This window comes from Melospiza georgiana, chromosome Z (genome assembly GCF_028018845.1).
Source record: "Melospiza georgiana isolate bMelGeo1 chromosome Z, bMelGeo1.pri, whole genome shotgun sequence".
Taxonomy (NCBI): domain Eukaryota; kingdom Metazoa; phylum Chordata; class Aves; order Passeriformes; family Passerellidae; genus Melospiza; species Melospiza georgiana.
In genome coordinates, this window is record NC_080465.1 from 82,960,689 (window position 1) to 83,030,397 (window position 69,709).

General features: G+C 45.4%; 5 protein-coding genes across 7 annotated transcripts in view; 2 read left to right on the top strand and 3 right to left on the bottom strand.

Moving 5' to 3' along the window:
• Window positions 1–3,844, top strand: part of SEC11C (SEC11 homolog C, signal peptidase complex subunit) — a 3,904-nt gene extending 60 nt beyond the window's left edge. Inside the window, exons 1-6 of one of the 2 annotated variants that reach the window (XM_058044196.1) lie at window positions 1–30; window positions 722–831; window positions 1,258–1,407; window positions 2,546–2,665; window positions 3,202–3,259; window positions 3,663–3,844. The exon at window positions 1–30 is cut by the window's left edge and continues 60 nt beyond it. In XM_058044196.1, the coding sequence (XP_057900179.1) occupies window positions 1–30; window positions 722–831; window positions 1,258–1,407; window positions 2,546–2,665; window positions 3,202–3,259; window positions 3,663–3,716 (522 nt within the window). In that variant the 3' untranslated portion in view covers window positions 3,717–3,844. The remainder of the gene's footprint in view (window positions 31–721; window positions 832–1,257; window positions 1,408–2,545; window positions 2,666–3,201; window positions 3,260–3,662) is intronic. The other variant, XM_058044197.1, reaches the window with a different exon arrangement.
• A 4,096-nt stretch (window positions 3,845–7,940) lies between these two features.
• On the top strand, window positions 7,941–12,530 carry GRP (gastrin releasing peptide). Its single transcript, XM_058044199.1, has 3 exons — window positions 7,941–8,082; window positions 8,609–8,859; window positions 12,122–12,530. The coding sequence occupies exons 1-3, from the start codon at window positions 7,941–7,943 to the stop codon at window positions 12,173–12,175; spliced, it is 447 nt and encodes a 148-aa protein (XP_057900182.1). The 3' UTR covers window positions 12,176–12,530.
• Window positions 12,531–17,909: 5,379 nt separating this feature from the next.
• RAX (retina and anterior neural fold homeobox) lies at window positions 17,910–19,488 on the bottom strand. Its single transcript, XM_058044277.1, is given in 4 exon segments — window positions 17,910–18,362; window positions 18,871–19,134; window positions 19,239–19,299; window positions 19,301–19,488. Coding segments are annotated over 4 exon segments (966 nt in total).
• A 6,224-nt stretch (window positions 19,489–25,712) lies between these two features.
• Window positions 25,713–33,191, bottom strand: CPLX4 (complexin 4). Its single transcript, XM_058044266.1, has 3 exons — window positions 33,025–33,191; window positions 31,136–31,223; window positions 25,713–25,940 (listed from the first exon to the last, which is right to left on the bottom strand). The coding sequence occupies exons 1-3, from the start codon at window positions 33,189–33,191 to the stop codon at window positions 25,713–25,715; spliced, it is 483 nt and encodes a 160-aa protein (XP_057900249.1).
• Window positions 33,192–35,758: 2,567 nt separating this feature from the next.
• Window positions 35,759–49,081, bottom strand: LMAN1 (lectin, mannose binding 1). Of its 2 annotated transcripts, none has more exons than XM_058044353.1 (13): window positions 48,867–49,081; window positions 47,939–48,093; window positions 47,748–47,855; window positions 47,211–47,272; window positions 46,397–46,496; window positions 45,140–45,263; window positions 44,730–44,788; window positions 44,015–44,147; window positions 43,012–43,205; window positions 42,836–42,906; window positions 40,492–40,642; window positions 39,669–39,790; window positions 35,759–38,642 (listed from the first exon to the last, which is right to left on the bottom strand). In XM_058044353.1, the coding sequence occupies exons 1-13, from the start codon at window positions 49,051–49,053 to the stop codon at window positions 38,606–38,608; spliced, it is 1,503 nt and encodes a 500-aa protein (XP_057900336.1). In that variant the 5' UTR covers window positions 49,054–49,081; the 3' UTR covers window positions 35,759–38,605. The 2 variants fall into 2 exon arrangements, with proteins under 2 accessions (XP_057900336.1, XP_057900335.1); XM_058044352.1 differs by having other exon boundaries at window positions 43,012–43,208.
• Window positions 49,082–69,709: the final 20,628 nt, after the last annotated feature.

A 69,709-nucleotide genomic window follows, 5' to 3' on the forward strand; every position in this document is an offset into this window, starting at 1 on the left:
GGGGACCTGCGGCGCATGAACAAGCGGCAGGTACCGGGCCCTCAGCCGCACCGCGAGCGGCCCTTCGCAAACGGCAGCTGACAGGGTCCTTCCCACCGCTGTCCCCCTGTGCTGCCCAGGAAAGGAACGGAAAATGAAGGAGTGTGGTTAAAGCGCCTCCGGTGCTGGAAGGGCTGGCGGGCAGCAGCATTTGGGGGCAGAAAGTCAAATCTGCGATTTTCTAGAGAAGAAGTTTCAGTATGACAGTTGCAGGAAATGATCTTTTGTCGTCCCTCGTCTCCTCCAGCCGCTCTTTTTAGACAAAAGTCGCTCTCAGAAGGGCAGCCTCTGCCTTTGCCCGGTGTCGCTCGCAGTGTCCCTCTGGGGTAGCTCCGAGCTGAGGAGGGAGGGAGGGACGGGGGAGGCAGGGCCGTGGGACCCAGCGGGCTCCCAGCGCTTGCCAGGTCGCGTCCCGGCATTGTGAGCCTTCCTCAGAGTGTCTGCGGCTGTCACTGACGCTCAGGGGGGGATGAAGCCGAGACTAAGGCGCGCAGAGGATTCCAGCCTTATGCTGCAGCTTGGTGGATTCTGACACGGCAACCTGTGCTACCAGGCTTGTGTTGGAATGGGACTCTACCATAAAAGCCTAGAATTTGTGGTGCGCTTGAGTTAAAGTTCTATGTTGTTGTGCTTCTAAATACGATACAGGACCTTTAAAACCCAATTTTCTTGTTTCACACAGCTATATTACCAAGTCTTAAATTTTGCTATGATTGTGTCCTCTGCCCTCATGATCTGGAAAGGGCTGATCGTGGTGACTGGCAGTGAGAGCCCCATTGTTGTGGTGCTCAGGTGAGTCAATGAAAAGGCTTTCTGCTTCAAGTCCAGGTGTTGTTGTGCCTATTGTCTCCTCCCCCTTACCCTTGGATGCAGTTGGAATTTGAAATGTCACCCATTCAAACACTCACTTTCTTCTGGCTGTGTTTGGGCTCTGGCAAAGGTCACAGTGTCAGTAGCCATGGCCCAGCTCCCACTGAGGTTTGCAGGAGCAGTAAATGTGTGAGACCTTTTAAAACCCAAGTTCCTTCACTCAGTGGGTAAACCCCTGCAGATTGCTGTCTGGGATTTGGTTTCTGTTAAAGGTCAGTGTTACTGAATGGGTGAGGCTGCAGATCTCTGTTAAAATTGTGGGTTTATCTGTAAGAATTAAATGTTCTTTGATTTCATGGTGCTTCTTTCATTTATGCCAACAAATTCTCTCTTTCTTGTTGTTTGCAGTGGCAGCATGGAGCCAGCTTTTCACAGGGGAGACCTGCTGTTCCTAACAAATTTCCATGATGACCCAATCAGAGCTGGTGAAATAGTTGTTTTTAAAGTTGAAGGCAGAGACATTCCAATAGTTCACAGAGTTATCAAAGTACATGAAAAGTAATGCAACTTGGTGTTTTTTTGTTTGTAAAGCTGCTTTCCTTGCCCATGGCTTTCGGTGTGGGTTTGTTTGTGGTTTAGTGTGTGAGAGAGGCTCGTGAGGATCAGCAGCGAGGCAAAGCTCAGCTGTAGGATGTGATCCACTTGTGTCCCCAGTTCTGTGTCACTCCTTGTGAGGGTCTGAGACCTTTCCCTCAGGGCTGGAGCAGGTGGAGCTGTGCCCAGGGGGAGTCCTGGCAGCAGGAATGTGCATGGGAGCAGAATGTGCTGCTGTGCTGCTGCTGGTGCAGTTGGGATTTTGGTTGGAAGAGCAGATTTTTCGTGGAAGGTGGAGATTCACAGTCGGGGTGCAGCCTGACAGTGTGTGAGCTTTGCTGACTGGAGTTTTCCAAGTTGGATTCAGGATACAAGAGGAGACCCTTGTTTTTCCTGTGTCCCTCGGTCGCACTGCCCGTGGCAATTCCGGCTGAACAGCAGCAGGGAGAGGGCTTGGTGTGGCCGCGATTGCAGACCCCTGCCCTGCTCAACAGCTCCCTCCAAAGCACTTCCCTGCTCCCTGCCCTGCACAGGGAAAAGCCAGGCTGCAGGTGGCAAGCCCTGACCTGTTTGCTCCATGAACTGAAGGTGTTCATTCCTTGAGTAAAATCTGTTCTTCCATGCTTTTTAAAATTTCCAAGAACCGCCTATTTAATTTTTTTTATTACCTAAATTGTCTTTATGAGAAGTCCTCATTTCTTGAAATTAGTACTTAATGAACAAAATTAATTTGAACACTGTAAACTTAAGAACTTTATTTGAATTAGTGTTCTGTCGAAGATGCTGATAAACACACAGGGTTTTGCTGGGGAAGTTTAGTGCCTGGATGGACAATGTCCCTTCCATGCCCATTGTGTAATTGCTTACATCAGTTGACAATCTAGGAGTGTTGTAAAAAATGTTTCTTGCTAATATCTGTTGATAGATAAAGTCAGCAAAGTCTGTAATGTTAATGATTTAATGGTGGTTGTTCAATAAGCAGGGCTGAGAGCAAACATTGTTATCTAATCTTGTAGTGCTTTTCATCCTCATTTGCTTTGTAGATGTTAATTGAGATTTTTAAATTAAGTGCTATTTAGTTTATCACCTCATTGCCTTCTAGAGGAAATGGGAACATCAAATTTCTGACTAAAGGGGATAATAATGAAGTTGATGATAGAGGCTTGTACAAAGAAGGTCAGAACTGGTTAGAGAAGAAAGATGTTGTCGGAAGAGCAAGAGGGTAAGTAAAGCAAAATGTACTTTGTAATTAAAGAGAAAAATTAGCTCTTACATCCGTTCTGCTGTTGATACAAACCAGATCTGATGTATTTTTGAAGTTTCTAAGATAGAATTGTAATTTAAAAGAAAACCTGGGAAAGTTGCTTCCTGTAGTCCTCAGACTGATGTGGAGGTGGAGTGTGGGGTGAAAAAGGGGGCATTTAACAAGTAGCTCACCTGAGAATACAGTATTAACCAGCTTCTCCTTGTGATTGCTGGGAATTACTAAGAAATTGTTTTGGCATTCCACAGGAATTTTATGGAAGGCTTGGGCTTTTGACTTTGTCTCCTTCTCCTTCAGTTGAGCTGAAGTCTCTTCAGATTTTCTCAGATAACTTTGATTAAGGAAAAGTAATGAATTTTTTTACTTCCTATTCAGATCCACATTAGGCATAAATTATGGGATTGCACTGAAATATTCCAGAATGAGTAACATTAAAATACTTCCATGTAATGTTTGAGGGTTAATTTTACATTCACCTGTTTTATCAATTACAGGTTTTTGCCCTACGTAGGAATGGTAACTATAATAATGAATGACTACCCAAAATTTAAGGTATGTATACTGACATTTTGAATGCTTGAATTGCTAAAATAACAAGTAGACACAACAAGAACCTTGCCTCTAAGCATACATGTTAATAAATTTGTGTCTGTGGTTTGGTACCTAACGTAGGATGAGCTGGGTTTCCTTGCTTACTGTTGGGCAGTAGAATTTGTTGTTTGTAAGGAGTTGGAAACATGTCATTTGTTAGAATGTTGTTAGTTAAGTGTATGCAGTTTTGATGCCTGGTTATGATGAATTTGATCACTTTAAAATCTTCCTGCAATTTGGTAGGACCAGAGCTCTGTAATTGTGCAAAGTGTGATGTCTGAGAGGGCACCTTGTGAACAGTTTGTGCTTTCAGAGCTCAGCGGAGAGGAATTGTAACGAGTCTGTGTTCTGTGTTTCTTTGCAGTATGCTCTCCTGGCAGTGATGGGAGCATATGTACTGCTCAAGAGGGAATCCTAAACACAGGAACAAAGGGAAATTCACAGGGGGAGAAAACTAATATATTTCAGATGGTTTCATTTCTGTATACGGTTACAAAACTGTGCGAGCTTTTGTCTTGTCTAAATAAATGACACCTAATGAGTGAAGCTGTTGGCTGCTGGCTAATTAAAAATGATGTATTTACCACCCTCTGCAGACTGCTCTCAGCTAGCCTGGCACTGGTTTAGGGGGCTGGAGCAGCAGGGGCTCTCCTGCCTTGCCACAGTGGGTTTGACTGACTGGTGCTGCCTCTGAACCCACTTTTGCCCTCCTGTTTGCCCTGGGGGTTATTTTTAATCTGTCAGTGCCCTCTTTTCTCCACATGACATGCTGTTTGCATCAGTGCTTGTAAGGACACAGAATCTCTGAACAGGTAGGAAGTTCCAGGAGTTTGGTCAGACTTATGTCTGAGTTGGCTGGTTGTGGCTGCCAAAAACAGCCAGGAGGGTTATTCCACTCTGCCTTGGTGCTGAGCAGTGGGGACTCAGAGCTTTCTCCTTGGATTTGAAACCTGCTCCTTCACGGGGTGAGGACAAAAGCCCAGGTTGGCCTGGTTTTTAGAGGCCTGGTTTTTAGGGACTGTGTGTGTTGCTAGCGCTCAGGCTGTTGACCATCTGCCTTTTGTGTTCTAGCTCTTCAACTAACCCAACAAAAAGGTTTTCTGGGGCTCTAATAACGCTTGTAAATTACTGAATGAATAGCACAGTAGTACACTTCAGGGGTATTGCCAAGACGGGGAAACCAGAACTCTTGTGCCAGTTTGGAGAATGTATTATTCTCTCCTATCATATAACACCCAAATAGTGTTAAACGTAAAATTGATTTTTCATTTAAAAACTTACCTGATAACTGTCTTTTATGAAATTTGGTATTTTTCTCTTATCTTCAAATGTCAGTGTTGCACAGTCTTCAACAAAGCAAACTTGTTTTCCTTGCTGGCTTTGTTTTTGTACCTTTGATAAGGAACAGCATGATGCTTTTTTCCTCTGGAGTTCTGTTTCTTCTGTAATCCCTTACCTCTGCAAAAATACTCTATACAATAATGACACCTTTTCTGTTGTAACAGCTCATGCTCAGCAGACAACTGCTGAATTTCTCCAAGTAATATTACTTCTTTTGTGTCCTACTAAGCGGTTTTCATGTCCAACTGTATTATAAAAATTACTTATTTTGTGTCAAATTATATAGAAATAAAATTGAGTATAATAAATGGCATGGCAGAATAATGTCGGGATCGTTAATGCAGTCTTCCTGGAAGTGTATCATCCCAGTTAAGAAAAAATAATGTGTTTTTTGGAGGCAGTGTATGTGGAATAAGATTTTTTTCTTTCTCTTGGTGTTGCTGAAATCCAGATTTATGCTGTCCACCTACCCCAATGCGAGCAGAGTCAGCTCTGACTTGGAGAGTGCAGTTGGACATTTTGCAGCTGGCCAATGTGACAGTGGGATCTAGTCACAGGAGTGGCTCAGAGCCATGCCAGGGGGATCAGAGTGAGGGTCAGGAAGCATTCCCATTCTGAGAGGGTGCTCAGACCTGGAACAGTGGGAGAGGGTGGGTGCCCCAGGCTCAGCATTCCAGGAGCACTTGGACAGCGCCTTGAGCTTCGGGGCTGCCTGGAAGGGCTCAGACTGTCGGGCTGCATGGTCCCTGTAGGCTGCTCTGATCCACAGACATGTCCATAAATGCTTCGCATTTGAATTCTCCAATTATGGAACCCCTCCACTGCAGAAACCATAAACCTGTGGCTGCCACAGCAGCCTGGCACAAGTTCAGTGTGCAGTGAGCAATCACTGGGCTTTAGCTTCAGCTGTCCTGGGCTTCCCAAAGTGCAGCACAAACAGTGTCAACTACCTTACACTGGGCCTTATTAAATTAATGTTATTATTTCATATTATTCAGCCTCTGTAAAGTTGCGGAGCTCTTTTCTGAGAAATGTCTTCAGTTCTTCGGGGAGCTGTTGCTGCACCGAGTCGATGGTGAGGTTATTTGCAGAGCACCTGCCCTGAGTGCAGGTTGGAAATGCTGGAGATTAGTCTATTCAGCATCTTCAACATTTACAGAGTATTCCTCGGTGATCGCGCCTGTTATTGCGTTGGAGGCAGGCTTCCACCAGTGTTTGTTCTGTGCACACATCCTGGCTGCGTGTAACGCCAGCACCCCTACAAAGACAATGATGAAAGAAAGGCACACCATCCTGATATTGTCCCTTTTTATAGCCAGCAAACACGCCTTGCTGATAGAACAATGATGCTTGTCTGAAATGTAAAGGAAGCGGATTAAAGTGTTATCATGGTAATAGCATTTAAAAACCATGAATGTTTTCCTGCCATGAAGAAGCACAGCAACATCTTGCTTTGCCATGGGATATGTGAAAAGGTGAAGGGTATTTTAAAACAGAGAGCTGTTCCTTGATATTTAAACACAAATTGATGTTATCAGGCTTCTTAAAGAGAAATACTGTTTTGAGTGAGTTGAGTCACTCACAGTTCATAACATCCTTTGGTTGTACCTGGTTCCTTTTCTGTTGTAGGGGGTCCAGAATAATATTTCCCTATACAATCAAGTTACTATTTTCCTTAGAAGGGTAATCAATTAAGAATTAGAATAAATCCTAATGAACAAGTAAATAAATAATAAAGGCAATAATTATAGTACATATACAGTGTATGGGAAAGATTCATTTGTTTGCATGGTATTTTCAGTACAAGAGATTTGGGACTGAGTAAGAATTCATGTTTGGTTGGCTTTGGTTTTGTTTTCTGAAAATGGACAATTTCCTGAATTTTTCAATTTCCTGCCTTAATTGCTCCAAACAATTAGAAGTTTCTCTGGATGGCAATATTTTATTTGATCAGCTGTCACTCAGCACAGAGCACATGTCGGTTGCTGTACTGCACAGTGCAACTTGAGGCGTGAGAATACTGTTGTGAATTAAGCAGGAATGCATAATTAATAACCAAAAGAAAAGAATGAATCACATTAATCAGTAAAAGAAGACTAAACAAACTGTGACTAAACAAGGGGACAATTTGGCTCAATACAGCAGGATACAGGATTTACTTCAGAAGGAATTGTACAAGAGTTTGCCTGGAAATTATGTAAATTCACATCCGTGTGAGTTTCCAGTAGGGATAGTTCAGTTCCAGTCGTGTGGGGCTAGCTGGAGGAGCTGGCAAGTTCCTTTCAGTCAGCTCTGCTCTCTGTGTATCCCAGTTCCTGACACAGTTCTCTAGACAGCAAAATCATCACATTACACGTGGCTTCATCCTGTCCCTGCTGTTCTCCTGGGTGACAAACAGCACATCAGGGCTTCATATCTTATCGTTGCTCAGCCACCTTCACTCCAGTGAAACCACTGTAAGTGTTCCACTTCAGGGCCTTTTCAGGGATGTACTGTCTCTGTCTTTTCCCTGCGCTGCCTCTTCAGGCTGGAATTCTTTTCATACATTTACTACAAAGCTGGCCAGTTCCAGGTGCTTCAAGGGCTTCAAAGTTTACAGGGTCCCTGTGCAGGGAAAGCAGAAAGTCCTGTAAATGGCGCATCCACTTTACTGTCACTTGTGACAGGACATTTGGGTGAAACTGGGAATTAAGACAAGCTCTTTGTTCCAGCGAGGGACAGGGAGGCCCTTTGCCCCAGGTGCGGCCGGACCGAAGCGCGCACGGCGCGGTCCCGCAGGGCGGCGGTGGCGTCGCCCCCTGCAGCTCCCGGGTGCGCTCTCCGAGGAGCTCCGGTGCCCCGAGGCGCCCGGGCCGCCCCCAGCGCCGGCGAGCGGAGCGGGGAGCGCGGACTGGCGGGACGCGCCCGTGTTGCCAAGGGAGGCGGGAGCGAGAGCGGCCCCCCGCGCCGCCCGGGCCGGCACCGGCACCGCCTCGCTGTCCCCGGCACCGGCACCGCCTCGCTGTCCCCGGCACCGGGACCGCCTCGCTCCCCCCGGCACCGGCACCGCCTCGCTCCCCCCGGCACCGCCTCGCTCCCCCCGCGGGCCCGGCACCGCCTCGCTCCCCCCGGCACCGCCTCGCTCCCCCCGCGGGGCGGGAGCGGCCCCGTGAGGAGGCGCCAGGCGCGGCGCTCCGCTCGCCCGCGCGGGCCGGCCCCGGATAAATGGGGGGCGGCTCGGGCGGCGCCGCGGAGCCCTGGCGGAGCCGGAGCCGGAGCGCAGCGCGGCTCGGGCGGCACGGGCGGCACCGAGCGGGGCAGGATGCGCGGCGGGCGGCCCGCGGCGCTGCCGCTGCTGGCGCTGCTGGCGCTGCTGACGGCGCGGGGCGGAGCGGCGCCCCTGCAGCCCGGCGGGACCCCCGCGCTCACCAAGATCTACCCCCGCGGCAGCCACTGGGCTGTGGGTAAGTGCGGTTCAACTCCTGCAAAGGCACCGAACGCGCGGTTCCCGCGTCCCGTGCCGAGGCAGGGTAAGTCTTAACCCTCACCTTCTCCGTCCGCTTTTATTCCAGCGAATCTGACCAATAGCCTCTCTCTATCTCCAGACAAAGCGCTTGGTAATCGCTGCTCCTCTCTCAGCCACGTTTTCTCTGACCATGTAACTTGTATAAGAGACAGAAGAAATTAATAGTACCCTATGACACTGACAAAATCTTCACTCCCAGTAGTGCTACAACTATCTACCCCCTTCCCTTCCCTTCCCTTCCCTTCCCTTCCCTTCCCTTCCCTTCCCTTCCCTTCCCTTCCCTTCCCTTCCCTTCCCTTCCCTTCCCTTCCCTTCCCTTCCCTTCCCTTCCCTTCCCTTCCCTTCCCTTCCCTTCCCTTCCCTTCCCTTCCCTTCCCTCAGTCAGTAGCGGTCCCACTGATGTTTGAACAATCAAATTTTTACCCGTTTTGGTTAATTTTGTGCTACTTTAATTGTTGTTACAGGACATTTAATGGGGAAAAAAAGCACTGGAGATTTTCCTTATGATTTTGAAGAAGAAAACAAGACACCATTTTCAGCATTACCTGAAAATATCAAGCAGCTGGAAGAGTATCTGCGATGGGAAGAAATCTCAAAATATTTGCTAAGGCTGCTGGAAAGGAATGAAAATAAAAGTGGTCACTTTTCAAAAGGAGGGCTCCCCTGGTACACCAGGAACACCTGGGAGACAGATGACAATAGCAGTTGGAAACATGTAAGTAAGATAAATCCTGTAAAGAAAATCCATGTGTTCAGGTTTTGGTTTACAGAATCATATCAGCTTCCTCTGACTGGTGGATTGTTCAGAAAAGCAGCAGAAACACATCTCATGTATTAGACATTCAGTACAATAAGACTCTTCTCTTGATTGCAGATTGTCACTCACCGATTGTATTTTCAGTGACTTCATTTGCTAGTGGGCACAAACACGGCATGCATTCGGCAGATTTTAGTGCCTGGGTTCCCTTCCAGCTGCTTGGTTGGGCCATTCTTTTTCTTTTTCTTTTTCTTTTTCTTTTTCTTTTTCTTTTTCTTTTTCTTTTTCTTTTTCTTTTTCTTTTTCTTTTTCTTTTTCTTTTTCTTTTTCTTTTTCTTTTTCTTTTTCTTTTTCTTTTTCTTTTTCTTTTTCTTTTTCTTTTCTCACATTAGCGGCACATATTGCCCAGCAAAGCCAAGCTGGGGTGAAAGGCAAGTGTGAGGGCAGGAGGAAGCCCATCACACTGAGGATGTTCTGCCTTGAGCTAAGTAAAGCCACAGGGCTGCAGATTGTTTTCTGGTCCCAGCTTTGTCCCTGTTTCCTTTGCCTTTTCTCCAGCCCATGGGGCTGGCTATTGCTGTGGTCATTCCTGGGTTTGCTAAAGGAGTCTGGGGTTACTGATAAGCTGCCCCTCCTCATCCCTGAAGCTGATGTGCTTCCTAGTGCTGTTGCACAAGACAACAAGGTTTTGGAACAGATTAATCCCTATTGTTTTGGGAAATCCTGTAAAATACACTGGGAAGGATAACAGTGAGGTTTTACAGAAAGTAGTTGGGGTCTAATGTAAATCACAGGATCCACAAGAAAATTCCTTTCCTTATAATACCTCAGCCACAGTCATGGTGATAAAGCTTCAGAATTCTTTTGGGTGACCATGAAATGGAATAAAAAGATTAATACATCCTCTTAAAGATATCAATGGGAAGAATTTTTCCTTCCCGTATTCTACTGCAATATGATGTCATTAATATTCCTGGGCTAACTTCAGCCTTGTTTCCCTCCTGAAATCCTGGTGCAATCAAATCAGTGACTACTTAGGCTTTTATTTGAATGTGGGCAAAAATGCACCCTTTAAATTAAGCTATGATTTAAGTCTCTCACACAGCGATATGAATGCTGCCCACAGGTTTCTTTCTGGCTGTAGCTCTGTGATAGTGATGCATCATAGTAACTGGTTATTAATACTATCTAAAAGCAAAACTATTTATTCCATCTTCGGTTCTGCAGTGTGCAGCTTTGTAATCAAATTAAATGAACAAATTCCATTATTTAATGTAAAGAGGGAAATGTTCTGACTTCTAAAAGTATCTGTCAATAAATCCTGCTTGGAAGTTGCCTCCAATAAGTTGAATCATACCCATATGTGTGTATTTCCACCGTAAATTAACATCCACATTTCTGTGGTCAGACATCGGACATCCTTATGGAGTAATCAGGTTATTGCCTTAAGCATCCAGATTTCTGCAAGGATTATTAGAAACCAGCTCATGTTTTTCCTGTGACTAAGATAGAGGACAACTTGCAGAACCTCTACAAGTTCATTTGGCCATAGAACCTTTGATGCCCATCATTCAACAGTTTCTTTGTCTCCACCCTGAAGCTAAATCTAATTAAAGGATCTGTAACTGTGCTTTCATGTTGTTGGACACGACCATCTGATGATACACAGCCTAGACAGGATATGATGTCCTGTTTTCCCCTTGGCTTCAAGAAAGCACCTGAAATTTAAGGTATTTCTGAGATCTTCCTTCTAGATGAAGAAAACATGAAGATCAAAAGGAATATGCTTTACTCTTTTGAGGGCCACGATAGTTTCCTAAACATTTAAATAATTAAAATTATTTTTCATTTTAAAGTTATTTTGGACAAAAGAGGCCTTATTTATAAAGGTGGATCTCTGATATAGGGAATGGGACATTCCCTGTAGTGTGCATAGTGGTACAAACGCATAACTGGCCTTTGGGCCAGTTTTGTGTAGATTTTTCAGGCCATGAGGGGCTTCATGTGCACAGACTTTGGTTAGGTAACACCTTGGGGTAAGGTGCTGCTGTACCCCAGCTGTGGAAGGTGTCCACGCACGGGAGAGGATTGCCAGCTACAGGAAGCTGAGGATGATGGCACAGCATGTCCAGAAAATTTGTCCTCGGCATGAAATACTTTTCCAGGCATATTTCATGTGAGTTTGGAACAGAAACTTTTTCTCGGAGGAACCAGATAGCAGATTTGCAGCGGGTTACTGTTCCCTGTGCAGTGGCCTGTTGGACTGAGACACTAAATGTGACCAAAGCAGGTAAATGATGAGCCCTGCTGCCAGCTTCTGCAATGTCTGTGCCAGGAGCACGTGCCCTCCGAGGGCTGCAGTTCCCCTGCACTGTCCATGAGAGATGCCAGCCGCGAGGAGCCTGCCCTGCCTGCAGCCCTGTGCTCCTCCTGCTGCACACGGCAAACGCTGCCTGTGCTGCAACAAACTGACTCCAACAACTTTGCTTCACGGATGCTTTCAAATTTACCTGATTTAATGTAAAGCTTGAATTTTAAATTTAGGATCAGGAAGCCCCAAAGCTAGAAGTAAACACAGATGAGTACCTCAGGTAACTCAGCTCAGGGTCTCTCTTATTAGCCCAAATCATCCAGTGCATCACCACTGATGCTCACACTGGGCTGCACATTTCTTAAGAATAAAAGAATTATTTCTAAAGGACTCACTCAGAGGAGGGAAATAGCTGTAACACACAAATAGTCAGAAAATGGAAGAGGTGAGCCCAATACTTCTTGGGATTTGACTTAGGGTGGTGCACCTGTGTTATTTTATTTTCAGTAAATGCCTTGCCTGCTCTTTATTCTGTGAATAAATTACGGTTAATGTAGTTAAAGGGGAGGCAAATCTCTCCTGCAAGTTGGACTAAGTGCAAAAGTAAGTTGGAAAATAAACTTTAAATTGTTTCTATTAGTTGGCTTTTTCACACTAATGAGACAGGATATAAATGAGATGGCACACAGAATTATCTGGGAGAATGACTTTCCTCCTACTTTGGCAGTTGCTTATTACACTAACCAAGACAAATGGGGTCTGTTTCAGAAAGATTATTAGGAATATGTTTGTTATGTGAATGCACAGAGCAGTTATCTATTAGGTTTATTAACTTATAGAAGGTTTATTATCTTAGTGAATTACTTTTTCCAGGACTGGTCTATAACTAATATATTTTCCTTTTTTTAGATGATGGACTATCTGCTTCAAGTTGTGAATATGAAAGAGAGCACTCCAAGCTGAAAGAAGATCGCTAAATCATGAAGAAATTGAATACTTTCTGTAAGAGACTATATTTCACAAGCACTTGATTGTATCAGATAATCAACACGGTCACTTTTCTGTACACAAGAATTCCTTTGTGTAAAGTACTTAAATACACATATTCTTGTATGGTTCAGCAAGGACTAAATCCTCTACTTCATTTTCAAGGTTGCATTTTCTCATTTGAATGGCTTTGATATATATACATATATAATTGTTACGGAAGGGTCTTCCAATTAATTATGTGACTTACCTATCGAATCATTTAATCTCTTAGTTTGAAACTACATGACATTGCAGCATTCACAATAAATAGTACCAAGAAAAAGACGAATTTTATTTGAGTTAAGCAGCTTTTATTTGAGTTAAGCAGCGAAATTCGCTGTGTAAAAGCCAGTAGCAAAGGCCACCGCCTTCCCCGGGCCAGCGCGCGCCTTGTACTTTGAGCCGCTCTGCCGGGAGCCCCCGTGCCCGGTGTGTGCCCGGGGGGTGACACCGTGCCCTGTGTGTGCCCCGGCCCGCTGCGGCAGCTCCGCCGTGCCCGGTGTGTGCCCGGGGGGTGACACCGTGCCCTGTGTGTGCCCCGGCCCGCTGCGGCAGCTCCGCCGTGCCCGGTGTGTGCCCGGGGGGTGACGCCGTGCCCTGTGTGTGCCCCGGCCCTCTGCGGCAGCTCCGCCGTGCCCGGGACGGAACCCGGCCCGGGACGGGCCCGACAGCCTGCTCCTGCCGCGTCCGCCAGAGGGCGCCCTCTGCCCGGCCGTGAGGGGAGCGCTCCGGGGAGCCCGAGACCGGCTGTGCCCCGGGACCGGCTAAGCCTGATGCCGGCCGAGCCCCGGCCGTGAGGGGAGCGCTCCGGTGAGCCTGATGCCGGCCGAGCCCCGGCCGTGAGGAGAACGCTCCGGTGAGCCTGAGACGGGCAGAGCCCCGGGACCGGCTGAGGCTCGGCCGTGAGGGGAGCCTGGGACCCGCTGAGGCTCGGCCGTGAGGGGAGCGCTCCGGGGAGCCTGGGACCGGCTGTGCCCTGAGACTGGCTGAGCGCCGGCCGTGAGGGGAGCGCTCCGGTGAGCCCGAGACCGGCTGAGCCCCGGGACCGGCTGAGCCCCGGCCATGAGGGGAGGGCTCTGGGGAGCCCCGGGATGGGCTGTGCCCTGAGACCGGCTGTGCCCTGACACCGGCCGAGACCCGGCCATGAGGGGAGCGCTCCGGTGAGCCTGGGACCGGCTGTGCCCTGACACCGGCCGAGACCTGGCCATGAGGGGAGCGCTCCGGTGAGCCTGGGACCGGCTGTGCCGTGACACCGGCCGAGACCCGGCCATGAGGGGAGCGCTCCGGTGAGCCCGGGACCGGCTGTGCCGTGACGCCGGCCGAGACCCGGCCATGAGGGGAGCGCTCCGGGGAGCCCGGGACCGGCTGTGCCGTGACGCCGGCCGAGCGCCGGCCGTGAGGGGAGCGCTCCGGGGAGCCCGGGACCCGCCGAGCCCCGGCCTTGCAGGGTGTCCCGGTGCGCTCCGGTGCCAGGTGAGCCCCGTGGCTGCGGCTGTTTGCCGTATCTCAGTCGCACCACAATGCCCGGCTCCGCAATCCCAATCGTTATGGGGCAGAAGTGTCATATGACAGAGGGATGACTGCCAAATGTCAGCCAGTTTTGACATAAGGCCTTGGCAGAACACAGAGATGCTCAGAGAGGAGACACCAGTATTAATTTTACTAGAGAGACTGGTAATGTCAGCGTCCTGGTCCAACGAGCTTTTGGTTTCACTTTTTTTTGTAGTTTTTTTGTGGTTTTGTGGTTTTTTGTTTTTGTTTTTTTTTTTTTTTTTTGGTTGGTTGTTGGTTTTTTGTTTGGTTTAGTTTTGTTTGTTTTTGTTTTGTGGGGGGTGTTGTTCGTTTGGAGTTTTAGATTTTTGTTTGTTTGGGGGGTTTTGTTTCATTGTTTGTTTGGGGTTTTTTTGGTTTTCTTTTGTTCCACTATTTTCTCCAATGCTAGAATTTTGCGGGTGGGTACACTGTGGCTGACAAACTACTGAGGGAAGTCCCAAGGTTTATAGCAGCGACAAAGGAGGACGGCTGCCTGCATAGAAGAGAGAAGCTAAAACACTGTAGCTGAAGAGAACGCACTTGAATTAATGCCTGTTCATAGTGCGTCCCTAGAGATGAGGAAAGGAAACCAGGAGCTTTGAGCTGCTACTCGAGATGTTGCAATAGTAAGAAACTGAATGTCCATAATTGAAACGCCTGTCAGATGTAGCCAGGGCAGATGGAAACAAGATCGTTCAACTCTCTGTGCAGAGGAAGGCAACAGTATTGCCCTCAACGCCAGCAGCTACTACCAGAAATTCAAACTATGGCTGAGCAACGTGTGTTTTCATGTCACAGGGGCTGTGAGCTCCACTGGCAGCAGCACACACGGCAGCCAGCCTGCTGCTCCGGAGGGAATGACAGCTTCCGAGCCACCCAGCAGAGACTGAGGGTCCCTCCTGCGCACAGAGACAGTCCTGCTCCGCCGGGAAGCCAATGAGCTGAACCTCAAGTCAAAATTAAAGAGCTCAGCTATCTGCTGGTTTTCTTGAACATGGGTAGGATTTTGAGCAGGGATAGAGAGAAGGAAGGGAGACCAGAATACACTCTTGAGAACAAATTCCATCATGGCATTTTCTTCATAATTACTCATTCTCTGGTAGTCTTTTTTCTGTGTTATTCTTCCTTATTCCACCTTCAGATGTTGAAAAGAAGTCAAGTATGGACACTAAAAATACTATGTTGCTAATACAGTTTAAGCAAAAGAAGAAACAGACCACTCAGAAGGCCATGCTAATAGCCTTAGCAAAGTTAGAGTAAAGAAGTGGTTAAGGATCTAGATGATTTAATCCAGTTTTAAGAAAAGGTTTTACAGTGAGCAATTAGATGCTGTTTAAGGAATTAATCGCTAATGGGTCATTAACTCTGACTGGTATTGTACAGTTAACAAGCCGAGGCAGGATTATTAGACTCAGCACCCAATTAAGGAGGAGAAGATATTTACAACAAAATGAACAAATGGGCTTTTAAAATGGAATGGGACAATTTGAAAGAAAGTGTAGGAACACAGAAAACTAGACAGGCTAGAAGAAAGATGCGTTTGCATATGCCTCTGTCTCTTTATTTGCCCACTTCTGTGTAGCTGGTAAAATATTCATTTTAGCAATAAACTCCCAGCTTTCCTTGAGAGACACGGACCAAGTCGATCCACTTACAGGGTTCACCTGTACAAGGTGTAAGACTAGTTCAATATGCCAATAAAAGAACAACCACCGTATCTTGCCATAATCTTTATTTGTTTGCAGGTGCTGGATCAGGACCTTATTAAAAGTGAGCAGGTATCTTCAGCTGCTCCTTCTGCTGCCCTGTCATTGTGGTTTTATCTACTGCCAGTCTCTGACTATCTCAAGTAACCAAGCATCAGCGCTGCTGACAGCCGATCAGGAATTAGAGGGCTTCTTTCCAACGGCTTTACAGGATACAGAAGAACTATAGGTAAGAGAAAGGGAGGGTAGTAGTGCCAAAATATGGGAAAGCACTATTGAAATCTTGGGGAGTTGCTTATTAACCATGAGCAATAAGGACAGGTGAGAACTTTAGGGCAGCAATTTAATGTGCTTACCTGCAGGAGGGTTTCCAGCTTCAGAGCCACAGCTGGCCTGTAGCCAAGTAATGACAAGTGAGATTGTTCCTGCCCTGAGAAGGAAGAGTGTGCAGAGCCTGTGCAGTCACTCATTAGTGTGTGTCTCCTGCTGACACAAACCAGGCTATGCAGGCACTTCTCAAGCACACCAAGAGAAATTCTTCTCTTGCAGCCACCAAAAATGCCATGTCTTCTTGCAACTGGTGATGCAAGCAAAGCTTGCCTGTGAAAGGACCACTAGAATAAGACCTAAAAACTGAAGCAATCCAATTTTTGTTCTCCTTCAGGTGTCTTTACTAGAAGTTAGCAAAATACCTGCCTTGTCCTGACAGCAACGGCAGTTCTTTTCCTGGCAGCGCTTCCTCTCTGTGCCAAGGAAGCAAAGAGACGTGTGCAGGGAAGGGTGGGCACCACCACAAATGCACACACAGTAGAACTGTCAGGTCCAGAGCGCAGCAGGACAGTCTCCCCCAGCAGGGCTTCATTCCCCCCAGACTGAGGGGGAACCACTTGGCTTCCCTGCGTGCCCTGGACCAGCACAGCTCAGGGCAGGGAAGCTGGGGGTCCTGAACTGGTGCTCTGGTCCAGAGAGGCAGGTTGGATCTGCAGGGAGGCTGGGGACAGAGGAAAAGGCGTTTGAAAACAAGATGCATTCCTATTATCTGTAAAAGAAGCTCTCCATACAATAGATGGGGGCTGCTATGGGGGAGATGGAGGAGATGGGGGAGAAAGCTATGAAGGGATGTTTAGAAACTGCTGTCTGAGGTTAAAAAGCTCTCTGAAGTGAAGCTGAACAAGGCTGACATACTTGTTTCTGACTGGACTCTTAAAAGATACGCACAGATTGTGAAAATATAATTAGACGCCGGCCTTTGTCTGGCCACAACGAGTGGGAAATGGTGAAAGGAGAGGTCTCCCAGTCTGCATTGAATCATCCCCAGGACACAATGAGGGCACTTGTGCATCCTTCTCTCTTCCCTAATGAGAAACATTAATTGCCACAACCTCCCGAGTGTGTAGAGCACCCCATGCCCAGCAGAGGAGAAGGGGTGTTTCATTACAGCTTCTCAGCCCCATTACAGGCAGTAACGGAGATAATGAAAAATAAAGATGCCGCAGTTTTAGTTCGGGCAGCCGGGCGATGGGCACTGGGTGGGCAGGGGAGCGGGCACGGCCCAGCTCTGTGCCAGCCCCCAGGGGCTGTGCTGGGCAGCCAGAGCGGGCAGGATGAGCCTGCCAGGCCCCAGCCGGGTGTCAGTGCCCGACCGGAGACCGTCTGTGTGTCCCTGTGGGCAGCTGGGCTGCAGGGGACAGGAGCCCTGGGGGTCCGGCCATTCCCCTTCTTTGCAGAGGCAAGCACTGCCACTGACTCTGGCCTGCAGAGCCCACCTGAGCCTGGCACTGCTCCACAAGGGCAATGGGGGGAGTAGTGTGCCTGCCCCGAGGACTGCAAGGGCTCTAAGCCCCCCCTGCCCACTCCCATCTGGGCACACTCTCCATCACGGGGATGCAGGCCCCAATGCCACAGGCAGCTTGGGCAGGGTTCTGTTGATGGAGGACAGAGAAGAGCCCACAGCCAGGCATCTCCCACCCCTCTGTACATCACACGGAGCAGAGGCTCCAGCCCAAGATGCCCGTTTGGGTTCAGAAACATGATACACAACCTCCATGCAGATGGTACCATTTAATGGTGTAAAAGTAGAACCCCCTCCCCAGGTACAACAGTCCTGAGCTCCCAGCCACCTTACATAGCTCTTTGCCCTACTGTAGCTTTTATTGCAACTAAAGCATCCAGCCAAGGAGGGAGAGCAAAAGAAACTGTTTTTCCTAAGCTATGATCAGGCCCCTAACTCTTCAGGGGTTGTGGAAAAGGGAACTAAAAGGACCACAAAATACAAAAGCAAGTCAAGGCGTAGGGGAAAGGCGAGTGTAAGGGACAGCCCTCCTGTGCCTGGCCATCCATCCGTGGCAGCCAAAGCAGGGTAAGGATGTCCTTCAGACCTTCTGGGATGCGCCTTCCCCATGGCTTTCTCCCAGGTGCCGAGAGGGAGTTCAGATTGTCTGCCAGGGCTTGCCGATGGACTGGATGTGCTCCTTGGCCTTCAGCCGCAGGGCGGCAATGCTGGTGTTGCGCGGGTCTGCCTCATCCAAAGGGAACTTGTCCACAAAGGTGGCCCCACACTGATAAGGCGGCGGCGGCCCCATGGCCCCCAGGGGCTGCAGCGCGTGGGTCACCGCCGGAGAGTTCAGGAAGGGCGGTGGCGTGTAGCTGCCGGGCAGGCTCTGCGGCGAGGCCACGAAGCCGGGCAGGCTCTGCAGGGCCGTGCTGCTGGGCACCGGCGGGCTGAGCCACGTCTCCAGGGGCAGGCTGCTGCTCAGAGGACCCATGGGCGCTGCCTGCGGCGAGCGGTTGAATGAGAGGATGGGCGAGTCCTGCAGCTTCATGGAGGTCACCTCCAATTTCTCCTGCCGCCTCCACTTAGCCCTTCTGTTCTGAAACCAAACCTGCAAGCAGAGCTGTATCAGCCAGGCCCCAGGCAGCAGAAAGAGGCTCACCTCTGGCTGCAGCGGTGCATGCAAAACAGAGTGAGGGAAACGCACTTTGCCGAGCTGGGGCAAAAGGGAATTTGGGGGGCTCGGGCGTTCTTCCACGACCCACAGCCCCGCGCTCGGTGCAGAGCAGTCCCGCAGTGGAGCGGGCCCGCCCATCCACCCGCCACTGCCCTGGCACACAGCAGATTCAGCGGCCCCGGGCCGGGACACGCCGCTCAAAGGGCGGCAGCAGCACCGAGGAGGCGGCTGCAGGACGCAGCTCTGCCCCGAGCCCCGCGCTGTCCCGCCGGCCGGGCCGGGTCGCGGCCGTGCGGCAGCCCTGCCCAGCGCTCCGGCGGGGCCCCGCTGCGCTCACGGGCCCGCGGCCGCACCCGGGCTGCTCCGGCCGCCGGGACCGCGGGGCTGCGCCCGCCCAGGCGCGTCGGGCCGGGCCGTGGCGGGGAGCCGGGCCGGGCGTTACCTGGACGCGGACTTCGGGCAGATTGACCTTCATGGCCAGCTCCTCGCGGCTGTACACGTCGGGGTAATGGGACTTCTCAAAGGCACGCTCCAGCTCGTGAAGCTGGTACGTGGTGAAGGTGGTGCGGTTTCGCCGGTGTTTCTTCTTGGGCTGTTCCTCTTCCGACGGCTTCCCCTCGCCGCTGCTGCCAGCGGGCAGCTCGGGGCTGGCGCTGCCGGGACAGTACGGCTCTGCGAGGGGAAGACGGGGGGTCACCGACGGGATCTCCCCGCGGGGCTTGCCCGGGGGCGCGGGGGAGCGGCGCCCACCCGTCCGCCCCCCGGCACCCTGCGCTCGTCCACAGCGCTCACCTTGGAAGCGCTCAGCGCGGCCCTGGGGCTCGGCCGGCGGCTGCTCTCCGGGCATCTTGGGCAGGCAGTGCCGGGGCCCGCGCCGGTCCGCCTCCTTGGCGCTGCCGTCGGGCGGGAAGGCGCCCAGCAGCCCGTCTTCCTTGGTGAACCCCAGGATAGCCTCGATGCTGTGAAGCCTCGACGGGTTTCCGCCGGGGCTCCGCGCCGCCGGGGCGGCCAGCGAGAAGGCGCCCTCGGCCATGGCGAGCGGGGCGCCGGGCGGGTGCATGAGGCTGCCGGCCCAGGGCTCCGCCGCGCCGCTGCGGTCTCACCCGGCCTCAGGGCGGCGCGGGCAAGTCTGGCACGGTGTCGCCGGCGGGCTGGCCTCCTTGGGGCGGGGGAGGAGTGCCAGGGGGCGGTAAGCGAGAGGGAAGGCGAGGCCCCCGCACTCTTCGGCACGGAGGGGGAGGCAGGGCATCCCCCGGCCCCCGCCGGCCGCCCCGCCCCTCCCCGCCGGCCCCGGCCCCGGCCCCGGCCCCGGCCCCAGCCCCAGCCCCAGACGGCGCCGGGCGATGCCATCCGGGGCCCCCGAGGCGGAGCGGGGCGGCCCCCCTGCAGCCGGGGGCTGGCCCGGGGGAGCGCCGCGGTCGGAGCCCCGGGACCGGGGCAGCGCTCTCGGAAACCGCGGTGGGACGGGCGGCGAGAGGCGCGCCGGGCACGGGGGGACAGCGCCGGGACGGCGGGAGCCGCGGCAGCCGCTGCCGGGGGCGCGGTAAAGGGGACTCGGCGAACGGGACGGGAAGGGGCGGGAGACCGGAGGAGCCGGGCCGGAGGACAGCGGGTTCGGCGGCTCTCGGAGCCTCGCCGCGTTTCTCTTGTCCGACGGGCTCAGCCCAGGTCCCTCCCGGACGGTTTGTAGGGGCGCCGGTTTCACGGCGGCCGCTCGAACGCTGCCCTGCGGGACGATCCGCGGCCCCGGCCCGAGTCGGGGGCTCTGGGGTAAAAGCCGCTGCGCTGGTGCTCTGCGGGACACTCGCCCTGCGCCCGATTGCCTCCAAAGGCATTTCACAGACCGGGTGCTTCCGGGCAGGATGGACGCAGGAGGTGGGCTCAGCCTTTCGGACTTCACAAACCCGAGGAAGCTCTAAGCAATATTTGCGAGGAAGTTTTCAAGTATGCTGCTGTAGGACAGAGCCTGTGAGAAGAGCTGATTCGGTGACCCTGTACTCCACGATGCGAGTGGGGCTGGGAGCGGTAGCAGGCAGGGCACAGCTTCATGGGGGATGAACAGAATGTTTTTGGGGGTGAGGCAGGGACCCGAATCCCACACATTTCTCTTTGTACTTGACTTGGTGGAAGACGTGGACCTTCCACAGAACCAACAAGATAACAGCATTACGTATCCTGCATCGATATTTTCCCTGCTTTTGTCTTTCTGTCATTTTCACACCAGCACTTCCCAGTTACCTTTTGTCCCAGCTTGTTTATGTGACAAACGCAGTAACATCCAGAGTGATTTTTCTACACTTAGCTTTAGGATGCTTCCATTTGAAGCCTGAGGAGCGTGAATGTGGAAGAAAAGCACCACTGCTACTGCTTGTTCTTCCAGATATATTAGCTAGTCTAATAAGTATGACCTCTCTCAATAAATCTGCATTTTTTTATTCCCCTTCTTCCCCATCAGGCTCCATATCATGTAGATTTTTTCAGAGGAATCACTTCAAAGGTTGGCAGTGCTTGCTTCTGCCAGCGTCCACACCTTTTGCAAGTTTATGTTCTGATGTCCCAAAGCAGGTTTCTTTTAGGAGTGCACGGCTTTTCCTAGCTTCAGGTGAGGTTTGCCTCAGTTCACCACTGACTGCTTGGGGGTTGGTTTGAGGCCGAAAGAACTCAGACCTCTGTTCGCACGGAGGGAAGAGGCCAACAGAAGAGACAAGAAAAGGTTAGTGTGGCTTTTGTGGACACTATAAAGAGCCAGTCAATACCATTGTAGGGACATTGGAGGGTACTCAAAGCAATCAGCGAGGGGCCATTGTGTTCCTTTAATCTACATGTGTGTTTCCCAGGAACTCTATTAGTGAAGATGAATGAACTGTGCAATGTCCCTAATTTCTTCTAATTTGAAGCTGGGGGTTTACAGCACTCAAAATCAGCACAAAACACACCTGTCCCTCCAGAAGTCCTGGGCAAAATTAGGAATCAGTTTTGCTTGTTATAGTCAGGAAAGATAGGAATGCAAGATGAAGGAGCAAAAACCCCTTTAGTCAGCGCCATAAAGGGTAAAGATGTTGCTTTTGGGGTACCTGTCAAAGTTGTCCGTTAGAGTCAATACTCAGGTTTTTTGCTGTTAATTACAATATGAGGCAGAAAAAAAGCTTTCCAGCCCTGGAGCACGGTGCTCCAGTCCCACACAGAACACAAGAGACCTCCCTCCCTGACAGAGAAGGCTCCTCTTTGCTCAGCAGTAGAATATTCCACTTGCGTTTTCCATGTGGAGCTACATTTGTCACTGTAGCATCCTTCTGGCAGGCGAGTGGGATTGTTGAAAGAGGAAGCCACTCCCTTGATCCCAATTTGAAAAAATACCTGAAAAAAACCCATAACCGTGTAGCAGAGCAGAGAGAACTCTGACTCTTCCAGCTTTAGATCTGTCTTTTCTCTCTTGCCATGCTTCAGGCACAGACTGTGTGACACGCATGAGGCATTACAGTGCTCCAGGGAGGGAAAAAGTCTAATGGTTCCTCTGATTGCACAGAGGGTTTAGATAGGCAAAGGATGGTAACTGAACTTTTCCCTTTGGGTCTGATATCCCGGCTGTCAGTTGAATCGCTTGCAGCCCTCTGGGATTTGTATTGTATTAGTATGAAGCCTCAGAAAGTGATCCTGTGGTACCTCCCAGCTTTACAAAGACTATTGACCTTTGGGAACTTGTGGGGGCAACCAGAATCAAATTTGAGAGTATTCGTTAGGGGATGAAACAGGCAGCATTTGTTACTTGCCTTTCCAAGGGGTATCCCCATTTGATCACCTTTTTTATTTTTTTGCAATGCTTTATTAAAATTTCTGCTGAAGTTATGCTTGGAGAGTAACAGAGGTTCTCAAGATGGAGAAGTGCAGCTGTCTGCTGTACGTCCTTCCACGTGTACAGCGAAGAGTAAAGGGAAGTAATTTTCATCCTGTAGTCACTGTTGAGACATATGCATGGGATGTGGCTTCATGCAATGAAATCAGCACCATAAAATGCCACAGGTTCCTCCTTCCTTTTCTCCTGCCTTTTTTTTTAATGTCCAGGTGAAATAATTACTGCCTTGCAGAGCAGAGATTTGAAGTCACACTACAGGAGAGACATCACTCTCCAGACCAAAGATGTGCAGCAGGGGGGAACCTCCCTGAAAGATAAATGGGGCTTCCAAGGTTAGACTGCAAATCAATAGGAGGGAAGCAAGGCAAAGGAGGAAATATTCACCTAGAGTGAACCTGTACCCTCCTGCAGTTTGCATGCTCTGTATCATCCAGCAGATTGATAAAAACAACCCAAAAAAAGGAATTTTTCCTCCCCAAAAATTCCTAGGGGCGCAGTTTCAGAATCTTCTTGGAAGCATAATGCACGAGGAAATTGTCTCCTCCTGTCACTGTATTGCTCACACTTTCGTTGTTTTTCTGCTGAGACTTTGCTTGATCTGCCCAGGAGAATCAGCTGTGTTTTCTCACCTCCGAGAATCCTGTCTGGCACCCAGGAGTTGCACAGAGATCTTATCCTGCTGTCTGTGCAGGCTGTGGGTGTAGAATGGGCTCTGGGAGCCAGGCAGCCCTTTCTGGTGGGGGCACCGTGGGCTGGGTGCGAGGGTGCTGGCGTTTGGGAGGGAGGGGAGGTTCATGCTATAAGGCTATATTAACACAATCCTTCTTTACTTGTTTTCCAATTAGCCTAATTGAATTCGGATTGCTTAAGAGTGGGCACTAGAGACATTTATCTTGATGGGATGACGGCCTTGAGCTCCAGCGATCCTATTAACTCTAAGAACCCAAATCCCAGGTAGGGTCGGTCCGGCAGTAGCTGCCATGTGACCTAGCCCTTTAATCTGTTCCTGACAGAGATGCACGGACACACAGACATGTCCCTGTCCATTCTCCCACGTGCATAGCTGCGTGCACACGCGTACACCAGCATTTGTGCACAGAAGTGAACACAAGCATTCCCAGACTCGCATACCAGCACACGCAGTGGCTGCCCTGTGCCCTGTCCCCCGGGCTGAGCCCCTTGAGGGCTGCCCGTACCTGGGGTGGCCTCACCACCTCCTGCATGTACTCGTGTGCCTCCCCAGGCCTGTGCCTAGCGGCTGGAGCTGGGAACAGCCGGTGCTGGGGGGATGAGCCCTGCAGGCGCTGCCAGGAGCAGGCAGTCACCTCCAGCGAGCTGGAGATCAGGCTCCTGCTGAGGGCAGCGCAGATTTGCCCGCCCTGCCCCGGCCCTGCCGCTCCAGGCTAAATGTGGGAGCTCTGGTCTAACAGTGCTGCCTAAGGCAGCTCACTCCTGCACCAGCAGCACTTCAGTGGGCTGGGCGCCCATCCTGTGCCAGTCCCAAGCCACCTCCCAGTCCCACTTGTCTCTGCCAGCCCTGACACTTTTTTTTGAATCTCATTAATCATTTGTTTGGTGATTCTGACTGTACTTTCTTCTCTGACCCTTTAAACTGTGAAAATGCTGATCATATATCTGCTGACAAATTTAATTAGGTCCTTTAAAGCACCAGATGCTTTCAGTAAGATTTTTGGGATGTCCCAAGCACATTTTAATTCAAAGGTCAAAATCCTTAGGCTTGTTTATTTTGGTGTTTCATAGATAGGACAATTCAGTCTGTAAAGCTACACAACAGTGTGGAGAGAGCCCCCAGATTTATACCAGTGCAGAGGGAAATGCATTGAGCCTCACAAACCTCAGGCTGGTTGAGCTGAGCTGGTGACTATTTTATATACTTTATCTGTACATAAAGACCTCCTAAAATACCCCACTCATCTTTCCACATAGATAATTCGATGCTGTGGGGCCGTGTGAGAGCAGAATCCCAAGAGGAAGAAATCAGATCTGAAGTCTTGGTGGTTTTCGGCAAAATAGCTCTGATGCTTGAGGGACCTGCTGGAGATAGGTTCTGTCCACTAAATAAATTACTTGTTGGATGAGAGCCATTTAATGCACTAGAACATCCTCTGGAAAGAGCAAGGAAGGTCAGAACTTGTAAACTCTGTGTTTCCTAGGTAAGAAGGAAATGAGCAAGAAAAAAAAAGCATATTTTCTTAATGCTACAGTGGGGAAGAAAATGGATAACAGGTTTTCAAGCAAGAGGAGGGGAGGGGAGAGAGAAAAGACAAAGAGAAGAGGAATGAAGCAAGCAAGGAAAGAAGGAAAAGAGAAAGAAAGGAGGTAAATCATACTTAGTGAATTTGTTAATTTAAAATTATTATTTTTACTTGATTGGCTAGAGGCAGAAAGAGAGAGAGAGAGAAAGAGACTTATAAACCTGTAGGAAGGTGCTACATGTATTAATTTCCAAATTTAATTTCCAGGCTAGCTCTTGGAGAACTTACAAAGCCATTAATTTTCTAGAATTCCTTGGGAGTAGCATGTCCCCTAGGCACAGGCAGATTTAACATTAGTGAGAACTATGGCTTTCCTTAGGTTTAGGTGCCCCACCCTGGCATAACCTTCCATGTTTAGCCTTCGATGGAGACAACTCCCAGAACCAGTGTGGGGAGCTGCTTTTGGCCTGCGCCGGCACCGCCAGCCCCAGAATTTGGCACACAGAGCAGACAAGCAGAGAGCCACTGCTGTCCCTTGGTGTTTGAAGTGCTTTGAGAGGCTGGGGAGTGAAAGCAGACTGGAGAAGCCCGCACTGCCCCAGAGCAGAGCTCACTGAGAGCCACCAAGCCTTATTTCCTCCAAGCCCCCACTCAGTGTATATGACAACATTTTTGGCCCAAGCTGTTGAGTTACATGCTTCACTTTTTGCCTTTTGCTACACTTAATACTGAGAGGATTCTAAAAATCAAGGTTTTGCAGTAAATGTCAATATCTGAGCGCTGTGTTTGCCTCAAGATGCTTGAAACAGACATGTTCTGATAAGAAATATGTATGTTTATTTCTGAAAGCAGGATTAAATGAGTGGTTACCTCTATTCGAAGTACGATTTTGTTCAAACATACACATTTAATAGCATTTCAGTCATGTGGAAAAAATGGAAAAAGGCACATTTTTTTTTCCGATATTAATTGTTTTAAAGCCATTTTTTTCCATGGGGGAAAAAGTTAAAAACTGAGGATCAATTCTAACTTGGTTCTAGGCAGTCCCAGCAGGTAAAATTTTACTCTCCCCTCAGGGTTTTAAGTCTCTCTCTCATCACTTTTCTATATTTACATTGAATGCTCTAGAGCTAAGCGCTTCCCTCTGCCTGCTCTCCCTCTGCATCCCCAGCAACACAAGACTGAAGTTACAGCCTTTGGGCAGTGGTGGCTCTTCTACATCATGGAACATTTCTGCTCAGCTGCCTGTTTCATCTCAGTGAAGGTGGCTTGTGCCTTCTCTTTGATGGCATCCATGTCCATATTCTGGATGTTCTGCAGCTGGCCCAGGATAGAGTCCTTGTCTTCTTCCTCCTCCTGATCTTCTGCCACCATCTTCTGAAGGTCTTCTGGCAATCCCACATCATCTCCAGCCATCTGTATTTGATTCTCATCCAATTCACTCTAAAGCAGGGAACAAAACCAGCAGATGAGATTATTTCTGCTCTCCCAGGATCTACCAGTGAGCCTCTTGTTTTGTTCTTTTTTAGGTTTTTAGGGAGAACCGAAACGCGTACAGATTTTTCAGTCAATTTTTTGTGTGCAACTTGTGAATTCCGGGCCTCAATCAGCCTCCACGAAAGTTCTAAGATTTTTTGGGCAATGCCAATTATATTTCTTTGAAGGGCTTCAGCACTGTCAAAACTGAAGCCCTCAGTGTCACTTGCCATTTTAGAAACCTTTGCCATGCTGATGGTGCAGGGATTCCATTCCAAGTTATTTGTAGCCCCCAAAACCATGCTGCAGGACACTAGTGAGCCTATCAGCTGCTGTGCTGTGCCTGTCAGGTTCTGCTCAATGAAACAAGGGCTTTAGAAGAGCTGAGGTACCATTTCCTTATTCAGTTGTTGGGTGGGGTAGGTGGAGGGAGTTTTAGGTGTCAGCACTAAACTGAAGCCTTCTGGAAGAAAGATGCATTAAACTTCAGAATGAATCACTAGAAAAAGGGCCCCCCACCTTCCCAAACCATGTCTGAACTCAGTCTAGGTCTTTGGTTGGCCTCTCTGAGTTGTGATGAGGAGCAGGGGCTGCCTGGCACATAATCAGTGTTGCAGCGCTGGCAAGTGGGGTAATAGGAGGACTTGGACAACAAAAGAGAGAAGGGAGGTTGGTTGTGCGTCTGAGAAAGCAAAAGGAGACGGGAGAAGAAACTAATTAAGCAATTAAAAGGGCTGAGATGCAGTAAGCACTACACACACTTGCTTCCTGCCTGCCCACTGAAACACTCCATCAGTGGGATTATGTCAATTTTTCAAACAATGGTGATTTTGTTCACATTTTCTGGTGGATTCTGATGGATCCACAGCTCAGAAGAACAGGATATTTCGACACAGTTCACACATCAAAGATAAGCATTAATGCCTCATTACATCTCCAAAATTAACCATGACAGCAGCAAAGGCCTGATATGAATAAGCAGCAATGCTATCAGCAGGAGGTGTTTTTTAGAGTGAGGGGTCTGGGTTTTGCATGAATGAAAGGACAAATGAATGCAAGGACATATATGAGCAATGTCTGCGTTGTTGCAGGCCACAGCAAGGACAGGCAGGCTGGGGTGGTCAGCTGCATAACCACTATTTATGGTTCCATATTTCCATGCTTTCTGTTTGCAATGACCGTACTTCCCTTTAATCTGATTTCCCCCCATATCTCCTGTGAAACTGTAGGGAGCTCTACCAGGATTGTTACTGCTATGTGGATAAAATGGGTGAGGATATCTCCTCACCTTTTTGATAAGGGTTGCTGGAGTCAGATCTGTGGGAGCTAGAAACAAGCTCCTGAACAGAAGAGGTATTTTTTATTAATTGTGTAGCAGGAAAAATGGTTTTAAGCTTTTATTCAGCAACTATCAGAGGAGTTAGCCCTTTTGAAATCCTCACCAGCAGCAGTAGAGGATGATAAAAAAATGTTAATTATTGAACAATTGTCCCTAAACAGACAATCACACATGTTCTCTTCTTTAGAATTATTTCCAACTTAAGGCATCATCACTGAACACTGCTGTAGTGATTCACATCTTTGTCAATGTGAACAATTTTCTGGCATGTTCTTGCACCAAAGCCCACTGTCCTATGGAAGTCTGGGACGTGATGTGCAACAGTTTGGGGCTTCAAAGTGTTCTCTCACCAAAAACAAATATACTGAGATATAGTCTAAAGCAGTACAATTCTGCCCAAGCCACCTGCCTCTACCCACTTGGCATTTAGCTTCAGTAGGCCTAAAATGAGCTTCAACAGAGTGGGGCTGCTCAACAAGAAGCAAAGAAGCACATGATGCACGTACGGCCTCTTCGCTTCCTTCCAACATTTGAGCATTTGATTCCTGTTTACTTGGATTTGAAATGGAAAAGCGAACACAGAACCAATGTCTATTTCACTAAATTAAATGTGGCTGGCGCTGGTCTCTTGCCCCAAGGCCAGCTGGCCTGGGAAAACCCACGGGGATGCTATTGAACTCTGCTGCCCTCCCAAACAGGGTGGTCCCATCTAACTGCCATTGGGAACGCCTGTCCCAACTCCCAAACTGGCCGTGGGAACGGCCTGGGAGAGTGCCCAGGCCAAAACTGGGTCAGACATTATTCTGGCAATTCAGCAGCATTGGCGGTGGAGTCTGAGTGCACGGTAATATTTTTTGACCCTGATTATGCCTCTGATGTAGCCAGTCCCAGATCTGTTTTGCTATAGATGCAAGAGAGCTCTTTACATATACAACGATACACAGGTAGGTGTGGGCAGAAAACTGCCTAAATACCTGCTTTGTTACAGTTTGACAGTAAAGCCCTCTGCCCAAATTAAGGTGCAAGGGTCCAGTTCAAGCATACCAACTTTATTTTGTAGCACTAAGTGTGTACAGAAATGAGAAAAAAGGTGAATGTGAGAAGGATTAAGATAGTGCAAGCAGGACATGGTCACCATCTGACCATCACAGGGGAAATTACTTCTCTGGCTCCCACAGGTAAAGGATACAGTTTAACATTAGACAGCTCCATGTCCCCTGGGCAGGAAAAGCAATGTCCCTCAGGGGAGACACAGTCTGTGCCCACAGGAGCAGCCATGTCCCTCAGGGAGGCAGCTTCTGTCACTGAAAGTTTTGTCAAGCTCCCTCACAGGGAGCACACGGCCCTCCACGAGGCGAGAAGAGCAATCAAAGTTAGGTATTGTTTGTTTAATGGCACTTTCGTTTCTCTGAACAACGATGTTAAAGTCTTCTGTGCAACTTAAGGAGCAAAGAAGACCAAATGCTGGTTCAACGCTGCTTATATGAAGTCTGCTTGTAAACTAAAAAGATCAAAGCTCACAGACTAATCCACAAGGGAGCCAAACTCTTTTCCAGCATCCCTATGTGATGTACTGCTTTCCTTGTGCCTGACTTATCCGGCCGTAACATTTGCCTATGGTTATGTGCAGAGGTCCTTAGGTAGCTGACTCCAGACCTTATCCTGTGATTCATCACCTGTCATGCACCAGTAACATCCAAAATCAGAGTTCACCTTGCCTTGACCTGCAGGTGGACTTAAATTAGCAATACAGCAGCAACACCATCCTTTTGCAATTGAAGGGCTGCAAGTCCCTTGCAAGTAGCTACAAGGAGCCAGATGTTGGAACCAGCAGCTTTCCTGCCCAGGAACACCCTCAGAGAAGCCAGAGATCACAGCCTGGAGCACAGAGCTGGGGAGTGGGACTGCTCCCTACTGGCCCCTGCCTTGGGACTCCTCTTTCCACAGCTCACCATCAGCTCATGCCCCTGTGTTTAGACCTTGCAGAAATTAATTGATTCCTGAATCCCAGTTCAGGAAAAAGGCAGCAAGTGGATAAGAGAGTTTGGTGAGTTTAAAAAAAAATTATTGTTAAAATACTAATGTCTATGATTATATAGTTTTAAAAATGTTTTATATATATGTGAGGCACTGAATACACCAAAGATGAAAAAGTTGTCTATAGATCAAGTGTCTCATGGCCAAAAACATCTTTCTGATGACAAACCTAAGTTGACAACTCTGTTAATAGGATTAGGTTCATTAAGGGTCTACTTTCTCTTACAAATCTGGCCCAGATAGCATGAAGCTTTAGATTTTACATGGCAAAGGGGGGCCCTGCTTAGTCCTGAATTTCATGCTTTTACTTAAAATGCTTGCTAGTGATTGATACTGGTGATATTCGGTGTTTCTAGACCATCCTAGGCTACCTGAAATTACTTTCAACTTCCAAAATATTTAGTGCATTATCACAAGCCTGAGAGCATTTGCTGCCAGTGTGTTGTGTTACAGCACTGAATTGTTTTACAGGGACACATTAGCATGCATGTAGAAGTTTCATTTTCTTCCTGCTATAACATGTTTTCATAAGGGCTGATGAAAACCAAGAAATGCTATATAGGGAGAAACAAATGCAGGAAAACGTGTCCTGCAATATTGTTTTCTGGCTTAGAGCTACTCTCCTACCTTGGAGACAAATATTCTACTGTTATTACTGAAATATGGCCCCAGAGAGTACTTGGTACATGCAAAAGCCAAGATCCTCCTGGAGATGGGTCAGAGCAGACTCGCGTGTCTCTGAGTGCTCAGCCAAGGGGGCTGGTGCCTGGACACCATCTCCAGCTGCAAAAAGCACTGCTAGGGGGAGAATTTGAAAACCAGAGACACCCAGCTCCACTGATGTTTAGCTGAGAGCTGGACACTCGAGTATCCTGGAGCTTTCCAAAGCAGCCCCTCTTGCAGCTGCAAGCTCTGGCAGCCCATGCCTCCAAAAGGAAAGCAAGGCCTAATGATATTTTACTCCTCAGCTGCTAATTAAAATGCTGGTGTTTAGAGACTTAGGCCTCCAATCCAATCAATCACTTAAAATCTTGGACTTAATTTTTTTGCATAATTAATCTTTCTGTAATTAAACTCACCCTCAGGGTATGTTGCCCAGCTACAGCACCAGAGGAACCAGGCTCTTAGGGGTGGAATACATCTTACCTGAGTTCAGATGTCACCTGTCTTCCCTCTGGAAGCCACACAGCCACTGGGAGGTGACCCAACTCCACTTTGAATGCTTATTTAAAAGTTTGGCTCGATGAGGCTACAGGTGCTGGTTTCTTTCTGTGTATGATGAGTCCCTAAATGACTGGTTTGGATTTTTTACATTTTTTAGCAGCTAAATTTACAGGAGAGAGATTCTTTACCTTTCTCCATTTTAATTAATCAAAAAGCATGGGAAAGTACTGATCAGAAAATGAGTGGTAATGACTCAGAGCTGGCAGGTGAGTAATACAAATAAACTTTCAAATTGCTAAGAAGCACATATCCTTGAGGCGTATAAATTAAATATGCCAACATCTTCCCAGTAGTGACAGATCAGAGCAAATGTGTGATCCAAACCCCTGGAAAGAGTACTCTGTCCTGTATTACCTCTCTGCTCCCCATGGCAGAAGCCTACAAAATAACACAATAATTAAAAATTATTTGAAATATGTTGCTTGAAGCTTTTACTTTAATATTTTGGTTTTCCTGAAAATATTTGACAGTGCCAAGATCACTAAAGAAAAAAGAATGGGCAGTTTAAAATTGGTTGAAATTTGGCCTCTGGACTAGAAGAGCTCATGAGCTACAGGCTTACCTTGGGCAGTCTGTACTTTTCTCTCAGGTGAACCCTCAGAACAGCTCGCTCTGCTTTTTTCTGTGCAAATGCTGCATCTCTTTCCATCCTGGAAATCAGAAAAAAATGTTCCCTCAAGATGCTAATAAAAACAATCTTTTGAACTAAACCAGTTGCTTGGCTGCAAAAAGCTACACATGGGAGTTATTCCCCAAGATAAGTAACTTGTCCAAAGGCAAAAAAGGAGCAATAGCAATAAAGTGATGCCAAAGGGCCACACTTCCTGTGCTTCTGTTACTGTGAATTTTCCTCGTCTTTCTTCGTGCATTATTTGTTTCATAAGAGCAATGAATTCTGAAGCTTCCCTGTATGGAAGAGCACTGACTTAATCTGTGATTTTATAAAATGTTTTCCTTAGATTTAAGAACTGGTCTGCACCATTTTTTATTTTGGATTACATATGCATTTATTTGCAAAATGTGTCTCCTCAAAGATTTTTGGTAACATATTTCAATATAGGTATTCTGGCATGTAAAAGCTACTTCCAAAATGAAATACTATTTTTCCTCTGCTTCCAAAATGAGCGTTTGGATTTCTCTCCCTCTAAGAACAAAACCCCCACAAACAAATCTAAAATCTGAGAAGTTCCCAAAGCCTGGTTGGTTACTGGCTCTAAACTGCCTGAGCACAAGTTCAGCAGGGCATATTTACCCTTCTGGTCTCCACTCCTGCACAGCTGAGCACTGGGCAAAATCCGTGGCGCCTTGGAACAGGAGCATGCTCTGCCCATGTCAGAGCCTTCTGACACAGCACCACACCTCATCCAGAGTTGATCTTTTCTCTCGGTTTCTAACTGTCCTGTGGGGGTATTCCTGCCCGGCTTCCTCAGTACAGTTCAGCAGGGATAGGACACATGCCCCGCTTAAAACAGTACACAAGTAATTCTTTTCCCAGGCATTTCCCTGTCCCAGGAATCCTGTGCTTCTTCTCAGTCTCCCTAAAGCAGCTTCCTGCCAGCAGGTGGTCATTTCTCTTTCAGATATCACTTGACAAAAGGCAGAGCAAAACATTCTGTACGTCTTTTCCAGACCAAAGGAGACCTCTTCAGGGCTTCCTGATTGAAATGTCTGATGCTAAATACAGACCTGGATACCTCAAATTCCATCAGTCATTAACCTGGCACCTATAATCATCTTACAAGAAGGATTTACACAACCATTATGTAATTGACCATTAGAGGAACAGATGCATTTGAGATTTAAAAGTCAATCGTTTTATTTATAATTATGCATGCTTTGAACCCCTACACACGCCAAGTCTTCCATTTTACTTGTTTTCATAAACACAGCAATTGATAAAGATTGTCTTTACAGACAAAATTGAGACTTAATTGGTTTTAAAGTTCTGCTTTATTTAGTAGATTTTAGAAAAAAAAAATAACCATCTTAAACCTTTGCTCAAGATAAATGAGCACTCGGTACTTTTTCTGGTCTGCCATAATAAATGTGGACAATGAAATATTGCATATTGAAAGTGTACTCCACGTGGAGTTCTAGAACAAATCATATACATTAGAGAATTAAATCCTGCACTACAAGCATCTTGGAAAATGTTTCTAGATAAAGTAACATCACCTAGGAACGAGTCCAGCATATCAAGCTGTGGAGAGAGCAGGAAAGCATAGGAGAGAGTTACAAGATGGGGGACAGGGGGGGCAGGAAGAGGAAATGTAATATTTTACCATTTCCAGCTGGGGAATTTTTATTTTGGAAAGTCTTTCTAGCAAAGATTCATCTACTTAAAAAAAAATATTGAAGAGCAGCATGTTTGGCTTTTTCCTGGGTTATTTTTATGTGCACAAAGTTACCAAGAATCAGCCCCGTACTCATAATAAGGGAACAGGTACTCACTTCTCCTCAACCATTTGCTTTTGATACTCCTCATACTCCTCTCTGGTCATTCCTGCAGCTGCTGCTGGATCAGAAGGGGTGCTTTCTTCTTTGCTTTCGTCCCCTCCACCTCCAAGTCCCAAATTCTTTACCTGGTTGCTCAACATACTTTTCATTAGAAAGGCCATCTTCTCAAAAAAAGGAAAAAAAAAAAAAAAAAAAAAAGAAAAAGAAAAAAAGGAGCTATAAGAAAACAGCTCCAAGAAAGCCAAACAGAAAATGTTTTCAAACACAACAGTTGTAAGCGAGAGAGTTTCTACAGCCACATCAGCTCTTCAAGGGCACAGTGCTAGTGAAACGTGAATGCCAAAACCAGTTTGTCAGCCATAATCTGGATTAAAGAAAGAACTCCTTAATATATAGAGGCAGATGGTTCAGATTACTCCAAAAAAATCATTAGATGCAACTACCTACTTTTTCCATTAATACTTTAAGCTAATTGTACACACACACACACACACAAAAATCAATTGTAGTGTGCAATAGCATTTTGACATCTTCAGTCTTGAAGTTTGCTCTCACTTTCACAGAGATCACAACATTCCCTGGATCTGAATTTAAAACCTGCTTGACTCAATAGCCATAAGAAAACAGCAAAATTCAGGCTACTGAGCGGAAAGTCCTCAGATCTGAGATTTGAAAACTTGAATTCTTCATTAAGCCAAACCCCTTATTCTTTTTATCCATTAATATTTTATCCCACTGGACAGAAATATTTTGTGTGGTTTTTCTTCAGCCCCTCTTCCTATGGTTGGTTTATCTTGCAGACGAATGAGGCATCACTGTTATGCTTGCTTTATTTCAAGAAAGTAACCCCAAAGAAAGCAAGTCAGATCTTCCTAGTGTACTTCCTTCTGGGTTTCTGTCTGTTCTTCCCCAGGCTGTCTCTAGACCCCTGCTTTGGTGCTGCATAAAACACCTGCTGTTTGTAATCCTAACTGCTGATGAAGGGTGAATAAATCTGAATCTGTATGCCAGAAAACAGTATGGATACCTTTTGGGTCTAATTGTTTCTGTTGGTCCTTATCTTCCTAACCTTTAGTCACATCATTGCCCTCACCAGCTCTACTCAGGTGAAGATTTCCAGGATCTGCTACCTAGGTCATAGTCTATTTTGAGAAAGAAAATCACCTGCTAGGTTTCCAAAGTTCATGAGTTTGGGTTTTGAGCATTTATCCTACTGCAATGACTGCACGTGCCTTAATGCAACATTCTGGAATTTTGATTATCTAAATGGTTCTCCCAGCAGTCTCATAATTTCGATGAGAACTGAGAGATGGGAGGATTCCAATTTGCCTAATGCCTTAATCTATATTACAGCCTTTCTAATTAAAGCAGACCTATTACTATTAAAAAAATAGAGCAAAAACAAAACATCACGAAAAGAAGCCACAAAAAAAAACTCCAAGACCAAACCAAACCAAAAAACCTCAAAGCAAAACAACAAGAAAAAAACCACCACAGGACATTCTGAAATCCAGGATTATTAGTGACTAAACAAGAAACACTTTTTGAAACTATCACTCAGAATTGTGAATTCCAAGTAACAACTACTTCATCATTATTTAAAATTCTCCTAGCTGGAACTTCGTAAACACTGATTTTTCCAGTGTTAGGTCTCAAGGGTCTTCTCCAAGTGTATGGAAAGTGGTACCTGTTAAACTTTGTGCTGTTGGTCTTAACTGAACAGAAGCTTCCCTGACTTTGCTGTAGGCTTTGATCCCTCTAGAAATGTTTCTGACATAATTTTGTGCCTAGAACTTATGCTTTCACAGGATTGAGAAAGGCGAGGACTGGCTTGGGGAGAGACTGCTAAGAGGTCTTGCCCTCCAGCTCTCAACTTCACAATCAGCAAAAGGCTTTCCCATGTTGAGATCAAAGGTAACAAAGAGGGCTTCAAAAGCTACTGGGCCTATTGGCACTGAAAACACAGGAGAGACTGGTGACAAAAGGCACAGCTCACCCCAGAGTGATTCTGTCCCAGGCAGGAGTTCTATTGCAGTTCAGAAACTTACTGCTTTTTGTTGATGGCAGCAACCCCAGGCTTCATGAGAACATACAAAACAGCCGCTAATTAAGCACACATGCTGCCACTTCCTTTGCTTAAATCTATGTCTTTTCCTTCTAGTTTAAGCAAAATCAAAATTAAAGACTGTTCCTCTTTTATCTGATGAAAAGTGGGTGAGATATAAAAGCCTGTGTTCCACACCCAAGGAACACACAGATCTTTAACCCCTGCACAGAATTCAGTCTTGAAACAGGCAAATTCCAGAGGCCAGCCCAAAAATGACATCCAAACTCCAAACCTTTTCCAGATTCTTTGTTCCTACCAGTCACATAATGCAAAAATACTTATGTGTTCTTGAAAGAACCAGGACTCTGCCCCTACTTCATCCCTCTACCAAGAGGATGTAGCCTTTTCTAGCAGCTGGACCATCAGAAATAAGTGTTTTAGGGTTTTGTCACCTAGAATAGATTGAATTCAAGATTCCTGTCCTCCACTTGCTAAAAAACTTGCTCCTGGCTGGGAAAAAGTCACAGAGGGAATTCAGACTCAAAATGCCATTAACTCCCCAGTGTTAGGTAGGACTAAACCCAGATCTCTAAGTGTTCTGACTCTGAACTGAGGGTAAAGAATACTTCAAATACACTTGCTTAGATTTCATGCACATGTACCAAATGAAAAGAAAAAGGCTTACTAAAAATATGCACCTTTATTCAAATAAGGTTATCTCTGAACTCCAAGTATCAATTTACATCAGTCAGAAACAAACATGAAACTGTGAGCCGTTTGAATTTAAAATAATAAAAAGAAAAAAGTTGACATTTTTTTGGTGTTACAGTCATCGATCATTGAGAAAGGTCAGATTTTCTTCCCACAGAAGTTACAAACCAGAGCAATTAATTTACAAACCATAAACCAGGTCATATACAAACCATATTGCGCATTTGACTTGTGAAAGGTTCAGGGGTGACCATGTGTTTAATAAACCCCCACCGGTGCAATCCCATTATTTTGTCATTGCCAAATATTTGCACTTATTACCCACGATTCAAATATAACCTGTTCTCCCTAATACTGTCCAACTGCATTCTGCATCTTTTCCTCCTAGCTGTGAAACCTTTCTGGATAAGAATCAAACACATTGTCACTGCTGAAAGACACCTAGCAGGAGGCTACATTGACTGAAAAATATTCTCAGAATCCTAATTTGTTGCTATCACTTCAAGAACAGACAGGACCAAAGTTGAGCTGGGCAGCTGGGAGTTTTCTTTTGATCCAGTGAGTTATGGAAGCTCCAAGGGAGTCAGCCATGAGATGAATCATGAAGCAAAGTCCCCAGTTTTGTGGTGTCCCATATCAGACCTTCTGTTCCCTACCACAGATGTTTTCTCATGGCGTGTGCGAGCCACGTCTGACCCAGCAGGCTCCTCCTGAAAACAGAAGGCTCCAAGCTTCCTTCTAGACATCGCCCCAAGCTGCCCTTCTTTCTAACCAAACAAACAGAAGAAGGGGCTGCTCCAGCTTTAAATCAAAAGAATGGGTGGGTAAATTCACAGTAACAAAAATCCAGGCTCATTCCAATGGACACATCAGAACTGCCCCTCATTCTGCCAGATATATATCAAAATACTTTCTGCATAAGGGGTTTTGCAAAGCCTGCTGTGACAAGAGTTCTGTTTGGATGTTGCGTTGATGCAAGAAGGTCTGCAACTGAAAGGAAACACCACTGTACAATTTCAGAACCATTTAAGAAAATATAGTAAGTTTCATTACAAGAGTCCGGGTTGTAATAGCTTAGACTCAAGGCACCTGGAAATATTTGCTGGTGTTGAAAGAACCGAAGAGATAAATTCCAGTGGGTTATTCTGCTTTATCTGAAAAGTTGTTTATTCATTGATTAGCCTGAGGCAGTAGTTTTTCTCATTAGTACAGCAAAATCTGCTCAAATTTAGAAATGAATCTATAAAGCTATACTGCTTGGAGTATCCTCCATACTGCAGATGTGTTAATTGGTGTGTAGCCAGTGTCATTTTCTTAGTATACACAGACATTCGCTTTTTGGACACTGTACTTAAAGTAACAAAATATATTGCATAGATTTATCATTTTTCCAAACTGACAGGCACGATACTGAAGTGTTCTTCATTACAGTGAATTTGGCAGCACGTGTTGCACTCCAAGGGAGCAGACTGCAGAAATGCAATAGGAGTAGTCACATTACAGATCATTTTTTGCAGATTCAGATAAACAGATTAACAGTTCTAAGTGAAATATCCTGATGCATTTGTGTATTTTATAGAATTTAGGAAACCACAGAAATACTTATTCTAATTCTACATACAACTCAAGGACAAAGTTACCACAGATATGTAAACAAGGCAAAATCAATTAATTTCACATTCCTAAGTTGGGCCCTCTGCTTTTTTTCTTTCTTTCCTGAAGCAAATGTCCACTTGATAAGCAGTATCAAAAACACATGTTCAGTCTTATGCTTTTGATATCCAAACAGGAATTGACACAAAACACTGGTTCTACAGATTAACAAACATGTCTGAAACAAGTTTGTAAAGAAATGGGTTAACACTCAATAGCTGCAGTTTACAATACTCACCATGTCAAGATTTAAACCAAAGTATCTGTACTTGATACACGAAAGACACAAGACAGATTTAGAAAAGTAAAGGCAAATTCACACACTAAATACATCCTTGATACAATCAGACTGGAAGATAGATAAACCAATCACCTTTGTTGGGAAAGTTCCACAAATCTCCCAAAAAAATTACAGACAGACTTGAAACCATGAAAAAAGAAATCAGCCCCACAACGTACTTGAAGAAACTACTTTATCACATTTTTTCTCACTGCCCAAAATCAAACTGCAAAACAGGGAGAGAAGCCTTTCTTTGCATGTTCTGTATAATTGTTTTTTTACATCAAGTATCAAGAGTATATCAAAAGGCCTGTCTTTGTGTCCACATATTTAAAAGGGTTTAAATAAGAATTAACTAAAATATTCCTATACTGATAAATCCAAGTGGTAAACAAATAACATGTCTATAATAAATTTTTACCTGCTAGAAAAAACCAAATCCCACAGAAGAATGGTTCTTTGAGGTCTGGGATTTTTTACCTTCTTTTTATTTTTTTTTTTTAACTGCTATGTCAGGACACTTAGTAGCAAGTTTTCTGCACAAATCATCCATCTGCAATTCACACTCTGAACAAACACCAAGCCTGCGTGTTTCAACTCCTCCTCTGGAATCTCAACAAAAGCAGAGGAATGGGGAGTTTGCCTTTCAGTATTTGTGAGAAATACAGCTGAAAACACAGACAGGGTGCACAGTCTTACCCCATCCAGCATTTGCTCCCTGTTTTTAGCATCAACACTTTCAATGGGAACTCATTTTATTTAACAAAATTCAATAATTTATAATATTGAAGTATATCCAACACTAAAATTTCCCTCATTTACAGAAGTGTAGAATTTTCTGTGCATACGGACTGGTGTTATGTACACACAAACGGAAAGGGTCATCAAAAGAACTTTTTGGCTGCTGCTTCTTGTTGGCTCCTGAAAGAAAAGGCAGAAAATAATTCTTCAAGTCTTTTTAATTTGAAACTAGCTAACTGCTTTACATTTTCATTTATTTGAAGATTAGGAGATTCCAATCCTTATTAATAGAGACTTAGAGAAAATATAAGTCATATCACAAAAACAGAATATTTTTTTTTCCATTCACAAAGACACAGGTAGCATCACTGTACTTCCAATTTTGCATCAGACACAAAAGGACAAAAAACAAACAACCCCACGTGAACAAACAAACTGACTTTTAAAATACTCTTGAACATTTTCTGAAGCTTCTCAGTATCTGATTTGCCTAAATATCAGGGAAAGAATTGATTTTAAGTGGGATTTCCTTTTACCCTCTGGCACAGATCATTAGTTTTCTTAGTGGATACAGACACTGTGGATCAACCACGTCCAGGTGCTGGAATTACAAAAGCACCACAAAGAACTGCAGGGGACCAGCTCCTTGTTTGTCTTGGAAATCATCATTCCAGCTCATGGCAAAACCACTACCAAGCATGGAGGTTGTCCTTTTCATCAATGCGAATAGAATTCAACATTATGACATCACAAGGAGGGGGAAGAGAAGAGAAAGACCGTCCCAGTGAAAAAAGAAAAAAGAAAAGAAAAAAGAAAAGCAAAGCAAAGCAAAGGAAAAAAAAGGACACAACAGTCAGGTTGAACCAGGTCAGGTTCCCACTTGATACATGGTGGGTGAATGGGGATAGAATAAACCAAACTTCATTATGATAATTCAGCATTTCCAGTGGGTTCTGGAAATGGTAAATTTTGCATTCTCAGAGGTTTTGAAGGCCTGACCAGTTTAAACCCCAAGTGAGCCTATCTGAATTCAGCGTGGACCCCGTTTGGAGTGGAAAATTGAACTGGAGACCTCCCAAGGTCTCTTCCAATCGGAATGATTGCTTGCTTTAACAAGATTAACACAATTATACCATTCCAATGACATTATCAGTCAGCAGTTCTAAAACTATTTGCCCTGCTGTCTTTAAGCCACACGAGACTTACCTATACATTACATAACCAATGAATAACACAGTTTGCACTGCCACAAATACGAAGAAATGCATTGTAGATAAGCAGGATGGAAACGGTGGCAACTCTGGACACTTTTGTTTCTCACCGGATGGCTAAAAACCAAGAAAAGAGCAAACAAGACATCCCATCAGAAGACTCAAAAAACAAGGGCTTTGCAATGTGATGTAAAAATCAGAGATGATGGAGAGATACTACAGTACTCTGAAAAAATAATCTTACTACTCATCTCACTCTCCCCTCCCACCTTTACACTTCTCAGACAAATTGCCTGATGTTAAATTGAGGCTTACATGGGAAAGAATCCATAAATATGGTAAATTAATCAAGGACCTTCTACAGATCATAAGCTAATTCAGCTTAACTGCTACCTAGGCTAGACTAAGGTACTGCTAAATGTGAACACAGTCTTTTTTTTTTTGCATTAAGAAGCCTTAAGCAGAGCCTGCCTGAGCTTTCCCTGATTAAAGCTCTCCCTTGTGTGCAGAAGCACCACAGAATCTCCTCTGTACAGAGTTGTTAAGTAGGGGGGGAAACACAAAAAAAAAGCACCTAGAAAACCTAATTGCTTGACCTTGTTTCCACAGGAAATTAGACTAAAAATCATGCTCTTTGTGCAAAACTTCTCATCAAGACCCAGATCATGCAGTTAGGTCAAGGCAGCATAGTTTTAGTGAAGCAGCTTAATGAAGGATTAATTGCTCCCTAAATTGCATGCTGGCTCTCCCTAGCTTTTCACTAAGAGCCAGAGAAAGCCGTGTTACACTCACACTCACACTCCCAGCACAGAAATTACCGTGTTGCGCTGCACTAAGTGCTCTATGTCCCTCTTCACTACGTGAAGGTGTTCTTTGATGTCATTGAAGTGCTGGGTTGTTTCATAGACTCCTGCAGAGCCAGGGTGCTGGGCCCCACTGATGGACCTCAGAGCATCAGTCACAGAACTTCTGAAACAAGACAAACAACAAACCAGCTTTCGTCACACACCAGCTTTTCTACAAACAGCACCTACTCTGGACAGCTTTTAGCTCATTTGAATTAGGCTGAAATACATAATTGCACCAAAAGGCAGCAAATGCTACTAGCTTTCAAGAATACCTCCCAAGAAATAATCCTTTAGCCAAACTACGATTTTTAAAAATCGCTCATTGTGCAGACAGCTGCCAACTGCAGAGTGCCCCATCTCTCAGTCACGCTGAGAATAAGAACTAGCAAATATTCTGTTGCCAGACATCTGCTTTGCCTGCCTGACTGCTGAGGGCTACAGAACAAGAGTTCTGTCTCAGGCACTGGCCAGGGCTCTAGGATCAGCAGAGTTTAATGCAATCTTTGCAGAAACCCAAAAGCTGTTTGAAAAACAAATAAATAAATAAATAAAATCAGTCATGTAAGAAATAAAAACAAGGAAGAGGCTTTAGGGATAAGAAAAGATTTAGATACATCCTTGTTTCGTGATTACCATTTATACGAGGAACTCAATTCCCATATGCATTGTCAAAATACTTAATATTATCTTATTGTGAATTCATTTTCCTTTTACAACAAATGAAATTAAATCCAGAAAAACTTGAGGTTTCATATCTAATTTGGTTTGAAGTAAACTAGTCAATGAAAGAAAAAAACCTTAATCTCTAATCAATATGTTTATATAATTTTCCCCCACTGTGCTGTTTCTTTTGAGTTGCAAAGAGGATTATTCTACAGCCAAAATATTTATCATGTGAATGATAATCTCTTCATTATTAACAGAACAGACAATCAAAATGTATGCCTCTGGATTTCTGTTTAATTTACTTAAAACTTTCCATTTGGTCGAGATGGAAGCACACTTCAACGCTTTCATGGAGCACTCCTAACTCTCTGTAGAGTGGTCAGCAATTTTTCATTTACCTGGACTTGCAATTAGTGTGATAATGATAATTTTAGAAGTAAATTTCCCACTGGAAGGTTTTACCTTAAATAACCTGTCATGTCCACTGCCTCATGCCCACTGCCAGTAATTCAGTCTTTCCACACACCTCACAGTGTTATAACACAAGTGGGACACTCCCTTGGTTCTTCTCCCTCCTAACAGAACCGTCTCTACATAATGAACAGAAATCTGCACACCCACCTTCCCCAGACCAATCCAGACTTTGTTAAAAGCAAAATAACTTCCCTTAATAGACACGCCTGTATCAAATTGAATTTCTATTGACTTTTGCATTAATAACACCCTGCTGACAGTTTCTATTGTAGGAACATGCAAGATTCTTCTGTAATCAGGTGATTAAGAAATCCACAATCTTGCCAAGAAAATTACTTGGCCCCTAAGTCCTTTTCCTGCGGGATGACAAGCGATGCACAGAGGGGCTGTTTATTTCTCTCTCTAAATAAAGCATTTCTTTAATCTGAGAAAAGTATTAAGATGATGTTACGCAAACTGTGAGCTGGTAAGTAGTCACTAAAAGGGCAGACTGCCAATGTTAACAAGAAAATCTAATTTGCTTGCAAGGTATAAAGATTTGTCAAGAATATTAACATAAAAGCTTCTGTGGAAGAACAAGTGCAAAAATGGAAGCACTCTAATCTTTATTCTACAAAAAACTGACCTACTTAGATAAATCACAGGAGCTGCCCTTAAACTAATATGGGAGTGGGGGAAGCACAACTGAAGGAATTGTTTTTCTCCTTATTTTTTTAAATACAAGGTAAGTAATGCTATGTTTGAGCTGCCGCAAATGAAGGGCTAAACCAGGTTAAAGCCATTCCTGATTAAGACAGCAGCAGTAAAACATCTTAAAGGGAGTACTGAGACACCCCCATCAAACACAAGCATCTTCACAAATCTATTTCAGCAGTATAGCACGTTCAAGATAAGGGGTTTACTTCATTGTTTTTAAAGGGGCTGAACTAAGCTGTTGAATTTCATTATATAAATAATGGAATTTCATTATAAAAAAGAGACAAATTATGGCTCTTAGCAATCGTTGGGGCATGAACTGACTTTATTATAGAAATTAAATATATGCAGGGAGTCTTCACTAAGGAACTGACACAAACGTCAAGTTTGTCAATACTGTCTCACTGAAATAATACAGAGGATTTAAATGGAAATCATAAAATTCAAACCATAGCCATAATATTTGGAAGGTGTTTACCTCATTTCCTTTACTTGTCTAATGACCTCTTCTTGGGTTTTCACAACTGTCTCTATCTCTTGCTGGAAAACCTGGTAGGGGCAGGGGGGAAAAAAGATCAACATATCTTGGAAAAAAAAAATTAATCCCACAGCTGGAATCAGGCTGGGCTCTGAATCACCATGGGGTTTATTTACCTGTCCCTGCTGACCTGGAGACCCAGCTCCTCTTTTGGCAATTTCTTCTGTGACTGCAGAGACATATTTCCTCTGCTCATCCAGAATCATGTCCAGCTGTCTGTTAAGCTGTTTGATTTCCAGGTGAATTCGATTCTGCCCCTCAAATATTTGCCTCAGTTCACGATCACTCACAGTTTCAAAAACATCATCTGCTGCTAAGAAAAAACACAGGGGCTTTTTACACATGTGCACATCCCTCACAAGTTGCATTGGATCATTCTCCTTGCTCCCTTAACATATTCACATCCATCTACCTTCTCCTACAACTTCACCATCCCAACGTCCACAAGACTCTGTGGCAAAGGGATTATTTCTTATCAAAGAAAGGCTGAACCATATCTCAAAAATGCAGATCAAAATAACCTATAGGACCTTTAGAACATAATGTCATAATGTATCACTGTGCAATAAAGATGACAACCTGAAATTTCACCTTTAGATGCCCAAAGTACATTCCCAGTGTATTTGCAGTCACATACAGCTATTAAAATCCACAGAAGTAACAAATGGCTTCCATTATATTTTCAAAAAATCGGGTTCTTGTCTGCCCAGCATTAGGCAAGCATTAAAAAGCTTTTCCATGGTAAGCACATGTTCCAAGATACGCACAGGCCACCTTTAAAAAAGTTTTCTATGAATGTGCAGAAACAGACCAAAAAGATGTCCTTTAAATAATGAAAAAGGCCATGCTGTCTTAACCACCACCTTACAGAGATGCATGACCTCCTCTCCCTTCTGTTGTTCATAATTCCCACCATGTTTCCAGTCATTCATTTTGTTCTCAATACAGGCACCACCAGGATAACTTCAGAAACAGGAAACAAATTACAGTAAAGATTTTAAAATAATGTAAGTAACATCAGTGGGAGCCTAGCAAGATCAGCCAGAGTACCCCTAGTTCAGAACATCCTGGAAAACAAATGTTTTCCTGGACAACTGAAAAATAGCTCAAATAACTTACCTGGCTGTCCTTGCACATCAGGATGTTCCCTTTGAAATTCTTCCTTCTTCTTATCCAATTCTTGCTGAAAGTGTTCAAACTCTTCTTGATACTTCTCTTTATCTTTCTGAGGGATTTCTGCATCTGGTGTTGGCTTTAAAACATTATCAGAAGGAAGGGCACGTGTGAGATTTTTTCATGTTCTTCCCCACTCTTAACACAACTGACTCTCCTGGTCAGATTTCAGAAGTGAACACCTAACAAAATTACTGCAGCACATTCTACATTCAACTGAAGTGAAAAATCACACATTCCCATGTAGATCCAATAGAAAATTTTCCCAATACAAAATTAAAACAAGTTTAACAAGCATAAATGCTTTTTAGCAGTATGGAATCATCCTAGAAGTAAGGAAAGTTGAAAGTGAGAACAGATATTTGCCCACTTCCAAAAGAAAATGTACTTTATAATACTGCATGGTTTGATTTAACATCATGAGTTTTGTTGCTTCAGTGGTGCTTCCAGAATTCTGGTCTTGAGAACATTAATGACAATATTACTGAAACATTACAATACTAGTTTAATTTTTCTAAACCACATGACAGCACAGCCACATGTCAAAATTGTGAGACAGGAATGCCACGTATGACTTAAAAGGAAATACCATAATTTGGTGCTGCACATACAATAATATGTACAATAAAATATTTTACTAATCATGCATAAAAATTCTTACTGCTTCCTTCCCAGGTTCAGTCAACTGGAAGGTCAGAAATGACAGCACATCATGGTCATCTGTATTCAACAAACAAACAAAAAACCACCTTACAAATGTGTCTAACTCCCAAGCCAACCTTCCACTTGCAAAGGATCTTCAAAAAACTGCATCCTCACAAGTGTTTGTGCAGTGGGGAATGAGAATCTACAGGGGCTTTGTCAGGAAAAAATGAAAATTCTTTAGCTGCAGCAAGGAAAAGTCCAAAGCATGTAAGTAATTTGGGACTGTAAGAGGGTTCATTACATCCCCATGGTCAAAAATTAGTATAATGGATCAACATGAGTAGTTAAAACACAACCACCCAACCAAACTTTCTTGCAAGCCTTACAAGTCCCCACAGCATTTGCCATATTTTTAACGTTTTCTACCTGCAAGTCCCCCTGTGGCTGCAGATATTCCAAAATACCCTTGAGATGGCAACACCATATCTTCCACTTTGGCACAAAACTCGTAGTCCTCTTTATCCGGAGTAAAGCCATTATTAATTAATACCTAAAAGGACAAACACTTATGATTTTCACCACATTTTTGTGTTAATTTTTTTGTCAGATCGCAGTAATGATCACAAAATACAACTTTATTGGGTAACTCAGCTCATAAAAAAATACTTATGTTTGAAAGAGACATTTTACCAACATTTTACATAAGCATTCTATTTGCAAAAGTCCACATCCTAAGAAGGTTCTGGGCAACACAGAACTGATCTACACCAGTCATCCCTTGCAGTTGTGATTCAAAGCTGAAGGAAATTCTGCAGATGCATCCCCAGAGAAAGAGAGAACTGCTAAGTTTAGCAGCCACATCTGGGACACGGAGCTCCCGGAGGAGGCATCAGGCCCCAGGTGAGAACAGAGCAGCCTTGGAGGCTGAAGTTTAACTTTCATTCAGGAGTGACATGCAGCCTTTCCCATGACAACACAGTACAAGGTCTGCCCTCTTCCAGGTACAGTCATGTTTACTTTTAGAGAAACTTCTACTACAAAATGATAGCTCTGCACTTCATGGCTGCTACCTGTGAATATATGAACAGCACCTTTCCAGAAGGGATCAGGCGCCAACAAACACACACTCTGTAGCTTTCACAACCTGGCACCACATTAGTATTTTTCCCTCCTTACCTAGAAGGAATTCACAATCAGAGAGTATTTAGAGAAGCCTTAAAGACCCCCTTATACCAGTGGGTTTTAGTCTTTAGTCTTGAAAGCCCTACTATTTCTTGGAGGTGAGAAGCCCCAAGTAGAAAATTTAAATCTACTGTTGCAGAGTTTTAGGTTTTTAGCCACATTTCAAGAACCTCTGGTTCAAAAATCAGCTATAAAACCCTCTGCAACTCTTAGATTAGCTTAAGAAATACCAAGCTCAGGAGCAGCTCAATCACCGGTAGCTAAAACAGATCCTGGCTTTGGGACACCTCTCCAGGCAAGTCCAGAGCAACAGAAGGGTTTGAACATATCATGAGTGTGTTTGCACAACTGCCTCCTAAGTCACATCAGAAAAATCAGCAATACCTGCATTGCAATGCAGCCAAAACGCTGGAACTGACATATTTGTTGCAACTCTGGGAAAATCCAGTCTCACATTTAAGAAGCTGAGAAAAACAAGTAATTGTGTTATTTGGGACTCACAGTCAGTGTTTTTTGGTAGTAGGTGATCTTGACTCGCACAGGATAGGGCTTGTTCCGAAAGTCCCTCTGACAGGATGCCAGGGCTTGCGTGGATCCATCGCTGTGCAAAAAGGGAGCATCAATAAAACTCTGCGTTATCGTTAATCAGCTGCAACAAAAAAGGGTCTGACTCTCACTAAGCAACCTCAGCACAGTTTTTCAATCTGCAAGCTTTTCCAGGCTGTTCTGCAATTGCACTGAGCTTTCTAAAGGGATCTCCAGTACTGACTGCATGCTGTACTCAGGACACAATGCAGAGGGAATGCAGCAATGGGGAGGTCTGTTTTCTGAGATACATCCTAAGATACAATTTTTAGATAGATTCCTGCACCCAGGAACCTAGATGGAAATAACTGCACCAACTGAGCTAGACACCTCTCCTCTCCGAAATCCAAAAAGGTGTCCATTGTGCTGCTGATAAACTATTGGAAACCAAAATTAATCCAACTAATTTAACAGCAATTTGCTTTCAGTCAGTCACTTCTGCCAATTATTATGTGTGTGGAGGACCCCCATAAGCAATAGTCTGTACTGTACCTGTACTCATCTGAGTTCATCCATCCCAAAGGGCATATGCCAATAAAATATCCCTCAGTTGCCAATTTCTCTGCTGTTACTGCCGAAGCAGTGTTTTAACAAATAAAAACCCTCAAATGTAAAGGAAACAACAAAGTTTTGTATGAAAGAAGCCTTTATAATGCTTCTCAAAGGGTTTAATGGAACAATTCATCATTCAAAAGCAAGCATTCAGCAATAACGCTGAAAATAAACTTACTTCTGATGGTCATACAGCAGCTTTCCATTGTTGCCTACAACAATCACTCCGGGATTGTTTTTCTAGGGAAAGAAATTGCACACAAATGGATTAGTTTAATGTGAAGGGAAATATCAGCAACATTTGTGAAAGCCTTCTGCTAAAATCAGTCTAAAACATCTACAAGCAAGCCAAAGTTGTGCAGGGAAAGCAATAGCAGGACCCAAAGTGCAGGACCCAAGCAGACCTACTACGTATTGTTTAAGTTTCAGGATCATTCTGGACAGGAAAACTGAGAATTGAATACAGCAACTGTCATCCTCATCAGCTACAAAATCTTTGCTGCTGAGCTGCCTCAAAGCAGATTTCTCCCAAGAAAAAGAGCATCTCTGAAGACATGCATAGAAATTGGTGTTTCCAGTGGAAGGGAAACCTGACTAATTTTAGCCCTTTAAAGTGAAAGAGGGGAAGAGTAAGAAAATCAACATCCTAGTTTCTTCCTCAACAGGCAGGAAATGAATTTGTCATCTTTGCTGCAAGGGTTTCCTTCCAACCAACCTTCCCATCATTGTCAAACGAATCAAAGAAAATTCCAACACCGTTCCATTTATCAGCTGCCCCGAAAACAGGACCTTCCAAGCCTTGCTCTTCTGTAAACCAGATTGCCTATGAAGAAAGCAAAACGTCATAAGTCAAGATTCACTTTTAAAGCACATTTGTTCTTCTCAGTTACATTAAGCCGCTCCTACCAATCCATCAGCTCCAATGCGGCCTCTTCCTGTAACCCGAAAGGTCACTTCCACTTCCCAGTATTCAAATATTGATTTGTTTTTGGTCCACACGGAGCCCTTCTGGCTTTTCAAGGAGGTTGTTATACGGATCTGATCTGCACTTGGGATGGCATCTATAAAGAAAACAAGATGTTCTAACTTTCTGCTTAGCAGTACAAAAGAACGACAGGCATACATTCAGAGAGAGATTCATTTCCTTGCATTAAAGAACATTACTTTTAGGGATTATTTTCTTGAAAAAGAAGGGGGAAAAACTCATCTATAGACAGTTGCCTTCATGTCACTTGCATCATGACGTCAAGTAAAAAAAAAGGTACATTTGAGAATTAAGCAGTAGCAACTAAGTTAAAGTCTGACAAAAACCAAAACCACAGAAGTTACTGCAGAGAAACTGTGCAGATGGAACTGTAAATGTCAACACATTTCACAAGGGGGGACACTCAGGAAAGGCAACGAGCCTTTGGGAGCACCACGGAACCCTTAACCCAGAGCGCACAGAAACAAACGCTCTTCAACCAAGTCCTATTTGCATTTCGAGCTTTGAGACGCCGAAAGCCAGCGGTTTGTGTGGCAGCAGGGCCCGGGCCGAGCTGGAGCGCGGCAGCAGTGACACATCAGCACTTCCCGGCAGCGCCGCCAGAGCCCTCCCCGGGCCCGCGGCCGCCGCACCACGAGCCCATCGGGCCATGGGCGCCTTCGCACCTGCGGGCGGGCCCGGGCACCTCCTCGCCGCCGCCGCATCTCCCCTGCGCCTCCCGTGCCACGTGGAGCCCGAGGGCACGGCCGGCACCCACGGCCAGCTTCGCCCGCGGCTTCTCCCCGAGAGCCCGCGTCCCCCGAGCGGACCCTGCCGCCTCCACCCCGGGAACCCCCGCCCGGCACTTACTGCCCGTGTGCACCCAGAACGGCACCGTGCCATCCGCCTGCACCAGGTGCGGCCCTTTGAAGCTGTACTTGTACTCGAAGCGCCGATGCGGCGCAGCCGCCGCGCCCTCCGTGGCCTGTGCACCGGAGAGCGCCGGGCGGCCGAGGGCGAGCAGAACCAGCACCAGCGGGGCGAGCGCCGCCGCCATCTTGGCCGAGCTGCGGGGCAATGCACAGGGCCAGCGGGGCGGCCCCTGATTGGCCGAGCGCGGGGGCGGGCACGTGAGGGGCGGGGGGAGAGGCGGGACCGCGGAGAGGGCGGGCTGGGGGCGGGGCTGGGGGCGGGGCTGAGGGCCGGGAGAGGGCGGGGCTGAGGGCCGGGCACCGGGGCGGGTACCGGGCACCGGGCACCGGGCACGATCGGAGCGTGGCCCCGATCCCGGTCCCTCCTGGTGAATTTCCGAGCAGCCCCGGGTCCGAGGGGCCGTGCGCTGTGAGCTGGGGCGCGGGTCAGCCGCGTTCGTGCGGCCTCTCAGGCAGCTGCGAGCCGCTAACGGTGCACAGAATGTCTGAAAGATAAATGCGCCGTTCGTTCCCCTCAATGTTACTTCCTTAGCTAAGACGGCGCATCCACCAGCTCTTTTCGGTTCATTTGCAGAGCAGTGGAAGTCCCGCAGGAAAATGCGCGCTGTTTCTCCCAACATGCGAGACCAGCCTTCCGCAAGGTGAGCAAGCCCAGGCTCCGGTGGCAGGCCCGCGCCAGCCGTGAGCGGTGACAGCGGCGACAGGTGGGGACAGCCCCGACACTGCCCGCACGGGAAACACGGCCGGTGTCGGCGCGCAGCGTCACACAGCGGGGCAGGGCTTGTCGAACCGAGAGTTAAACCGAGCACTGAACCAACAGTTAAGAGCTTCCTTTTCCATTCTCCTCATTTTCAGCCCGTCTCACTGCCTTATTGGAGAAGAAAATGCTTATCAGGAGTGTTTTTCTTTTTCAGTTTCTTTACACCCTTGGGTTTTGTTCTACATTTTTCACACCCATTTGATTCTGACATCTCTTCTTTTCCTCTTAATCTGCAAATATGAGCAATCTAAGACTCACTACGTAGGTTCAGAGCCTGCTAAAAAAGAGGACGACCTTGGAGGCATTTGGGAGAGATTAAGTTATTTTTCTAAAATGGCACACATTTCCTTCAGCGTGGGTGAAAGTAAAACCTTACATTCTCACTTCTTTATCAGCTACACAAAGGAGTAAGCAAATATATGACCAGATGAAACTTGGCAAGCAAAATGTTTCTGAGATAAATTTTAGAATGTCTGCATATAAATATATTGAGGATTCTTGAGCAGTTAACACTTGTTTCTATAGAGAAAGAAGTGCTTGATGTTTTGTTTTGTATAGTGTCTTCCATCCAACGATATTCTAAACCATCCCTGATTTATGAATCTATTTTGCATTTTTTAGAGCATATGTGTGGGAGATGTCATGGGAATTGGGAGTCTCTTCTTGGCAGCTTTCTAGACACAGAAAACTCAGCAGTTTTTCTGTCCTTTAAAGATCTAGAAAGTAATTTTTTCCAGTAAAATTCTGGAATTACTTCAGGGGATAAAATGGTGCGTGCCTCAGAGGTCCAAGCAGGGCAGCATGAGGCCCTCTCCTGTCTGCTTCCTCCATTTGCCAGTAACCTCAGAATTAATGCCTATGAAATACCAGAACCACACTGAAGGAGACTAGAAAGCCAAAAACTCAAGCCTTGAAACAATTCCCTCTTACCCACTCACCCACACGTGTGAGAGCAGGCTGAAATTTTGCCATTTAGAGGCATTGGCATAGACACTGTCTTAGCAATTGTGCATGGAGGATTTGTAAAACCTCCTTTGAAAATGGAAACTCCTTCAAAAGTCTTCTTCCCAGGCACGGAAAGCTGCCCTCCAATCTGCTGTGACATGCAGGAAAACATCCAGAGACTCTCAAAATTATAGATATTAGCAGTTTAGACTCTTCAAGGTAAGTCTCTTCAAATTGTTTTGCTACATGAGCTCACTAGAGGAAACAAAAATGTTTCCTGTTTGTAAGAACTTTTTGAATTCTGTCCTGAAAATTACATTTGAATTCAAACCCAGTAACAGGGAAATGAAGGTTCAGCAAAGAGAATAGAAAATGGGCCACTGGATTGGATTGACAGGAACTGCCTGCACTGGCAGTTTGATAATCTGTATAATCATAATTTTGTACAATCATAACAAATGAAATACCTTCATTATCTCAAATTCTGCCTGGAAGTAGTCAGTATAATTTGTCTATCATTATTCTTATAAAAATGCCGTGATATTTCCCATAGATCTTGTCAGGAAGTCAAAACCCCTGTGAACACGCAGTAGCTACAAATCTCTCTTTCAGCCTCCAGAGCTCTGAGCATTTGGACGCCTTCACAAGCCCACACTGGAAAGGGCAGAGGAGAAAAAAGGAAAACAAATGAGGCTCCAGTGAGTGAACTCCTAAAAAGTGTGGGGAGAATCACTGCTTATGCTAATAAACTTTTGAGATATCTTGTGTTAACTTGAGGATTTTGAGCAGGAATGCAAGACCTGTCTGGTCTCCTCCGATCTCGGTGACCAGTCCGTGATTTTTATAAATATCCCTGAAGGCAAGCCTTTGCACACAGGCAGAGTTATTTTCTGTGTCACAATAGATGGGAATGCTGAAACAGACTGGGTTTTTTGCACTGGCTGTGCTTTAATATATGTGCAGTTAATTAAATGCTGTGTGGAAGTCACAGAGGATTTTACTTTTGGTTTTTCCTGAGACCATGCCTTAGCATTTGAGCCTTAACTCAGCTTTATAAAGCCACTCATTGAAGCCAAAGACTCACTGTCCTTGAGTTGCCCCGGGTAACAATGGATAGGGAAAGCCCTGGGCATCTTAGAGAGCATTACCTTTTCTCATTATTTCTGTTTATCAAATCAGTGAAGGGAAGGTGGGCTTTCAGTAATTTAAAGCCCCTCTTCAACAACCAGCCCGATTTAATCGCAACTCCAAGACATCTGGAAGTAACAATTTTTCTTTTTAGAATAATAAAATTATTAAGATTGGAAAAGACCTCTAAGATCATCAATCCAGCCTTTAAAAAAAAATCTCCTTTTTTTTTTTTTTGACAGAAGAATTTCTTAAGATGTATCACAATTTAAAAAAGGCAATATATTGAGACCCGTTTTTCTGTGCTTCATCTCCCTGTCACAGCCTTGCGGATTCTCCCTTGCTCCTCCTCCTAGGCCAGCAATCTGTGTGTGAAAGTGTATTATTTAATTTCAATTACAATGTTAATTACAGAAGACAAGTGGTTACTGAATCTTGCACCGTAATTAATCAACCTGATATTTACTTACTCCGTTGCTCACACTGGATTAAGCTGGGTCTGGACAAGCAGGGCAAGGAAAGTGAGTGACAGGAGCATTATCATGGCACACTGCCTCCCATTGGGAAAGTTCATCTTCCTTCTGAAAGAGACGCCTTCAGGGATCATGGAATTTGAATTCCCTGTGAATTTGGTGTCATCTTAGCTTGACCAGCTCTGGAAGAACATATTAACCTCCTCTTGTGATTTTCAGAAAACCATTCTAATTTAGCAAGTAATTAAGGGTCACATGTAGGATAAAGAGCTAGATAAGCTTGGATTACGCACAGGAAGCTTTGTTTCCAAGGCAACCCGAGCAGAGGGGGTGTTAATGCTGAGGTCAGGCACTTAATGAACTGGGAATGGTTTCTGGCCGCAAAATGTATTCGAACCGGGCACGGCGAACTAACAACTGCATTGCCATTTAATGATTTGATGAGAGAAAACAAATGCCTACAGGGCTGCTTATCGGGCAAATACTGCAGAAAAAGCTTACAGGCGGTGCCACCGTTCCGCTAAGCGAGGTCAGGAGAAGTCCAAAGCGATGACGCTTGGCCAGCCCGGGGTACTGCGGTCAGCAGGGCTGGATTTGGTGGCTTCCCGGTGCGAAGGCGTCGCGGTGTGCGTCAGCCGCCGCCGCTGACCCGCTCGGCCCGTGCTGCGCTCCGCGCCTCCCCAGGCATCGCCCGGCGGGATGCGGCGCGCTGCACAGCCAGACTGCTCTTCCTAGAGCTCCGGACGCAATCCGCTCCTGGGACTTGAGACTCCGCGAGTTAATCCCTCGGGGCATTTGACAGGGCAAATCTCACACACAAATACCATGCGCATGGATAAAGTGGCCAAACAGCTCATCTCTAGCAAAATAGATGGATTTAGTAAAACACGGTAATGTTTTCAAAAATGATTCTTGCCTTGTTTTGTTCTGTATGCCTAAGGAACAGCTGGGAATGAGATTGCTGTGCTTGAAGAATATTAGACAATACAGAAATTGGAGATGAGCCATTAAGTACCTTTTCAGTTCACTTGGACCTTAGCTCTGTGAGAGAAAGAATTGCACGGGCATTTTTCAGAGCTTTCTTTAAAACAAGCAGGCATTTTCTGCTTTTTGGGACAATCAGGATATTCTGTAAGGCTGGGGTGTTCTTGAGGCAGGAACACAGGCACCTCTAATTTTGTGCCACGCTTTTTTCGAAATATGTGGATGCATAAATCACGGCAACTTTAGAGGCCAGCTGATCTCTCTTTTTCTTCTGTGTAGCCTTGGAATAAAAGCAGGTGATTTTACATTAGGCTACCTGTTTGCACAGTGGAATTGAAACACTCTGCTCTTTCAAACAGGAACTGTAGGACTTTCAGTTAAGGGTAACTGTGCAGAAGGTGAGCTGGCAAAACCTGAGCCGCTCACAATGGTAAAAAACAAACCAACACGCAAAAAAGCCACCAACCAAAAAACCCCAAACCAAGCTAACGAACAAACATCCAGAAGGGAATTTACCTTCTTTGCTCACAGGTAGACACAAGAGAAAAAAAACCCCAAAAAACCTAAAAAAGTAATAACCTTAAATAAGTTAAAAGTTTGAACAGCGGCAAGGAGAATTTATGCAAAATATTAGGGGATATTTTGTTTTTCTTCCAACTGCCGAATACCTGGCGAGAGGGCCAACAAGGCTGTAGCCTTTCTACACAGGACTTTTGAGGATGCCATCACATGTTGTTTGGTTGATATTTTTTTGAGACACAATTTGATAATTATTCCTGGATCAAGGCTAAATCTTACAAATAATAGCTGGACATCAATTAAAGGGCATCATGCCTTCCACAGCCCACTTCATAAAAAAGGCTAGATTTCAAAATGATGCATCAATTGGGTGCTAAATCCACTAAAGGAAGTGCAAAGAGCTTAACATGCTTGGCAAAATCAAATGCCTTAATCCAACTTTGGCCTGTAGAAGCTTCAAGGTGGCAATTACTGGTTTGATAGCGACCAGAGTCAGGCCATCTGAGATGGAATCAAGCTGCACCATCTTCACTTTCCTCTTCAGTGAGAGATCCCCTTCTAACATGTAGTGCTGTGCTGCTGGGTGGCTCTTTTTTATTTGAATTTTATTAAAATGAACAATTGGGCCATTCATGTTTATCTCAAACAGGGATGAGCTGAACAGATTTAAAACCATCTAAACCTCTTTGAACATTAGGAGTTGTCAAATTTAGAATCTCTTTAATAGAATGACCCAGAAGTGAGCCATTAAAACCGTGTGAGCATCCCTGCCTTGGAACTTTGCCTTCTGGACTGCAGGCTCTGGATGAGCTGCCCATGAGATTCTCAGCACAGCTTGAACCACCCAATTTCTCACTGCTGCCTCTCTTCTGGTTGTGTGACGAGTCCCTGTCACTTGTCAGATGTCTACCCCAGACTCGCCTCTGCTACACTTTTGTTATCTCCCTTGTTTTATCTCCCCTCCCTGCCTTTGCTGATTTCTTTCTCCGGCACATTTCTCTCTGTGCTGACTCTAGGTCGTCCCTCAGCTCTGCCCAAGTTTCCATGTCCTTGCTGTTTCTCTAAAGCGTGTCCCAGTCTCAGTGGGGAGGGCAATATAGGACATGATCCCCAATGCATCTCTTGAGGAACAGAGAACCATACAGATAATTCCATTTGCAGTGCAAGCTCATCACTGCCACTTGTCTCTGTTTCTGTCTGTGAGCAGGAAGGAGTTCTCGGTGGGTTTGGTAACCAAAGGAATAAGCATGGGGAAGTCCCCTTCCCCTGAGTTTTACTGAGAAGAGCTCTTGGAAACACCACGAAGAAACCCGTGGAACCCAAGGGAGAAGAGACCATTGAGACACTCGCCCCAAATTCTTTGCTGTCACCCCTTGTGTTTTTTGCCTGCAAATGAAATTTGTAAACCTATTAAACATTACCCCATGTGAATTCTTACCAAACTAACATTTCTAGAGTGACCCAAGCCGAGGAAAAGCCATTTTCAGATTACGAGAGGACTTCCCAGCCTCTCCTCTGCTGCTTGCTTGCTTTCTCCAGCTTTACTGATGTCAGTGATTGCTGGATACACTGCCATCTGCCACCTCTCCTGCAGGGATGGCTGCCAAATTCCCTCTGAGGTCAAAGATGAGGATTATTGGCCCCTGATGGTAGGGGCCACAGATGACATGGCCTGAAAATGCAACCAGGTCCCAGCAGAAACAAACGAAAGATGCTCCACTCTAGCAAAGGCAATGCTGATTACAGAGGTGATTTGGCTCGTGGCACCCCAGGAGCTTCGCAGCCATTGAATTGCTCTCTGTGTCTGCAGGAAAATGCAGGGTTTGCCAGCTTTGCATCTTTCTTGGCTGTTTTATAGCTATGGCTGGATGGCTATGGGCACCTGTTTGGAGGAACTGGTTGTAACTTTGTTCTCTAGGAAATGTCTTTCCAACAGCCAGCAAGAGATCCCTCGTTTTCCTGACAGCCAAAAGAAAATAAGTGACCACGCATTAAAGTGGAAAGAGTCCAGTTTAGAATGTGAGTAGAGCTACAAGTTATCAAGCATAAACACAAACACAAAGAACTCGCTGTTTGTATACTGATTGAGTTTTCTATACACAGGTAAAAAAAAATTAAAAAAAAAAAAAAAGTGAGGAAAGGAGGAGCCCTGACACTTTATTACTCATCTACATAAATAGATAATCAAAATTGTCACAACTGAAAAGTTCATTGTCTTCTTGAGCTGACTGGAGGAGTCTCAGCTCCACTTTCCTCTTTTCATCCAATAGGAAACAGCTTAGCTGCTGGATTTTGAAGAATTTTGAGAGTGGACTGTTTGTCCTGAGCCTGTGCCAGAGATTCCAGACCTGTCATCATAGGGCAGCCTCTTCCTGGAGGCCTAAAACTATTGCTTACTTGGACAAACAGCCTGGAAAAGCATCCTGTGCCCACGTGTGTGCCTAGATTGGATATAAAGAAATTCAGAAACAGCAGAGGATTGTGTTTAACACAGAGATTTGCAGTGTCACGTTCAAAAAGCTCACAGAATTATTTCTGAGCCTTGTCAGGCAACACCAACAATACAGCAAGGTGTTTTTGTACTCTCCTTTGGCACTCAGAATACTCTCAGTAGCTGGGAACTACAGAATTGGTCTTGAAAACCAGGAGCTGGTATCAACCCACCTAGAGAATACATGGAAAATACAGAGTGTTTAATGTCATGCTAACCCTTTTTTAGGAAATGCATTTGCATATGGCAAAGGCAGAAGCTCTGGCTCCAGCTGTAGTGACAACAGGTTTAATACTCTGATGGCAGAACTTTCAATTAAAAAAAAAAAAAAAAAAAGAAAAAAAGAGAAGAAACAAAGAGAATGCCAAGGATGCTGGCCAAAGTGTGGGCATTCATTTAGTGCTGGAATTGTCCCTTTCTCTCCCAAAACTCAAACCTTCATAGCTATTTCCTTCATGCAGTTGTTTCCCTTCTCGGTTTAGTTTCGAACCACAGGAGTTGGTTTGGGTTTTGAGGATGGTTGGTTTTGGTGGAATGGTTTTGGTTTGGTGTTTTTTTTTTTTTTTTTTTTTTTTTTTTTGGTGTGGTGCTTTTTTGTTTTTGTTTTTTTTTGTTTGTTTGGTTGGTTTTTTGGTTTTTTTTGGTTTTTGCTAAGCCCTCATTAACTCCACTCACGCTGTCTCACTCTGTTTGCCAGTGGTTAAGTAGTGCTTTTTTTAAAAAGCGACCAATTAGCATCTCATCAGCTTCAATTAGAGGAGACAAAAGCCGTGTAAAGATAACTCAATGAGAGGGGGTGGCACAACATCATGTAATCACTTAAGACAGCGGTGAACATTCACTGTACTGGTTGTGCCGGGCTGGGCCTATTCACCTTTTCCTGCTTCCTGCTTCTTTCTGGATGCATTTAAGACTTTTTTTTCTTTTTTTCTTTTTTTTTTTTCTTTCCTTTTTTTTTTTTTTTTTATTTTTTTTTATTTTTTTTTTTCTGGGAAGCCAGGCCTCCCAGGAGTCTCAGAGTCTGTCATTCAGGGCTACCTGTTTACAGCTCAGCGACCAGAAGGACCTAAACAATCCTATATTGTACGCCCAGTGCTTCCTTAAACTTAGGCCTCTACAAAGGCATGTTTTCAGAAGCTGGGCAGAATAAGTTAAAGGCTGGCTTTATACTCATTAAGTGTTCTGCTTGTACTGTCTTCTAATTACATGGCAGGGCAACAATGTCTTTTTTTTTTTTTTGTCAATGGCGTTCTTTGGAGCAGTTAATTTGGTGCCTGTACTAAATGCCCCCAAACATTAATTAGTGTGGAAGGAACCCTAATTTCCTCGGCAGCTTTCCTCTCCATTTACTTCCCTTGTTTTCACATAGGCTTGGATGAGCCTCTATAATGAAATTACCTCATTAATGCCTTTATTCTTTCAAAGTAATTCATTCAAGATCTACCATTTAGTTTTAATTTGATGCTGTCAAAAGCAAAAGGTGCATTCATGTCTTTGATTAGTGCATTTTTTTCCTCTCTAAAGAGTGGACAGATTTAAATTATTAAGATGGCAAGTAGTGAGTTATAATTGGATACAAGCAGCACTTCAGTGAATATTAAATGCTTTCAAAGCCTGGCCTATCTGCTCTGCTGACTATTAACTGTGTCCAGTGAGTTCTTCTGTGGGGTTTGAATTAACGGCACATTAGCTACTGTGAAGCAAATGAAGTTTAATTTTGTTTATAAAAAACGTTGCAGTTGCATTTATCAACATGACATTTCCTTGTAGCAGAGCTCAGTTTGCCCCATTATCCTACCCTGACCTCATTGCTTGGTTAGTCCAGCTCACACGGGTGCTCATCCTGCGCTCAGCCTTGCAAAGTCTGGACACCTACCTGGGTATGGCTTGGAGGATAAGATCTGGGAAACTCTAAATATTGTCACCTTAGCTACATTAAACCACCCTGATAATTTGTTTACAGAGTAGAGGGGCACAAAGTGTATTTATGATTAATGGGGAATGCACAGGCATGGACTGAGCAGGGACGATTTAACACCAAATCTTTGATCTTTTAATGTCTCCATCCTTCCTCCTTTCAATCACAGCTCACGTCAGAAACTACCTGAGAGGCATCAGAGAAACACAGATGGCAGAAGACTTCTGCAACCTGCTTGGCACATGCAATTTAGGACTAATTACTTAGACTCTATTGGGTGGGTGCAGTGCTCCTAGTCCTCGAAGATCAATCACATACTTGGGCCAGGAGCTCTGCAGGGCCCTGTGCTCCCAGGGCCTTTCAGTTTGGAATATCTCCAAGGATGGAGACCCCTCAGCCTCTCTGGGTACCTGTTGCAGTAGTTACCCGACTCCAGATGTTTTCCTTCAGTAATTGTCAGGGAAATATTATATATTCAGTGCAAGCATCAACTGTAATAGGATAACTCGAATTTATAATATTTTATTGATAACGTCTATAATTTTATATTGTATTACATATTTATTAAAATATCTGATATGTTCAGTGCATATTACATGGGATATGTGTAATACGTAGATAGATATTATACATCTATTATGACTGCAATCACAAGGCACACACAGAGCTGCGCTGTTTGTATTTAGAATCTTTCCCACCTGTGCTGTAAAAGCATCTTGGGTTTTTTTAAGTTTTTAAATTAATTTTTTTTTAAAAATTAATTAATTTCTCCACCCAGCAAGAACAGGAGCAAACCTTTGTATTTATTTGTTCCATGGTGGAGCAAGATCAGGGGAATTTTGAAGTAATTTCTCAATGCATGGCTTTCACCATAAGCTGTGTCTCACTGCCCTCTCATGGCTGGATTATCCATGGATATCCCACTCCCATCTTCCTGAGGATCTTGCACCAATATTCTGGCTAGCATCAATCATCTCTCTGAATTCCTGCCCCTCTCGGCACAGCCAAACACCACAACTCCATCATCCCAAAGGAACTCCGGCGTTTGCCTCTTCACCCCCGCCCTTTTCCAGCAGGCACGGGTAGGAGCGGGCTGTCAGAAATGTCATTCTCTAGGCAGTTCGTCCCAGCCGATGGAATGGAGCACCCGGCGACAGGAACACAACCGCACCTCCCACCCGGCTGAGCCGCAGCCCGTGCAGCACGCACCGAGCGCTGCGGGGAGCTGGAATTCTCCCTGGGGGAACCCTGCCCTGCCCTGCCGTGCCGTGCCGTGCCGTGCCGTGCCGTGCCCTGCCGTGCCCTGCCCTGCCCTGCCGTGCCGTGCCGTGCCGTGCCCTGCCCTGCCGTGCCCTGCCGTGCCCTGCCGTGCCCTGCCGTGCCCTGCCCTGCCGTGCCGTGCCGTGCCCTGCCCTGCCGTGCCCTGCCCTGCCGTGCCGTGCCCTGCCCTGCCCTGCCCTGCCGTGCCGTGCCCTGCCCTGCCGTGCCGTGCCGTGCCCTGCCGTGCCCTGCCATGCCGTCCCGTCCCGTGCCGTGCCGTGCCGTGCCCGCAGCCCCGGCCCCGCGGCTCTCGCCTCCCGGCAAAGAGCGGCTGCCTCCTCCCGCGGGCAGCTCCCCGGCTGTGCCAAGGGCAGGTGGCGGTGCCAGTGGGGCACGCCAATGCCAGGAACCTCCGGCTGTTTGCAGGCAGCAATCAGCCGAGCAGGGATGCTTTTCCACTAGAAGGGGACAACCAGGGACACAACTGAAGAGGCTGGGGCGGCACAGCCCCCAGACGTGCCCGGTCTCCAGCTGCCGCACGCTTCTGTGGCCAGACAGGACCCAAATCCACAGCCAGAGCAGCCTGGAGGGGGCTGCCGCCGCTCACCTCCAGCCACGACCAGTGCCAGGCTCTGTCAGCCCCGTCTCCTCTCCATCCTGAACTACCGGTGCCTGAGCCATGCTGGCAGATTAAATACCCACGAACAATATTGCCAATATCAGATTTCTCTGCCAGTTAAGTGTATCACTTTCTCCTACCCTCTCAACAGAGACCTCCTCATTCCACATCCCAGTTCAGGGAACACCACCTTAGCCCTGGGCTGGGAAAGGAAACACAACAAACATTCAAAAAAGCATCCCTGCCTTGAGGCTGTCAGGGCCTGGGAGAAAACGCTTCCCACCACCCTCTTGGCCTTTTCTCACTCCAAGTGACTGAGGAAATGCACATTCAACCCCCGAGAAGACAGGCTGGAATGTTGTCTCACACCAAACACCTCAGCCCCAAGCACCAGCTCTGGATTGCACTTCACAGCCTCAGTCAATGCCACGTGGGAAAGCCAGGTGAATTTCCTTCACTGAGACACAAAAAACGACAGCAAGGGCTCTCCCAGCTGACCTGGCCCTCCTGGACCGCTGCACCATTGAACAAGATAATCCACCATATCTCATTCTGCTGTAGGAACATAGTAGAAGCCCTTGTTAAAGCATATGTATTGGATAAGTGGCCTTGCCCCAGTTCTAGTTATTCTAAACGAGCTACAGCTGCGAAGGCCTTAGTTGGGCAGCAGCTGTGGCTCGTGAAGGTTAGTAGGATAAAAGGGGGTGGGTTGGGAGCCCTGGAGGAGCCCTGATGAAGCCACAAGGAACAGCATGGCAGAGAGGAGCTGCATGTGAGAAAGCAACCCAGAAGGTATGGACTTCAGAAATAATATAACAACAGTATGGTTACAATGTAGGAAAATACTGCAAGCCTGGGGTCTGTGGTTTAAAAGCTACTTTTAGACCAGCAAAAAGGTCTCTGGCTGGGACAATTCCCGAAATTTACTGGCGGATCCCAAAATCTGTTTCCAGGTGCATAAAAACCTAATGGAAAAGCTGAGCACACAGGAGTTCAAGGTACTTTGGGCACAGGTTCCCTGAACTGCAGCAAAATGGTCCCACGTCTGCAGTTAAGCTGCACCCCCTGCACTTTGTGTTTTCCGGGGCAGTGACCCTGCCCGAGCGGGCCAGGGAGCCGTTCTGGGAGCGAGCAGTGGTGCTGTCAGAGCCTGCAGCCTCATCCCGATGTGTGCCACTCACCGTGTGGTTCCTGAGGTGGCACCTGGGGACGGGGCTGGGGCAGCAGCTGGACCACCGGTGTCCAAGGGCATTCCCAGGCTCAGGGACTCCTGTCCCAGCTGCACGGGGAGGCAGGGGAAGCTGTTACACCCAGATTATATTGCCGTGAGCCGGAGCACTCCAGGTCACCCTTGAGAGAGTGCAGAGAGCAGGAAAAAGACACAGCACTGATCCTGCTCCGTGCTTTCCCAGAGGGGCATGAACACCATTCCATCCTGACCCTGAGAGCTCCAAGGAAAAGAACTACTGAGATGGCACAGAGGATGCCACTTTCCTGACGCTCCTGCCGCAGAACCTCAGCTCAGCAAGTTTCTGTGGGAATCAGAATGATCTTACTAGGTCAGAAGCTGCATGTCCCTAAAGTAATCCCTTGGGAACGTGAAGCTTCCCACTGGCAGTTTTTGCTCCAATGTACACTTTCAGTGCAGCGAGTGTTTAAATTGGAATGAAGTGGCTTGGTGACAGCACAGCACTATATCAGGGACACTGGGAGAGTCACCAGACAACATTCACCATGGACTCCCCATTCCCATTGTTCCAGCTGCAGCATCCTCATTTCTCACACTTCTGTTTCAAGGGCTCCTCTCAGGAAAAGGATCTCACTAGTCCCAGCAGCAAATACCCGAGGCAATTTTTACTCCATCTGAACAGCAGGAATGGCCAAGAACAGCTGCAGTCATAGGAAAAGCAGGGGATTGTGATGCTCAAACACCTTCCCTGGTGGAGGCTTCAGTTCCTATGACCCTGAGCAGCTCTGCCTCGGCCCCCCTGCTGCTCCAAATGGTTCCCTGGGGTTCAGCTCCAGCTCTTGGCACCTGTCCATCCCCACTGCTCCGACAGGGCAACACCCGAGCAGGTACACCCAAGGGCACACCAGCTCCTGCAGCACAGCTTCTTGAGCTTCAGGGCCTCTGATTTTTGGTAGAGATTCACTGGAATATATTTATAAATTCATTTTGAAATATGCCCTCTTGATCTACTGTACTATATACAGGAATATAAGAAACTCTGAAGACACATCCGAAAGTTTTGAAAGTAACGCTGTAAGGTTTTTATCTAGGAATGGACCAAGCTGTGCCCTGGAACCATGAGAGCAGCTGCAGGGGCTGAAGGCAATAGAAAGGGCTCTGTGTCACTAAGAAGTTAGTTTTTTAAAAAAGCAAAAAATATGGGTTTTTTCCTTCACTATTATATTCACTGGTGGTATATGGTGTGTTGTTTCATTTCTTGGTATTATTAATTCTGTGTAAATTGTTTTTTGAGTGAAGCTGACTTTCTGGATGGGTTGGTTTGTATTTGAGGCAGGATTAATTTCAATAGGATTCTTTCCTAGATTTCTGATGGGTATTACTGGGATTTTGGTTTTGTTTACTGTATGTATGAACCTAGAGCTTTGGTAGGGCCAGCTGGGCGTCTGGAGTTTTGGGTGTGAATTTATTAGATGGCTTTTGTTAGATGCAGTTTTTAATTTTTGAAATGTTTTTCAATGTAGTGGTCTTAAGGTGGTTTTTAAGAATTCATTGTATTGTTTTCTGTTGTTTGTAGTTGGTGTATGATGAGGGATGTGGTGTGACTTTTTGAACGCTATGGTTTTGGTGTTCCTAAGTTCTGATTTCTTTCTGGTTGGGTAGTATTTTTATTTTTTGGGACAGGGGCATTTATATGGTGGGTTTTTATAGGCAATACGTTTTTTTAATTTAGGTAGTGATGTTTTTTAGTATTTTAATGGTTTAGGTTTTTTATTTTCATGGTTTTTATTTTTTAAATTTTTTCAAAGAACTTTTATAGATTATAGGTTATTATTTGTGCATTAGCATGAAGGTAGAGCTTTGGGGACTTTTTTTAGTAATGTTTAGGGTCAGTTGTACAGTTTTGAATCTAGTGAGTTGGTTTGATTTAATTTTTATTGGGTGTTTGTTTTTATTAGCAGTTGTGTCATTTTCAAGGTGTGTTTGAGTTTTTTGGGGTTTTTGAGATACTGGTTTAGGAGGAAGTTTATGATGAGCATGTGCGGAGGTTTTGGGCTACTTTATAGTGGGATTTGAAATTTATTTACAGTTAGGTTTCTTTGAGTTTTTATTAGGGTTCAATGACGTTGTGGGATGTTTGTTCCATTAGTAACAGAAATAGGTTTTGTTTTGCTGTGCTGCGATGGGATGGGCGTGTGCTGCGTGCCGGCGCTGACAAAGGTACAGTATTGTTGTGGCTCTGGTGTGTCGGGTTAATGAACTGACATGGGTTAATATAGAGATGAAAATAGAAATAAATATAAATTTAAAAGTAAATATAAAATTAGAGTGGTAAACATAAATATAGATAACAGATACATAAATAGAACTATAATATATGGTATATATTGGAATATATTACCATATAGGTAAATGATAGTCTGTTTTATATATATATATACACCAAGATATATAAATATAGATTGTAAATATAAAAATATTTAAATAGAGTTAAAGTAAATTGAGGGTTTTTTTAGGTTATAGGCTGGGGTTTTTAAATAAATGATAGAAATAAAATATAAATTCAGATATACAAATATATATAGAAATACAAATATCTATACATATTTAATTTAAATAAATAAAAGTAAAAAAAATATATAATACAGAAAATATCTATGATTATATTAGAAGGTATTCTCTCAAATATATATAATATCTATGAATAAAATAAATAAAAATATCCATATAAATATCATTATAATTTTGAAAAATAAATTTACTTCCTAAATTTTAAATCTGGTTCAAATAAAGGGGTGTCCTTGGTTTTTATTTGGTTAGAGGCAGGAGTTTTATTTTAAATAATATAAGTAATAGAGAAGTGTGGATCTTAAGATAGAAAGATATAATAAATACATAAAGAGAAATTGCTAAACTATGACTATAAATTTAAATATAAATATATGTAAGTAATATGAAGAGTTGTAATATAGAATATAAATAACATTATATGGCAATAACAATTATAAATGGGAATATAAATATAAAAACATGTAAATATAGTTTAAAAGAAAGGCCGGGTTTTTACTTTGAATATTGTAAGTGTTCCAGAAGTAAAAATCTTGACGCAGAAATATTTAATCAATATAAAAAAATGAATAAAAATATATAAAAAATATAAATACCTACTCGCATCGGATGTAATATAGAATATAAATTTATTTATAAATTGACATTGGTAAAGATAAATGCATAAGTAAGCAATATACATTAATATACATTATAAATACAAATATGAATATAAAAACTGAACATGAGGGTAAAATCTATTTAAATATTGTTTAAAACAAAGGGTTGGGGGGTTTTTTGATCTTCTTGTGTTAGAGGCAGGGTTTTTATTTTAAATAATATGAATGTAGATATTATTGTTATATATTTCTAAATATTGAGATATACAATCAAGATATAAATATATATATTACCACAAAATATAAATAAATACAAATAATAGGAAGAGATGTAATGAAGAATACAAATAACAGTATACATAAGTATACGTTTTAAATGTAAATGTGAATATGAACCTGAAAAATAGAATTTAAAAAAATATTTAAGTAGAGTTTTGAAGACAGGGGTTCTTTCTGGCTTTAATGTGGATAGAGGCAAAGGTTTTATTTTAAATAATCCAAGTGTTACAGAAGTAAAAATCGTAAGAGAAATATACACTTACTATGTAAAAATATTTATAAAAATATACAAATAAATTTAAGTTTTAGGGATATATGCAATATGGAATAGAAATGTATTTATAAAAAGAAATGTATAAATGGACAGTGTACATCAATATACATTGTAAATAGAAATGTGAACATTAATATGAAAAAAATTTTTAAAAATATTTAAATGTTTTTTAAATGAAATTGCTTTTGGTTTTTTTTTTTTTCTTTCTTTGTTTTTTTTGTTGTGTTTTGTTTTGTCTTTTATCCTATTAGATTAGAGGCAGAAGTTTTTTTTTCCCTCTTCCCGGTTGTTTTGGGGCATTTATTTCAGAGCAGTTTTCGGCGGGGGTCGCCCCTGTTCTTTTTTGCCGCCTTCGCTGCCGCAGCCCCGAGGCGCGCTGCGCCCCCGGCTGGGGCGGGCGGCAGTGCTGCCGCCTTGTGGGCAGACGCGGTACTGCAGGCGTGCAGCGAGAGGCGGCCAGCTTGGGAGTGGCGCGTGGGCGATGTCGCGGAGTTTTGGTTGACCTTCTCAACAGGGCGGCAAAAAGGGCGGGAAAGTGGAGGACCGGGTGGGTGTTTAACTGCACTGCCTGCACGGAATACCGACGTCATGGCGGCCCCGAGGGATTTTTCGGTGGCGTTTCATGTGTACCCGAGACATGCTGTGGGCTCAGCGGCGCCGCGGGCGGGCGTATTTTGGCGGGTTTGTGAGAGGCATCTGGGTAAACGCCTCGCTGTGCCGGGGTCCTCTCACGTCGGCTTTCCCGCCCTGAGGGAGCCGAGCCGGGCCGAATAGTTCCGAAGAGCCGAAGAGCCGAGTGTGGCCGGAAACAGCCGAGTTTCCCCGAAGACCGAGTGTGGCCGAAAAGAGCCGAGTTTCCCCGAAGAGCCCAGTGTGGCCGCAAACAGCCGACTGGAACCGAAGAGCCCAGTGCGGCCGGAAACAGCCCAGTTTACACCAAGAGCCGATGATAGCCGACTGCAACCGATAGCCGACTTGAGCCGACTTGAGCCGCATTTAGACAATGTGCCGAATACGACCGAGTTTAGCCGAACTGAAACGAGTTTAGACCAAGAGCCGAAGCAAGCCGAATTCAGCCGAGTTTCATTCAACAGAACCGAACGACGCCGCAGCGCTCTGCATGCAGTGCGCCTGTGCAGACGGCAGGGGGCGCTGTGCCTGCAGTGCGCCGGTGCACACGGCAGGGATCGCTGTGCCTGCAGTGCGCCTGTGCACACGGCAGGTGGCGCTGTATAAAGTATAAAATATCAACTATCGATAAGAAGGGATAAAAGCTCTCTGTCAAGTGCAGCTGTAGAAAATTTCAGGCTCCCAGGGAATAAATCGTTTTCTTTAAATCATTTTCGTTTTGGAGTTTTTTTTACTCCCAGGTAGCCTGAAAGTTACTACTGCTGCTTTTTTATTCTAAAGCTAGAAAGGAAAACCAAGATTAGAAATGCAGGGAAAGAAAGAAAGAAAGAAAGAAAGAAAGAAAGAAAAAGAAAAAAAGGAAATAAGGAAAGGAAATGAAAGGAAGAAAGAAGGAAGGACAGGAAGGAAGGAAGACAGACAAAAAAAACCAAAAACCAGGAGGGCAAGGAGAAACCTAGGGGGAAAAAAAGTAAAAAGAAAAGAAAAAAGAAACCAACAAAAAACAAAGCCACAGAAAATACCTCGGGATGGGCGAGAAACACCCCCCCTCCCTGAAAAATCCAAGATGGGCAAGAAAAATCCCAGAAATACCACAGGGAAAAAAACAGGAAAAAAACCAAAATAAAGACAAAAACAAAAAAACCCCAAAAAACAACAACAAGATGGGCAAGAAAAAAACGCAGAAGAAAACCCCAAGATGGGCATGAAAAAGCCCAGAATAAACCCCCAAGATGGGCGAGAAAAATCCCAGAAAAAAAAAAGGCAAAAAAAAAAAAAAAAAGAAAAACCAGAAAAAACAGGAAGAAAGGCAGAGAAGAAAAAAAAAAAAAAAAAAAAAAAAAAAAAAAAAACCAGACAAGAATCCAAGATGGACAAGAAAAATCCCTGAAAACAGACCAGAGAAAAACCCCAAGATGGGCAAGAAATAAAATCAGAACAAAAAGCCAAGATGGGGAAGAAAAAATCCAGAAAAGAAAAAAAAATAGGCAAAGAAAAACCCAGAAAACAAAAAAAAAACACCTGAAAAAAAAAAAAACCAAGGTGGGCAAGGAAAAACCAGAAAAAACACCAAGATGGGCAAGAAGAAACGAAGAAAAACCCCAAGAAGTGCCAGAAAAAAATCAAGGAAAAAGGGAGTAAAAACCCCAAGAAACAAGGCAAGAAAGAGAGGCAATAAAGGCCACCAAAAATTCAAGAGAAAACCCAAGACATGCCAGAAAAAGGTACGAAAATGGTTCTGCCAGGTGCGATCAAGGTGAGCGGGGTCAGATTCAGGTCCAGGAGATGAACAAGTGTCAGATTAGTTTGGGGCACTGCTGTGCAATGCAGCTGTGACAGGATTTATGTTTAAATATAGTTTAAATAAATTGGGGATTGTTTGGCTTTTATTGGGGTATAGGCTGGAGATTTCATAAAAAATATAAAACTAGAAATCCAAATATATCATCTATATGTCGATATCAATAAATATTTAATATATATAAATATCAGTAAAAGAAATCTATTGTGTCAAAAGAATACATCTATTATTATATAAAAAGGTATTCTCTCCAATATATATAATATCTATAAATATAACAAATGAAAATTACAAATATAGGTGTGAATAGAATTATGACAAACAAAATTATTTTTAAAATTTTAAATGTGTTTTAAATAAAGGGGTGTCTTTGCTTTTTATTTCGTTAGAGGCAGGGGTTTTATTTTAAATAATATAAGTACTATAGAAATGTAAATCGACATACAGAAATATATAATAAATATATAGAGATATAAAGATATAATACCAAACTATGAATAGAAATAGAAATCTATGTAAGTAACATGAAGAGATGCAATATATAATATAATTTTTATTATACAGTAATTTAAATTCTAAATATAAATGCGAATATAATTGTGAAAAATATATGATGGGGGCTCGGAGCAGCCCAGGTGTGAGCTGTAATGATGATGGGGGCTCGGAGCAGCCCAGGTGTGAGTGTGAGGATGATGGGGGCTCGGAGCAGCCCAGGTGTGAGTGTGAGGATGATGAGGGCTCGGAGCAGCCCAGGTGTGAGTGTGAGGATGATGAGGGGCCGGCTCCTGCCGGGGCGAGGCTGTTTTAGGGGGAGGCTTTGCCTCAGCTCCCTTTTGCATGGAGCTGCTGAGTGGAGGGGTTTATGGGGCGCTCCCGGCGCTGTCTCATGGAAGGACTGCGAGAGCTTCCCACAGGGTCGGGGGCAACACCTGGATTCGCGCTTGGGTACGTGGAGCATCGCTTAAAGGAGGTGCCGAGGGACGAATCTTTGTGCCGGGGAGCAGCGGCCGAACAGGTGAGCCCGTGTGGGTTCGGAGCGGGGAATTTTCTCCTTCCCCTTTGCAATTTCATCTTGCCAGTCCCTCCCCGGGTCCCCAGGAACAAAAATGGAGCTTATGAAGACAAAAGGAATTAAGGAGAAGGAAGCAGCTCCTCTTCTTTTATTGTCTGCGTTTGACCTGAGGGGATCCCTCTTGACTTGTGGTTTTAAGGGTGTTGATTGCAGGAAAAGCTGCCTTTTCCAGGCTGTTAGGGGTATCCCGGGGGTGACAGGGAATCCCTGCGTTCTATTCTAAGGGGAATGGGAAAAGTATTCTTGTGGTATTCTGGGTTTGATTTGAAGGCAGCCACCCCATTTGAACCACCCTCGGGTTTAAATGGAGGGGGCAGCCCTGGTGTCCCTCCTTTTCAAGGGTTTGAATGGAGGTCGAAATCGCCCTTTCCCATCAGTCGAAGGCTTTCATTTGGGGAGCGCCCCTTCTTTTCTGCTCTCCTAGGGGGTGAAATTGGAGGGGAGAACACATTTCTTTGCCCTTGTTGAAGTGAGGTGCGCCCCGTCTGCGGTTTCGGGGTTGGCTTGCGGGAAGCCGCAGCTCCGGCAGCGTTTGCAGGGCTGCAATGGGGCTGTGCCGCTGCATTGGAGGGCGCTGCCCGTGCCCGCGGCCCGGCGCGGAACGTTCCCGCTCGGGAGCGCTGCTGGCACGGCCCGGGCAGCTGCCGGGGCGCACGGGGGATTCGGCGCGGCCGGGCCGGCCGAGGGCGGCAGTGGCGGAGCCGCGCCGGTGCGAGCCGTGCGGAGCCGAGCGGAGCCGGGCCGGGCCGGCCAAGGGCGGCAGAGGCGGCGCGGGCGCTGCTGCGCCGGCCCGGGCGGTGCCGGCCGCTCCGTCCGCTCCGGGCGCGGGGCTCGGGCGCCGCCGGTAGCCCCGGGCCCGGTGCCGGCCCCGCCGGGCAGGGGCAGCGGGCGGGGCTCCCCGGGACGGCGCCGGCCCCGCGCGCCGGAGCGGCCGCCGCAGGAGCCGCTTTCCTGCCGGGAGCCGCGCTCCGTCCGGGGCCGGCAGCGAGCGCGGGGTTCGGCCGCTCCAAGTTCGGCGGTGCCGTGGCTCGGAGGCGCTTTGGAGGCGTCGATGGCATCGCTGGGTTCGGTTTGCAGCGGGTGTCCGCTAAGGGGTACGGTGTTCTTCCTGAGCGGCACGGTTCTCGGTGCCGGTAGGGATGATAAAGGTTCGTTTCGGATTGGGTTTTGTAGTCGGATATATATTTTTTTGCCGGGGTATTATGTTTAGAAGGGCGCGCAATGTTTTTTACGGGTCGTAGCGCGAAGCAGCGGTTCGCATTTTAATTCTGT

Bases quoted from the DNA above. Each gene is read 5' to 3' on its own strand.
- GRP (XM_058044199.1), top strand. From the start codon at position 7,941: ATGCGCGGCGGGCGGCCCGCGGCGCTGCCGCTGCTGGCGCTGCTGGCG. The intron at 8,083-8,608 runs GTAAGTGCGGTT...TTGTTGTTACAG, and splicing joins CGGCAGCCACTGGGCTGTGG to GACATTTAATGGGGAAAAAA. The intron at 8,860-12,121 runs GTAAGTAAGATA...TCCTTTTTTTAG, and splicing joins ACAATAGCAGTTGGAAACAT to ATGATGGACTATCTGCTTCA.
- CPLX4 (XM_058044266.1), bottom strand. From the start codon at position 33,191: ATGGCCTTTCTAATGAAAAGTATGTTGAGCAACCAGGTAAAGAATTTG. The intron at 31,224-33,024 runs GTGAGTACCTGT...TCTGATTTCCAG, and splicing joins AAGCAAATGGTTGAGGAGAA to GATGGAAAGAGATGCAGCAT. The intron at 25,941-31,135 runs GTAAGCCTGTAG...TCCCTGCTTTAG, and splicing joins AAAAGTACAGACTGCCCAAG to AGTGAATTGGATGAGAATCA.
- LMAN1 (XM_058044352.1), bottom strand. From the start codon at position 49,053: ATGGCGGCGGCGCTCGCCCCGCTGGTGCTGGTTCTGCTCGCCCTCGGC. The intron at 47,856-47,938 runs GTAGGAGCGGCT...CTTTCTTCATAG, and splicing joins GCATTGGAGCTGATGGATTG to GCAATCTGGTTTACAGAAGA. The intron at 43,209-44,014 runs GTAAGTTATTTG...GTTTTTTCTTAG, and splicing joins TGATGTGCAAGGACAGCCAG to CAGCAGATGATGTTTTTGAA.